At 35.8% G+C, this 72,089-nt stretch overlaps 1 long non-coding RNA gene across 1 annotated transcript; it reads left to right on the top strand.

The window, feature by feature from the left end:
• Positions 1–4,660: 4,660 nt before the first annotated feature.
• Positions 4,661–54,339, top strand: LOC103891724 (uncharacterized). Its single transcript, XR_655965.4, has 5 exons — positions 4,661–4,821; positions 49,378–49,490; positions 50,175–50,222; positions 52,581–52,658; positions 54,177–54,339. It is a non-coding gene; the product is annotated as an uncharacterized LOC103891724 (long non-coding RNA).
• The last annotated feature ends 17,750 nt before the right edge of the window (positions 54,340–72,089 follow it).

Raw genomic sequence — 72,089 nt, forward strand, 5'->3', positions numbered from 1 at the left:
AACCCGGAGCTTCAATTGCTATGATCTTGGCTACCCCTAATGTTGGCACAGTCGTGGGTAGTATATGGCAGCATAGAGTAACCAATGCTCCAGCTTTCTGGCCAGAGGACATCAAAAGAAAGCACTAGGGAACTGGAAAATACCTGGGAGATTTTAGGGAGAGCTCAGGAATACAAACCCATAAAGTTGTTTATAAACCAAAGGGCTCTAAATGATCTAAATATACTAACTAAAAAAGTGAGATGGACAACATAGATTTTTAAAAATGGATTCAGCCAAGTGCTATCTATGATATACTCATGCCAAATGCAATGATAGAGTTAGATTAAAGTTAAAGGGTTGGAAAAACATTTTCCATACAAATGCTAATCAAAAGAAGCTAGAATAGCTATATTAGTATCAGACAAAGTAGATTTCAGAGCAAAGAAAATTACCAGAACAGAGACATTACATAACAATAAAAGGGTAAATCCACCAAGAAGCCATAACAACCCTACATGTACATGAATATAACAAAATAGCCTCAGAACATGAAGGAAAAACTGAAAAAACTGAATGGAGAAGTAGAAAAATCCACAATTATATCTGTGGATTTATCAGTCATAGATAAACTAGTAGACAGAATATTGGAAAAGATATAAAGGGACTGAATACCACCAATAATCAATGGGTTCTAATTGATATTTACATAATTATCCACCCCAAGCAGGAAAATATTCATTATTTTCAAGTGTATACCCAACACTCACCAAATAAGGATATCCTGATTCATAAAACAAATCTTAACAACATGAAAGAATTGATATCACACAAAATATGTTCCCTGATTGCTGTGGTATTCCCACCCAAACTCATGCTGAAACTTGATTCTCATTGTGATGTTGTTGGGAGTTGGGGCCTAGAGGGAGGTGTTTGAGTCTCAGAGGTGATCCTTCATGAGTAGATTCATGCCCTCCTATGGGAGTGAAATTTTGCTCTCCCAGGATTGGATTAGTTCCTAGAGAGTGAACTGTTAGAAAAGCAAGATGGACTTCCTACACTCTCTCTTCCTCCCTTGCCATGTGATCTCTTTTCCCATGCCAGTTTTTGACCCAACATGTGGCCCTATGCTCTCTAGCTTCCCAGCCTGTAGAATCGTGTGCTAAATAAATGCATATAGAAAATAAACTACCCAGTCTCAGGTATTCTATTATAGACACACTAAACAGACTAACACACTGACCATAACTGAATTAAACTATAAATAAATAATAGAAAGATAGGTAAATTTCCAAACTCTTGGAAATTAAACAATACATTTTCAAATAGTCCATGGGTCAAAGAGAAGATCCTAGGAGAAATTGGAAAATATTTTCAAGAGAATAAAATGAAAATACAACATATCAAAATTTGTGAGATGCTGCGGGAGCAGTGTTTAGTGGAAAATGTGTAGGATTAAATGCTTATTTTAGAAAGAATAAAAATAATACAGTCATTTTGGAAGAGAGTTTGTCAGTTTCAAGTTAAACAGACACTCTATTGCCCAGAAATTCCACCCCACCCAAAAGAAACAAAACATGTGCATATAAAGACTGAATGCAAATGTATATAGCAGCTGTATTAATAATAGTCAAACCTGGAAACATTTACATGGTTCATTCAACAATATAAATAAAACAATATAAGCATTCAACTGGTGAATGTATAATCTAATTATGCTATATCCACACAATTAACTAGTACTCAGCAACAAAGGCAGTGAACTATTAATATTTGAAACAATGTGGATGAATCTCAAGAGCATTATGCTAAATGAAAGAAGCCAGATACAAAAATGAGATCATACATATCCTTGTCTACTTCCTAAAATCAAAGGACACTATTCAATATTTAATCATGAAGAATTATGCTATCTGATGTCTTTGTGTTGAAACTCTTTACCAGATTGAGAAGGTTTTCTTCTGCTTCAAGTATGTTGAGAATATTTATTATATGTGTTTAATTATATTAAATTTTCTTTTTTCCATTGAGAAAATCATTATTACTAATCGATTTTAAATATTAAATTAAATTCACTTACCTGGGATAAACCCCACTTGGTTATATTATATCCCCAAATCCAAATCCCTTTGCTATCTCCAAATCAAAATCTCTTTAATATTCCTCATTACAGTAATGCAGTGTTTCCAAAATTCATTGCTTCACAGAACATTTTTCTGTTAAGACATTTTTCAGACTTTGTGTTCCACAGAACAACAATTTATAAATCACTGACATAAATAAGTTAATTAAAACCTGAAGTATATATCTAGCAATCATTAATTTCTTTCATCTTTACCCATGTATTCACCAATGACTTCTAACATTTTGAAATGAAAGACACAAGAATTGCAGTTACTCTTGTGCTTACAAATGATCACTTTAAAGTGTAATTTCAAAGAACAGGCTACATATTCAAGTGGGAACAACTTGTGAATAAATCTTAAGATATTATTTGCCACATATTGATATAATAGTTGTAGAAAGTGTTTTACTCTGTGGATGGTAGACTCACTAGAAAGCTCTTGCAGCTATATATTGATTCCTTAATGCAGTCATTTCCTTGAAATATATTCACTTGTCTTGATCTGGCTCTTTACAGTAAGAATTTAGTCACAGTTTTTCCCTGGTTAACTACTTTGCAGTCCTTTAAAATTTCAAGAAGTTCTGGTTATCATCTGAAATTAAATAAGGTAACCATTGACCTTAGAGGTTATATAAAAAACTTTTTTAAATTGGAGATTGCTTTTTTCTGTAGTCAGAGTTACTATTTTCCCAGGGATGCTAAGTAACATTAGTCTATGAAGATAGGTGCCTTTTCCCTACGCACCTTCACACACACACACACACACACACACACACACACACACACACACACGCCAACAGATACTTGAATTAGAATAGATACTTTTATTTGGAGAGACGGGACTCTTGAACACCTTGGCTCAAGAAATCCATTTGCCTCAACCTCCCAAAGTGCTCAGATTATAGGAGTGAACCACTGTGCCTGGCCAAAAAAATATTTTTTAAGCAATGACTTAGGTATCAAATATAAAATGAAAAGTATTTTATAAACTGGACTAGAACATTTAGTAAACTTCTTATTTATTTATTTATGTATTTATTTGAGACATTCTCGTTCTGTTACCTGGGCTGGAATACAGTGGGAAGGTCACAGCTCAGTGCAGCCTTGAACTCCTGGGCTCAAGCAATGCTCTCGCCTCAGCTCCCAAGTAGCTGGGCTTACAGGCCTGTGTCAGCATGCCTGGCTAATTTTCTTTTTCATTTTCTTTTTTTTTAAGAGATGGAGTCTCACTTTGTTGCCCAGGCTGATCTCAAACTCCTGGCTTCAAGTGATCTTCCCAGTGTACCCTCCCAAAATGCTGGGATTACAGGCATGTGGCACCATGCCCAACCTAGTAAACTTATTTTTAAGGTAGCTCAATTTAAATGTTGAAGTGCTATAGACAGGAGAGACTAGACATTCTGCATTTGTCTGGGACTATTCAAACCTAAAACTTAGACATTATCTTATGATGTGAAGGAAGGACTAGAACAAAGGTAACAATCATAGAGAGCCCTAAACCAAGAAAGAATGTTTGTTTATGACAATGTTAAGGGAGATCACCTAGACAGCTTCTCCAGCCTGGCTGCTGGGGTAGATTCCGGAGAGGAGAGAGGAGGAGAAAGATGCCTGGGTTTTATCTTTGGTGAGTGAAGAATATTGTACTTTACTTACCATACTCTTTTTACTGAAGGGAGAGAAGAAAGGTAAAATACGGGTGGGCTTTCTCCAGTTCAAAAGCAAGAAAAAGAAGACCATGGAAGTGACGAATTTTCCCTTCTATTAGGAAGAAAGGGGAAGGCTTGGGAATAGGAGAGAGTAAGATACTAGAAATTCTTCCTTTGGAGCTCAGTACTATTTTAATACTCTCCACATCACCCCCACTTTTTTTTTGACACACAACTTATTTCAAACAAAGTAAAGTAAGCACTGAACTGTAAATCTATGAATGTGGACCTCAGTTTTCTTCACATGTAAAGTGAGAAGTTTGGGCTGGTCTCTGAGATATCTTCTATCCACATGTACCTGGAATGACCCAAGCTGCAGACACTGTTCGACACACCTCATCACTACTGGAGTGGATGGCCAGGTGAATATTCTGGCTTGCTCATCCTGCTCGCAACAGCTGGGGCTGAAACAGCTTGTGGCAAATCTCAGGCTACAGAAGGCCTGGTCAAGGACTTACTCGCTGAGCACTGCTTCCTCTCTTTCTTGCTCAGCTTGGTAACAGTATCATGGGCATACAAACTGCAAGTTACCCCAGGATCAGCAAATGCATTTTGTTCTTTAGGCTTCTCCTCCAGGTACTCTGCTGCCCTTTCTTCTCAGAAGCCCCACTGGTGCTCACACCGGGGCGTTTATCAGCTCCTTTCCGTCACTTTTGTGTCCAAGGGCTGATGCCCATGCAGAGCCTGCTGGCTATTGACTAAATGTTGGTGGTGGCCACCTCACGCCTGCAAACCACCAGGTTTGAGTATCTCGGGAGAAAGCTCTGGGACGATACCCTCCTTGATGTCAGAGTGTATGGGGTCTTGTTGAAGATTTGCCAGGCAGCCAAGAGAAAGTGTTCCACACATAGAACAGGGGGAGATTTGAATCCTAGAGAAAACAAAACAAAACCTAACAAAACAGAAACGACTCTTGATGAACCTCTTGCACTGGACTGGTGCCCTGGAAATGAATGAAACTGTTTTAAAGATTACCAAGAAGATATAAAATATCAAATGCAGCATTAATATGTGAGTATTATATTTTGTTTTATTCTTAATTGTGGCATAACACATGTAGAATTTATCATCTTAGCTCTAAGTGCACAGTTGAGTAGTGTTAAGTGTATTCACATTGTTGTACAATCAATCTCCAGAACTCTTTTCATCTTGAGAAACTGAAATTCTGCGCCCATTAAACAATAATTCCTATTCTTCCCTTTCCTGGATTCCTGGCAACCTCCCTACTACTTTTGTTTTTAATAAATGTGACTACTATATGTATCTCATATAAATAAAATAACACAGTATTTATGTTTTTGTGACAGGTTTATTTCACATAGATAATTTCCTCAAAGTCCATCCATGATGTAGCACATGTCACAATTTCCTTCCTTTATAAGGTTAAGTAAAATTTCCTTGTATGTATATACCACATTTTGTTTATCCATTCAACTGCTTATAGACACCTGAGGTGCTTTCACCTTTTTGCTATTGTGAATAATTATGTTATGATAAAGGGTATACAAATATCTCTTTAGGATCCTGCTTTCCATTTTTGGGGGTATACATGCAGGCATGGAATTGCTAGCTCATACAGTAACTCTATTTTTAACTTTCTGAGGGGTCACCAAAATATAAGTGCTATTGTTTGAATATGTGTGTCTCCACAAAATTCATATGTTGAAATCTTAACCACCAAGATGATGGTATTAGGAGGTGGAGGCTTTGGGAGGTGATTAAGTCATGTGGGTATAGCCCTCACAAATGAGATTAGTCCCCTTATAATAAAGAACCCAAAGAATTCTCTTGATTTGGTGATTGACATCATTTCCTCCATGGAAGTGAATATAAAAAGAGACACTGTGGAGGACCCTGAGATAATATATGGCTAATGATGAGACCCTTGCAGGTGGTATAGAAGCCTCTGGTTTGTCAGGGCAGATTCATATCTAGGATCAAAAGGACGACCCTAGTTGCTTAAAAGGGAATAGGGTCGCATGAGAATGCAACAGTTTATTATCATTTATAATTATTATATTATTATAATTACAGGAATAGTTTATTTCATGTTAATTTATAATTATAATTTATAACTTATAATTTTAAAATATCTTTAATTGTACACCAAAGACATTCATATTATATATAATATATATATAATACATATATATGAATATTTCTGCAAACAAATCTTTCAAATGTAAAACCAGGAAAGAAGCTGATATTCAAACTGTCAGTTCTACTTCCTTGTCCAGCAAAGATGATATCAAGCAGAGTATATTGGAAATAACCTCATAAAAACTCAGGCACTAGTATAACATAACATATACCTAATCCTAATGTCAACAAATAAACCAGCTGCCTGATAGAAGCCCACCAAACAAGTTCCTACATAGCCGACTTTCATTTCTTTACCAGGATGATGAGGAGGAAAAGAGATATCATTAGCCCTAAGATGGATACTTTAGAAGGAACAGTTCTTTCAATGATTCTAGAAATCTTATCTGGCTTAACGTATCTTCTGACATTCACAGAGAACCTGTAAGTATTTTGCATACATTTCTTCCAGACCTATGTCTTACTTCTGCCTGCCATACAAATCCAGAGTACCTATGATTTAGATTACTATATTATTTTCCCAGTTGCCATAATATATTCAAACAGATCAAAAATGTGAGATGTGCTCTAACTAGACTCAGAATAAAATCCTTCTAGTTCTTTATTAATCCCATTTCCTTGAAAAGCAAACAAAACCCTGTCCTGAGGTATAATACAAAACACTTGCTTTGTTATTACTATGGCTATCCTATTTCTTCTATTTCTTCTCTTTCTTCAGCAGTGCTGTTGTCAGAAATGATTCTTCTGACTTTGGTGGTTGTACCCTATATCATCATTTAGAGCTCACAGATATGAGAAAGCAATTAAGATGATACTTGTTTTACTAAAGTCAATATTAGTTAACCTGTTGTTTACCTGTGCTTCAGCCCTACATTTATAGACATGGGAATTTTGATCCGTGTCTAGCCTGTCTCTGAGCTCTGTAGGCAGAAGCAGAGATGATTTCCAGAAAAATAATCCAGACAATAAAGGATTTGCTTCAACCTTTGTAAAGTATTTTCTCAAGACTAAATCCCATTAACAATTACATCTACAAATGGATACCACATTTGTTTCTAACCACAATTTCAATGACTTCTACATAATCTTAATGATAATAACATGGGCTAGGATGTTTGTGGCTCCTGCTGGAAATCATCACAGATTTTGATAATCCCATGCATATTGTTTTACAAGGTCCTGGAGAAAATATTAAGGCCATGAGAACAGCGTCTATGAAATGAATTCAGTGGAGCTAGTGCAAAGGCTAGGGTCTAGGAAAAGTTGACTTACCCCAAATTTGCTGATTATGCCATTCAGTTGACTCTGCCCTTGCTCTTGGCTTGCTCCTTGGTCATATGTTCTTGGACTGAAGGCTTCAACATGCCTTTAGGAAAGAACTGCCAACATTTCTAGTAGGATATCCAGTACTAAGATCCGAGGCAAAATGCAGGACACTGAAGAAGCTCATAGCTTCTAACAAAGCTCAATTATGTATTTGTTGATGAGAGAAAGCCTCAAGGTGAAAGACAGAATGTTGACTTAATTTATTAAATGAGAAAACCAATGGAAATAGATTCAATCATATATATTTCTACTTACCATAGAAAATATATTATGATAGAACTACAATTTTCAGATGAGACTGAGAAACCAGCTGCCTTCAGCATCTTCTGTGACTGATTTACTCTAAACTAGGAATGAGATCTGCAAACCAACAGGTTCTACTCAACCAGCCTTTACTTCCTGCTTTCTTGTGGAACCATGCAAGCTTAGGGAGACCTGTTAGGCTTGGGCTTGTGAACTACAGTTCTCCAACAGCAAATGTGTCATGCATTCCCTGGGCAGAAGGGTCCATGATCACAGACTGTGGTATCAAACTCTCCAACAGCAAACAAAGAGTGTGTAGGATGTCTGAGAAGGACACTAAGCAAGCTAACAGCTGGACTGGGAGAAAAAAATTACTTTCCATGGCATGTTCAAAAATTATGTGGTACCCTCAGAACATGCAAATAAACAATTATATGTGGATATAAGATGGCTGCAAACATCTACACACACTGAAAATAAAATCTGCATCCATCATCAACAGAACTCTAGACTGGGTTCATATTCTTAAACATAAAATGCAACTTTTGAAGAAATTCCTAAAGTTTTATTCCTCCCTCCCAAAGAAAATCTTCACAACACTGTAATCTTTTCATAGATTTTGAAACACTTCTATGAACAAAAATTATAATTTTATTTTTAGTCAAAATATTGTCCTGGATAAATACCATAGTCCTTTAAGATGTGTTATCAGTGCAATTTCCCAAATGGCTAATTTCTAACAATAAAGTCCAACTTCCCTTCCACAGCTAACTGACATGTTTTCTCATCTACTGAAAGTCAAGCGGCTCCTCTGGCTTGCAGATTACAAGACAATGTTTAGATAAGGTGTCAGGCTGTACTTTCATATGCTTCCTCTAATGTAGTCTTATCATTATCAAAGTAGTGATTTTGAATTTTGAAATTGTGGCCTGTTTTTACACAACATAATTCACATAACTCCACATAGATACTGAGATTTATGTAGTAGGATGTATTTATCTTAGCCAAGCCCATGTAGGAATAGCATAGGAAACAATATGTCATACGTGCATGCCTGAGTTGCTGGTCCTAGGTTTGGTGAAGTTGACACTGTGGGTTAAGAATTTTCAGAACATTTTCCAGGGAGTATGGCAAGTTTTGGTATTTGGGTTGATAAAATTTAAAAGATGCTTTCAAGGACTTCTGCACTGAGACAATACAATCAAAAGGCAAAAGTCTGTAGCTTCTAGCTTTTACCTGTTTCAACCCTGAACAATGTTTAGCCTGCACTCTAGTAAGCATAACCATTTGAAATTTTAGAGTAGAGTGAAAAGGTCATACCTCAGGACCTAAAATGTTGGGAAAAAAATACGTGAGTCATTTGCACACAACATTTGCTCAAATGTTGCACAGAGATTGATCATAGAATATTTGAAAACCATTCTATGAATATTTGTAGCCAATGGCTTTTGTTCAGATGAGTTCTAAATTTAGTAAGAAACATAGACTAGATTTTTTTGATATTATTGAAATATTCAGTAACCACTACTCTTTTGAATGTTAATAACATTAAAATTGTATTTGTATTTTGCCAAGGCACTCTCCATTACCTTACCCATGTTGATATAACTTTGCTTCTCGTAATATATACAAATGACCCTTAAATCTGTAGTAACTATGGTCCAAGAATGTAAATAGCTGAATATATATGAATGAACACATGAATGGATGGACAGATGGATGAATTAAAAATAAAAATAAATAAATGCAGAAACAAATGAATGAATAAAGCCAGCAGAAAGCGAGTATAGTTAGTACCTGGGGAGAGGGGTATTAAACTTATGATAGGGAAGTCAGAGAAAGGGTCTCTGACAAGATAACATGAGTAAAGTAAGCTCTGACCAAAGGAGCTGAGAATGTAAGCCTTGTGCATTCTTTGAAGAAGAATGTTTCAGATAGAGGAAAGAGAATAAAGATCTAGAGGCAGAAACACATATGACATGATTGAAGAACAAAGAGGCCAGTGTGGTGAGAGTAGAATGAATGAAGGGGGGAGATGTAGGATATGGGTTATAATTCCAGGGGAGCCAGGTTGTATGGGCCTTTAGAGGCCCCTATAAATATCTTGGCATTTATACCCAATAAATACAAATGTTTACTTAAAAAATTATAATGGGAAATGAAATTTAAGTTCAGCTTTTCTGCATCATTCATAATATATCAGGTATTATTTTTCTAGTAGTGGATGAGTGTTGAACTATACTATTTCTCATCCTTTTTGTTGTCAATAGTCTTACTTATTGAGATGTGGGGCTTGTAGCTGTGGAATAAAAGAAAATTAACTGTAATTGTTACTGATTTAGTACCAAACACTAACATCCTTCGTTAATGTATTTCTTCAATGAGGATCTCTAAGCAATTTCTATATGCTCAGTACTGTGCTAGGAAATAATTGCCAACTCCAGGAGGATTGGGACATGCTTGCTTCAAAGTGCTCCTTTTCAGGATTAGCATAGCTCAATAGCACATGCTCAATAATGTGTCCACAATAAAGAAGTTACTAATAAATGAGGAAATGAGGATACAACAGTGAAGAGTATATAGTTGGTGTCTGATATCACAGAACATACAGTCAAATGAAAGAGTGATTTTAAAATAAGCAACTGTAGTACAGTTATGCACAAAACAATGTTTTGGTGAAGAACAGACCACATATATGATGGTGGTTCCATAAGATTTATTATGGAGCTGAAAAATTTTTATCACCTGATGATATCTTAATCGTCTTGATCCTTTGTAGGTCTAGGCTAATACGTGTGTTTGTGTCTTAATTTTTAACAAAAAGTTTTAAAGTAAAACAAATAAATTTGCAATAGAAAAAAGCTTATAGAATAATGATATAATGAAAGAAAATATTTTTGTACAGCTATACAGTGTGTTTGTGTTTTGAACTGAAAGTTATTACAAGAATCAAAAAGTTAAAAAATTAAAAGCTTATAAAGTAAAAAATTACAGGTAAGGTTAATTTATTATTAAAAAATATTTGTTTATAAATGTACTGTAGCCTGATTATATAGTGTTTGCGAAGTCTCCAGTAGTGTTCAGCAATGTCCTAGGCCTTCACATTCACTCACTACTCACTCACTCACTCACTCACCCAGAGCAACATTTAGTCCTGTACACTTCAGTCACAGGAAGTACCTTACATAGGTGTACCTTAGTGTTTTTTAAATCTTTTACATTCTATAATGTTTGCACAATGACAAAATCACCTAAGGAATACTTTTTCGAACATATTCCCACTGTTAAGCGACTCATGACTATGATGAAGGAAGGATAGTTTCAAAGTGATGGTGATTAATCATTGCAGAATTCAGTAAAAAAGTAACTACTGCCTAAAATATCAACACTAAGAAAAGTCATTGAAGTACTGACCAGTGTTGTTGGAGAAAATTGGAAGAAAAAGACTAAGCATACAAATTGCAGATGTTTATTTCTGGTTTAGAATATGATTAGGCTGAATGGTGAAATGCACCTAACAAAATTAAGTCGACTTTATAAACGGTGCCAGGTTGTTTATTAGATTTGCTTGAAAATTTCTCAAAAAATTATCCAAGACTTTGGCAATTTACTACAAAGCCAATTCTATGAATATAATCACTAAAAAAAAAAATCTATTGCCTCAGCATCTTCACTAAGAACAAGAGTAGGCACAAAACTCAAGAGTAATTTCAAAGCATGTTGATTTCTCCCATATTCTTCTTATGGATAATTCATTAAGGCCTTGCAAATGTCAATTCACAAATCAAAGACACATTTTTGTATCTTCAGGTTCTTACGTGTAAAAAGAGAAACCATCCATGTTTATGTAAGAGATGTCATTTCAATTTATAATTACCAGTCACCTTTCAGGAAAATGAATATTCAAGAACACAGGAAGAATCACCGTACAACAAAAAGGAAAACATCATTGATTATTCTGGAAGTCATTAACTAAATTGTCTATTTACAAACCTTAGCATGACTCTAAAATTACCGAATGCTTTTCTTGTAGAAAATAAAAAAGAAATAGTATTTAACAAACAGAATCTTGATTATTAGACAGGATTTTTATAGTTTCCAAAGCAGCAGTTGGCAAAACTTTTCTATAAAGGGTCAGACTAAATATTTCAAGCTGTGCAGGCTAAACATTCTCTGTCACTGCTACTCAACTCTGCCGCTGTAGTTGAAAGCAGGCTTTGTGAACAAATGAGCATGGTTGATAAAACTATTTACAAAAGCAGGCAGCATACCAGATGTGGGCTCAGGGGCTACAGTTTGAAGACCCCCATTCTAGAAGATTTTCAGATTAAAGAAGCTCTGGGGGTGCTTAGTATTTATCTGACCACAACCAGATAACATTCCACAGTCATGAGAGCTATAGTATCTCAGGTGATATCAAGCCTGGAGAATAAATCCTATTTATGTAAGTCAACTGAAAAACCAAATGGAAAACTTTACCTGAACTTGCCTGCAGTTGATACATTCTGGGAGAAATGAAAAATACATTTTTTAATGACAGAAATTAACCCATAAAAAGATGTTTGAGCAAGAGGGATTTGTGAATCAGGTGTGTTCAATCTTTTTCAGCAGAACTACCTGAAATTTACAAAAGCAGAAACCAGATTAAACTAGATGTCAAGATGTCTGGATTCTATTATGGGCTTTGCTACTAAGAGCTCATATGACCTCTACACTTCAATTTCCCTAACTTTAAAAAAAAAGTATGTGAACTTGATGAACTTTGAAATTATTTCAGACTAGAAAAGTTGATGGTATTATGAATGAAATGAACGTTTTGATAATATTCCCAGTGGAAAGAAATCATGGCTGAGAGAGCCAATGGTGACTAAGAGGACAGGTGCCCCACCAGGCAGACCTGCTATGAGCTTTCAACATCTGAGTTGCCAGGGACTTTTTAATGACAATGAAATCAAGATGATGGAATGCCTCATAGAATACATGCCATAAGTTCCAGGCAGAGTCTGTTCAGCACCCAGATAACCGGTAGACAAATGTACAGTGTGGAAAAGGTAGAGAAAGACTAGCTGCCAATAAGCCAAAGCATTCATTGCTTGCAAAGTAGAAGCAAATGTTGCTCACATCAGAGCATATGAAGCAAGGACTCCTATTTCAGTGTGTGTCGGTATCCATACATTTCTTTAAAGAAAAGATCAATTTATACTTGGTTGTATTTGATTATTAAAGACTAAGATGCTGCATTTGACTGTGAGTCTGGAAAACCCTCAATCCAAGAAATTCTCAGGAAAGGTAATCTCAGATTCCTAGGAGCTCAGGTTTCAAAATTCATCAGAAAGAAAGTACTGGTGGAGGACTGCTTGGAGAATATGCTACCTCTTGATGACACTGGGTTCTCTAAAATCTATCCTTCCATTGAGTCAAACTATCTGAGAAACAAACTTGTCCAATCTATCCCTCCTACCTGCTCACCATAGAATTGCTTTTACGGAATCAGAGTTTGCTGCAATGCTATAAACATACACTGATGATACTTACATACAGCATAGCCACATGTTCTGGGGTGTCTGGGACAATCCTAGTTTATGCCTATGGTCCCAACATAATGACTGATGATAAATGCTTTTCCAAGAACCATTTTTCTCTTAATGAAGGCAACTTAAACAATTCAACCATTTTTTTAAAAAAAAATCATAGGGAAAAGGAAACAAACAAACACGATTTAGTGGACCCTCTTATTTTTCCTAAATCAAGTGGGAAGAAAGAGAAGCATTCTCAACCAATGGATTTTCACCATTCTAGAGCAGGTATGGCAAATATTCACACTGAAAAAGGAAAAGTAATTAACATCTTTCTGCTTCTTGGTCACCAAGGAAAGTGGATCTTGACTTGAATCACAAGTGGCACAGTGTTTCTGTGATCAGGGTTCAGCAAGTAGATGGCAGTTGCATGACCTGATACGTGCCTGCTCTCTTGCCTCAGGTTGCCCGGGAGAAATGACCAAAGGGCCATAGGTCCCTCACTTTTTGAGGACCACGTTTCATTACAAGCAGCCAAGCATCTAGCACCCAGAAAGATTAGATAAAAACAACTCACCAATCCTTTGCAAATATATCACTTCCCTTTAAAGTACAGCTATTTGTTCCTGGATTCAATTAGCTACACAATATTCTAGTTATAGCAGTTCACTATATTTTTAATATACCCAAATTTTAACTAACTTATGGGGCACCAAAACGATCAAGTGGAGAGTACAACATTTGTTTTGGAGGAACCAGACTCTAAAATATTATCATCTACATCCTTTTATTTTCTCTAGTTTACATTTATTATAGCTTGTTATTTTAAATCATGGTTGGAACAAGGCAGTTTATAAATAAAGAATAGAAAAGTATGAATGAAATAGTGAGATGGCATGATATTTCCCAGGGTTCCTCAAATCATACTGAGACTTTCCAAGGGAAGAATGATCCTTGTTTATTTAACAATCAACAAATAGCAATGTTCACTACGTTAGGAAAGATAACACTGTATCACCCCCTGAATATTCTATGCAGATTTAGGTGGTCTTACTTATTTCCTTTCCTTCTCTAGTAGTAGAGCACAGTTGCACACAATGAGCATCTCTCCGATGTGCAGCTCTTTTAATGAACAGCTCATATATTTGCTCAAAAGATAGGCCTGGGGAAATATAAGGCAATGGAAGATTTTGTTCTGCCCACTAATTTATTTAAAAATCCTTTGGATTGAGTGGAAAGACAGTTTTAATGGTCTTTTTACATTCTACAAGAAATATAATAATCACCAGCTAACCCAAACATAACTTTTGAAGGAATCATAGCTAAAAAAGAAAATGGGAAGGTAGTGCTGTGGGTTAACTTGTGTCCTCCGTAAAGATAAACTGAAGTCCTAAACCCCAGTACCTATCAATGTAACCGTGTTTAGAAATAGGGCCTTTACAGTCATAAGTAGTTAAGATAACATCATACTACGTACAGTGAGCCCTATATCCAATGACTGACACCTTTATGGAAGGCCATGTGAAGACACAGAGACACAAAGACACAGAGGAAAGATGGCCACATAACAACTGAATTAGATATTAGGATGATAAAGCTACAGTTCAAAGACCAGCAAGAACTGCCAGTAATCACCAGAAGCTGGAAAAGACACAAAAGCATTCTTAAATAGAGTCCTTAGAGGGAGCAGGAGCCTGCTGACACCTTTATTTCAGGTTTCTAGCCTCCAGAACTGTGAGAGAATACATTTCTCTCCTTTTAAGCTATACATTTAACAGCACTTGGTTACAGCAGCCCTAGGAGACTACAGCAAGGGACAAACTCCCTTTGTTAGGATCCCCTTATCACTTCCTTTCCAACTTCTTAATCTCCAGGGTAATATGCATTTTAATGAGATTCTATATTTTAAGTTAAAAGATGACAGTATAGTTTGCTAGTGAACAGCATGAACTTTGGCGAAAGAAAGATCTGAATTTAAATCTGGCTTTACCATTTGTTAATGAAGCATCTTGGCCAAGTCACTTGATCTCTCTGATATTCAGTTTCATTGTAATTAAAGTGGGAATAATTACAATGTCTACTTAGAAATGTGATCATGTAAGTAAACAATGAGCATTGACCTTACACAGGGGATAAAAGGCACAGAAATCAAAGACATTAAAGTCATAAAAAAGAAGTTAAATTGTTTGCAGATGCCATGATATTACATATAGAAAACCCTAAAGACCACCAAAAAACTGTTGGAACTAAGAAAGGAATTCAATAACATTTCAGGATACAAAATCAACATATAAAAATCAGTTGTTTTCTATACACTAACAACAAACTATCTGAAATCTATAAGATATTGAATAAAGAAATTGAAGAAGACATAAATAAATGAAAAACTATTCTGTGGATTGGATTGGAAGAATATTGTTAAAATGTTCATACTACCCAAAGAGGTCTATATGCTTAATGCAATCCTTAGTAAAATTCCAGTGACATTTTTCACAGAAATAGAAAAAACAGTCTAAATTTGGATGGAACCATTACATAGCCCAAATAACCAAAGCAATTCTTAAGAAAGAACAAAAAATCTGGAGGTATCACAGTCCCTGATTTTAAAATATATTACAAAGCTATTGTAATCAAAACATCACAGTATTGGCACAAACAGACACATGCATTCATGGACAGGAATAGAGAGCCCAGAAATGGACCCATACATATATGATTAATTATACTTTGACAAGACTACCAAGAATACACAACGGGGAAAAGATGGTCTCTTCAAAAGAGGGTGATGGGAAAACTGGATATCCATGTGTAAAAGAATGAAATTGGACCCTTCTTATATACCATATTAAAAAATTAACTCGACATAGATTAAAGATTTAAATGTAAGACCAGAAGCCATAAAAATCCTAGAAGAAAATAGGGGAAAACTCCATGATATTGGTCTTGGCAATCACTTTTTGGATATGACACCGAAAGCATAGACAATAAAAGCAAACATAAACAAGTGGGACTACATCAAATTAAAAAAAAAAAAAAACTTCTGCATAGAAAAGAAAAAGAAAACAATCATCTGGGCATGATGTCAAATGCCTGTAATTCCACACTTTGGGAGGCTGAGGCAGGAAGATGCCTTGAGCCCAGTAGTTTGAGACCAGCCTCAGCAACATAGTAAGACCCCATCTCTGCATTTTTTTTAATTAGCTGGGCATGGTGATGCATGCCTGTAGTCAGTTACTTGTGAGGCTGAGGGAGGAGGATTGCTTGAGCCTGGGAGGTTCAGGCTGCAGTGAACTGTATTCATGCCAGTGCACTGCAGCCTGGGTGACAGAGCAAGGCCCTATCTCAACAAAAAAGAAAAAGAAATCAACAAAATGAAAAGGCAACCTACAGAGTGGGAAAAATATTTGCAAACCATATATCTGACAAGGTATATGGAAATATATAAGGAATCCAAATAATTCAATATATATGGCAATATAAAAATACAAATAAACCCGATTTAAAAATGAACAAAAAACCTGAATAGACATTTTTCTAAAGAAGACATACAAATGACCAACAGGTATATGAAAAAGGTGTTCAACATCGCAAATCATCAAGGAAATTCAAATCAAAACCATAGTGAGATATTGCCTCACTCCTGTTAGGATGGCTATTATCAAAAAGACAAGAGATAACAAGTGTTGGCCAGGGTATGGAGAAAGGAAACCCTTGTACACTATTAGGGGGAATGTAAGTTGGCACAACCATTATGGAAAATAGTATAGAGGTTCCTCAAGAAATTAAAAATAGAATGATTATATTTTCCAGCAATATATACTTCTGGGGATATATCTCGATAACTTGAAATCAGTATATTGAAGAGATATCTGCACCACATGTTGATTGCATCATTATTCAGAATAGTCAACAGCTATGCATAATCGAAGTGTCCATTAATGGATGCCACATGTATCAAGGAATATTTATCAGCCATAAAAATAAGGACATCCTGCCATTTGTTACATCAAGGATAAATCTGGAGGACATTATGCTAAGTGAAATAAACCAGACAGAGAAAGAAAAATACTATATAATCTCGCTTATGTATGGAATCTAATAAAGTAAAACTCATAGAAGCAGAGAGTAGAACAATAGTTGTCAGGGGCTGAAGGGTGGAGGAAGTGGAGAGATATTGTTCATAGGGTACAAACTTTTTAAAATTATTGTTCAGTTTTGTTAAGGTATAATTGACAAATATAAATCATATATATGTATGAACAATGTAATTTTTTGATATATGTGAAATGTTTAAATCAAGCTAATTAGCATATTCATCACTTCACCTACTTATTTATTTGTGTCGAGAACATTTAAGATCTACTTGTTTAGCATGTTTCAGGTATATGATACATTACTATTAACTGTAGTCACCATCCGATCAGACTAAAACTTTGTAAAAAGTTTTTGTTGTAAGATGAATATATTGTGAGGACTAATGGATAGCATGGTGACTATAGTTAATAATACTGTATGGTAACAGTGCATTTTAAATGTCTTCAGCCCTCTACACACACAAATGATAACTATGGCTAGTGATGGATGTGTTAATTTGATTGTGATAAGATTACACAGTCTACACATGTATCCAACCATTGCATTGTCCATCTTAAATATATACGATGTTGTCAATTCAATATTTAAAATAAGAAAAATAAAAACCATTGTGTTGATTAGGCATCCACTAGTTCTCCAGTTTAGGATTTAGGTTCATGCCAGCCAGGAGTATGATTGCAACAGATATGGGGTAGAACTGAAATGGATAGCATATGGAAGTCTTTTCTAACTATGGGGTCTGACAACCCACTTAATAGGGCAGTCGTGGCTATATGGATTCCTGCAGATCTGGCAGGAAACTCAGCAGGACATTGAGACTCTGCTAGAAGCAAGAAGCCCTGTTTTTCTTTCCACCCCCACCAATCTGTCAAGATTTAAGGTTTGGATTAGAAATTAAGACAAAGATGGTAGCAAAAAAGCACAATGTTATTTTTCATCAAAGGGCTTCGGCTAAACTGCTCTTAAAGATTCAAGTTGGAATATATCACCCAAACTCTCATTCTGTTCTATTTTTAATTTCTCAGCCATTGCAGATGTTGGGGTGTGAGTGTGTTTGTGTGTGTGTGTGAACTAATTAACTTTATTTTGCATTATGACACTGCAGCTCTTGTTTTGGCTATATTTTTCCTGTAAGTCAAGAAAGAGTAAGTAGAAAACAAAACTGCAAAATCACACGTATAGCTACCACTCCTCTAATATTTATCTAAATCAATATTTAGATAAAGGTGTAAAAAGCAAAGCGTAAACCAGAAACTGTGGTGTTTCTGAACCTTTCATGTTGCATAATACTCAATTACTACTTCTTACGTCTTCTGGTACCTGCTAGAGTTTAGAGTTGTGGTCATGGATTTGAGAAAGCAAGGGACATATCTACACATGCAAAAATGACAATGAAGTTCAAATCCATGAGTTATTATCTTCCGCAGTTATTTAGCTGACCATGGAGAAAAAAAAAAAGAAGTCTTAGCTAGATGAATAGGGGCAAAGAGGAAGCGGAAAATAATTTTGCATTAAGGCTTTACAGTGTATGCTCCCCACACTATTTCTCTTTTAAACATGAAATTCAAAGCACATAAATCATTAGGATATAGCAAAATCCCATGCTTTACTGGAATTTAGGGAATATAAATGTTTAAATACCAAGCATTAGTATTCTTCTTTCAGATGATTTATATTTTGAAGTAATCAAAGTAGTAAACTTGCATTCCTCCTCTCCTAGGAATAATTTTCCAAATAACCCTGTCATATTGATTTCTACTGTCTCACACAAATATATATATACACACACACACGCACACACACACAAAACACAAGTAATCACAGAAGTTGATGTCACAGAAATGTGTTATATATTTTGTTCTCTAATGACCATCTGCCATAACTTATTAAAAATTGTATATATTCAAGGTGTACAACATGATTTGATATATGTACACAGATAGTTCCCAACTTATGCTGGTTCAATTTACATTTTTTCAACTATAGAATGGTGCAAAAGTGATATGTATTTATACAGTACTCATAAAACTATTATGTTTTTCACTTTCAGTAAATCACATGAGATATTCAACACTTTATTATAAAATAGGCTTTGTGTTAGATGATTTTCCAACGACATTATTTTCAAATTGCAATGGATTTATTGGGATGTAGCCCCACCACAAGCCAAAGAACATCTGTGCATTGTGTAATGATTATCAAAATCAAATTAACACTTCAAATACCACCCATGCTGTACATTAGATTGCCGGAACTTGTTCATTTTATAACTGAAAGTTTGTACCATTTGATCAGCATGTCCCCATTTTCCCCAGTCCCCAGTTCCCGGGTGACCACAGTTCTACTCTCCATTCCTATGAGTTAGACTTTTTAGATTTCACATATAAGAGAGACCATACAATATTTTTATTTCATTTCACTTAGCATAATATCCTCCAGGTGCCATGACTCCTTAAGTAAACTGTGTGTTTCTTGGTGGCAGATGTTCTTTCCTTCTTTTATGTCCCCAATAGTTTCTAAACCAAGACTGCACAGAAGTGCTGCAGGAGTGCTACAGGGGATAGAGGCCATAGTTCCAGTTTCTGGTATTTATTTATTGTGTGTACCACAAAATGTAGATCAAGGATTTGTAAAAGAAAATATTAATATTTGACTTTTAGTGGCTAGTTTTCATCTGACCCCATATATTGAAGGAAACCGTAAATCTAGGATGGAGTAGAGTCTCACAGCATGATAGAATCCCAGCAAGGCTATGGGCTCTTCTGAAACTAAACATACAGGCAGCAGTCAAACATTTACAGTGATGATTTGGGGATGTTAGGATTCAGGACATTTTATAGTCTGATTCTGTAATCTAGGCAAAATGCTAAAAATACATTTTGATTGTTTGGAGAAACAGAATGAATAGAAAGGGCAAGCATCATGAAAACTGAAAGTTTTTAAAAGCTTTCTTCAAACGCAGGAAGGACTGTCACATGGAAGTGGACATGCTATTTCATGTGGAGCCAGAAAATACAAAACAGCAATAGAAGTAACCATGAAATGTATTATAATAACTAAATAACTTTCTTAATAAAAGTATTCTCAAAAAGAAAAGGTGGCTTCAGATACAGGTTACATTTACTAGAATCAGTGAAATAAAATCTTGATTGAGCACTGGCCAAGGACACACAGGGATTTCAAGTGTGTGTGTGTGTGTGTGTGTGTGTCCTAAGTTACCTTCCAATTCTATGATTTTATGAAATGTAGCCACCCATTGCAATTAAAGGAAAATTTTAAGTGACTTAACAAAGATTAGGCACAGGCTCATGGACCATTAAGATATCATCATAAATCTCCAAAGAAAGGAGATAAGTTAGAATCAAAAAGATGCTTTGATTTTTGACCCTGTGTCACTTTAAAATTGCAGAGATCCTAAAAGAAACCAAGGAAGATCAAAATTCAGGCTATAGACTCTTGGTGACTACTTACATCTAGACAGTGAAATGTTTCCTGATAAAACACAGTGATTTATGTTTGTGTTTTAATTTTGAAAAATGAAGACAACCATGGATTTAATTCTGGAAAATCAGTGTACACTTGGTCATGCCCAGGTACCCACATCTGTATACTATTCATGCTCTGCCATGTTTTACAGTGCTCAAGCCCAACTGGTTTATGGTAACGGGGCCTAGCACTTCATGGTACCCTGGAAAAAGATGAAGTGAGACCATTAAACATGGAGAAGAACACTTACTAAGAAATCAAAAATTTATTATAATACAAGTGTGTTAAAGGCTATCCCCCTCATTGTGGCCCAACATGACTGTCTTGTTTCATCTGATACTATACATACTTTTGTCTAAGAAACTTATGCTGGCCATAATGACATTGAAGGGAAGAAAAACAGAAAACTAAGCTTTTCTCCTCAAGTCTTCTTTCATAGCCAGAGATTCTAGACTGTGGATTAAGTTGCTCTATATTTTTTCTCTGTTCTAGATTATTGGCCTAAGAAACTTCTAAAGAAGTGTGGGGAATAGGGAAGCTTCTTCAAGATTCTAGGCAAAAATTTTCCCCATGTAGCTCCCAGATCCTAAGAACCAAGGTCATAACATTCTACTCTCCACCAATGCTCAGATGATAGATAAAACCAGAATGATTAAACTTCAGATCCTTTAATATTACCATGACATAAACTCTATGAGGCCAGTGATTGTTGTCTAATTTTTCTATAACTGTTTTTTAGGGCGTGGGACAGCGCCCGTCACACAGAAAGCATTCAATAAGTGTTTGATGAATAAATGAATGAATAACAAATCAATGTGTCATTGAATTAAGTTTGATAATGGCATCAAATTATAGAGAAAGTATTTGCAATTTCCTGCACTCAAGAAAAGAAAACATTTTATGCATTAACATGATCATAGAGAAATTGATGTTTTAAAATGAGGCTCCTGCAGAGTTCCATTTTACTTCAATTTATTTATATATATATATATATATATCTCCAGAAAATCAAACATTATCATTGTTTATATGTTATTGATTTAGCTCTCTGGACTACATTTCAGAGCTGATCCTGCACCATCTCACATTCAGGGCTCTTTGCAGGGTGCAGGTGCAGGTGCAGGAACTGCTCCAACAACTCGAGACAAAAGTTCTTCTTTGAAGCAGGTTTCAATGCTCGCATTGAGAATGTGGGAACTTGTCAGATCATTCCTTCCCACTGTGTTTCATTTGTTTGTTTGTCTTTAACTTGCAAAAGTGAGAAACTCTTTATAGGTCAATTGTTATGAGGTTGGCCCCTGGAGTCAGACTGCCTGGGTTTACCATTCACACCACTTAAAATCTGTGTTATTTCACCTTTCTGAAGCTTAATTTCTCCATCTGTATAATGGACTCAGAGTAATACCTAACTCACAGATTTATTTTGAAGATTGAGTTTGGAGGTGGAAGTTCACAGCACAGTGCCTGGTATATAGTAAGTGTTTAATGATTGATAGATTAATAGGTAGTAAGCATGGTAATAACTGTATCCCACCCTTCCTTTTCACGTTCCCTGCTATGTACCATTCTTCTACCCCTACCCTGCCGCCTTACAGAAGAATCCCCTGAAAACATGCTGATATTTGAAAATCCTGCATTCCCATGAAGGGTGTGCGCATGGAGGATCCTGATGGTACCTGACTGTGTGCAGATGCAGCAGCCCAAACTCTGACTCTAACCCTACTTCTGTATCTTAAGCCCAGTGGATCCCTTGCAACTATATGATTCCTCTGTTATCAGTTGGTGATAATGGTGCCAGAGAGGGCAGAATTGTTTCGGAATTCAGAGAGAGGATGGCATGTTAAAACTGGAAGAAATATTCTAGATCAAGACCCTTATTCAGTAGATGAGGACAATGAAAGCAGAGGAACAGTGTGCCCGACCCAGGTCTGGCTTACTGAAATTCCCGGCTGATGTCTCTGTGCCCCCATTCCTGTCCACCCTTCCCACCTCCCGAGAATGTTTAGTCATGACAACCAGAAGAGATTCGTTAATCAGGGGACCCACTTTGGTGAAAGGAGGTGATTCTGTATCATTAACTGATTAAATAAAACAAATTCCAATACAACATTTACTTTTCCGCCTGCCACCCCTTGGAGGAAAATTTCAAGAAGAAACAAAACTGACGAACAAACTACATGTTAAGCATTCCAATATTGTTTTTAACAAAATATTTTAGCATTTTAAGAAAAAGAATATGAGGACTTTAAAATGGGGTTCCAGTTTTTCTTTGTTATTTTAATTTTAACTTTTGATGAGCCACATTGTTCTAGCTATATTAATTTGAATCCATCTGGCTCACACAGAGACACATTTCAAATGCTTTCCATAATAGCGGGAAGGAATGATCTCATGAGGAAAGGATTTTTTTCATGCTGCTGGATTCTTGGAGGCTTTTGCTGAGAATCATCATGTAGGGTGGGGTGGAGCATCATGCATTTATTTAACAAATATGTATTGAGTAGGTGACGTGCCAGGTACCATGTCAGCTACTAGGTTTACGAAAATGAGATTCAGACCTTATTCTCAAGGAGCATAGAATCTAGTAGGAAATACTAGTATGTTAATTAATTACTAATAAAAGTCACAGTAAATGTAATGCTAGTGTATATTCAGTGTGCTCTATCAGTCTTAGAAGTGGCCTCTAGATCATGCTGGGACTACAATAAAAGATCTCTGAGGAGCTGACTCTTGATGGACAAACTGGGAAAGAAAAACTCTTTGAATTAAATAACAGGAGTCTAAAAGCTTTGATTTTAACTTAGCAGATAACTGGCAAAATCTAATCCAGCCTTACCTCAATTTCCATTGAAGAATTTATTAAAATCATACAAATGATTACACTCTGGGAATACTCATTAAACACCTGCAAGATTCTATGGGAAATTTTCATTAATCAAAGCCCAGATGTGACCCCATGGCCAAGTATTTAGAGACTATTGGAAGAAGGCTGATTTTTCCTTATATCGGTTACCTGCTCCCATCCAGTAACAAGATTTCTGTCTGTGAGGGAAAAGCAAGAACACTGGATATGTTTGTGGCTCTGAGTGGACCTTTCTAATAGTGCTGGCTTTCATCCTATCCTCTGCCCAGGTTGTGACCTTAGTAACTAGCAAATTAACCAGCCTCTGCATGTGAGCTCACCTTTCCTCTTTATGGGTTTGTTAAAATAATAATCTAACAGCCTGACACTTAAACAATGGGATATTTTTTAATCTGAAGGGCAGTTGTTTCATTAGAAAGAGCATAAATCTCAGCAAAGTTAAGGTTTTAAGCAGTGGTGAGTTTCACAAATAGTTGTAGTTCCACAGAGCACCCTCGTTCTTGCCATTACTTCACATTCATGTCAGGTTTAGAACATTCTCTGGGTTTCAGTTAGGAAAGGGGACTCAGGGGCTAGAGCTCTGATTGGAAATTAATATGTGGAATGTCAGACTTTGATTACAAATGTCACAATTATTTCCTTGGCTAGATCAGTTTTACAGCTTCATGTCATTGTTCAACAATTTTATTAAATATCCACTTTATGCCACGCACTATTCTATATGCTAGAACATACCAGTAAATAAAAAGCTAGGGGTACCTACACACTGTGATTTCTGTAGAACTGGGAAACTGTCCATCATGATGGCACCAGAGCACTTACATGTCAGTCCAATTGCTTGTCAGTTCTATCACTGCTTGAAAGTGATAGTAAATTCAACTTTTCTTTGATTCTCAAGAAATAGAAAACAGTTTAAATCGGTAATTTTATTACAACAATGACTGGTGTAACAAGTAGCCAATAGAAGAAGAAAGTTAACATAACCAGAAGATGTAAATCTTAAATATAGGGCATACTTGTTTATAAATATTCAGTATAAGTAGCTTTCCTACCTATACTTAAAACTTCTCTCTCTCTCTCCATATATATATATATATCTCATACAATAAGTGTACAGATCATAAGTGCACATTCCTTGATTAACACATCATTTTAATTTTTTTAACATTTAATTTTTGGATTACGAAATAATATAAATTCCCAATATTTGTAAGACTCAGCTGATGTGTACGTCCCCAGCTTCATATATAGAAATTGATAAATATCAGTTTAAGATAATGAATTTTAGACTAAAATATGAAAGGCAAATGGCACAAAAATTCCAGAGCCTAAAATAGTGATTTCTGAAAAAAAGTGATAATGCTTTACAATCCAGTTTAGGATGTAGGTAGTGGTCAATTCTATATATGCTGCTGTGTTTCTAAAATCTTGACCTTATTTGGTAGAAAAACTAGAAGGGAAATTGCCCACATGAATGCGTGTGTGCACATACACACACACACACACACACACATACATATCAACCCTCCTCAATTCAAAAGTGAATAGAGAAAATTCTGCTCATCTGGTATCCCTCCAGAACCTGAGATGTAAAACTAAAATAAAATATCCCCCATAGAATCCAAAATTGGGATCCAAATTTACACCACACATGATGCATAAATTATGTGATGAGAACTTATTGTTAAAATAGGTCTAGGCTTATTAAGTTTTCCAAGATCTTGGCAGAAATAAAACTCCAGATTTAATCAATAAAACAGAAACTACTATAACCCAACATGAGCAAAACTCTCATGGACAAATAATTCTTGCCAACGATAACCTCTTATCAAAAGTCACCCAATACATGAAGAAATGATTCTATGTAATAGGCAGTCTATTGGCACAACACAAAATAACATCGCAGAATTTGATATAATGGTACAATCTGAAATAGGTTCTTAAATAAGTATAAAAAATGAGATAAATGAGATTAAAAGGATCGAAGATAAAATATAGAAAATAACCCAAAAAATAATAAGAAGCCATGAATAAACAGAAGAGATTTAAAAAAAACAGAATTTCTATAAATGAAGACTAGTCATTGAAATTTAAAAGGTAGAAGATGATAACTAGCAAATCAGACATGGCTAATCTGTAAACTGAGGATAAATTTGAAGAAATCATCTGAAGCCAGCACAGAGATATAAGAACTAGAGCAGTAAATCTCAAAGTGTAGTCCTCACATCAGAATTTCAGCATCACTGAAAACTCGGTAGAAATGAAATTCTTAAGCTCTATCCTAGATTTGTGGAATCAGAGACTCGAAGGATACAGATCAGTAATCTGTCTTTTAAGAAGCTCTCTAGATGATTCTGATACATGCAAAATTGAGAACTGTACTACAGAATATAAAAGAGAGGTTAAGAGATATAGAAACATAGAAATTGTACAACGTACTTTAAATATTCTAGGGGAAATCAAATAGGATACATTTAAAAAGAAGCAATGTTATAAACTATATGGCTGAGAATACTACCAAAATGAAAAAGGAGAGAGCTTTCAGATTGAGAAATAAAATGAGCCACCAACATAATAAGCGAAAGCAAGTCCAATTATATATATTATAGTAAGCCTGCTGAGTATCAAAGGCAATGATGTTATTTTAAGGGCAAGCAGAGGAATTTGCTATCAAAATAGTGCTGTAAAGAGTATAGTGAACCACCTTCCCAGTAGAAAATAAAAATCATTTAGTGAGTGAGTATGTTTTTAAAACTAACCATGCAAAGTCTTTGGAAATTGTCATCTGGGTATATAGTAAATGAACAACCATTTATTCAAGAAAATCTACTAAATGTATGTAAGAACAGCAAAAATTTGTGGCACTTAAGCCAAAACTCACTACCATTTCTATCCTGCCCCTCTTAGATCTGTGTGATGAAAACTCTAGTTCAGTTATTTGAAGACATGGGGCTTCCTCCCTACCTCGCTCTCAGTCGAGGGTTACAGTTTTACTCCAGGAACAGCATGAACATGTCATTCCACTCCAGCTCTGAATCGCAGAATCTCTATTCTGGGTAGCCATGAGTGGGAACACTGATCTCCTTTACCTTCCCCAACACCCACTCCAATGGCAGAAGTTATGCCCCAAGCACAACAGATGGAGAAAATTGGAATCTATAACAGCCCTGCCCAACTTGCTTAGGGTAGAGGTTCAATGTCAACAAGGACGAGTTCAAAAGTTCAGGATCTATTCCCCTGCCCAGAGTACCACTTGTTGAGTAGAGGTGTCACCCTGAAAGAAGTGGGCCACTGCCTTCACCATCAGCCCAGCTAAAGTGGCTCAGAAGTTCTATCCAGAGGAGAGGCAGAAAATAAGAAAGAGCTCAGATCTCTTCCTAAATGAGTTTACTTAATTTGGAAGAAACCGTTGAGTTCATGACTGAGGGCATTGTTGAACACAATGGAGATCACCAAATGGGCAATTAAGAAGAGACTTGTAGCTCTCTGACACCCATAACAAAAAGCAAAATTGTAGATGAGATAGATATTTAATAGAGAGAACCAGAGAATAAGATAAGAGCCTTCATGGGTTCAGAGCAGCCTTCAAGACTGGAAAGATCCTCCCCCAGCAAAAGGGACTTACTTTTAACTGGATCAAACTGTGGAACAATTTATGCCTCAAAGCGTTGTTTCAAAAAAATAGAACAATTAGAAAGCAATTTGTGGATGCTAAAAGCTAGGCATGATATTAATAGAAGCAGAATTTCCCAGGTGCTCAGAGAGATTATGCATGCCAAGTATGCCCATTCTGAGAAGAAACATCAGAAGCTATACACTACTGGGGAAATAGAATTCACTGAAGTAGTCCAGTCATCTCACGTTACTAAACAAATAGACACACAAACAAGAAGTGCCAAAAGGGGTGAGAAAGATAAGAATTCAGAGTTGCTACAGTATATGAAGTAAAATATCCAGTTTTCAATTCAAAATCATGAGACATGCAAAGAAACAGGAAAGTGTGAGCCATATACAGGAATATTGTCTGCTTTGTAGAGGCAGACGATAAAATCTGCCTCTAAGAAGGACCAGATGTCAGATTTAACAGAATAAAAAGAAATGAGTCAAAGTATCCCTTATAAATATATCAAAAAACTAAAGGGAACCATGCTTAAATATGTTAAAAGAAGCTATGATGACAACGTTTTAGCTGAGAAGATTATAAACATAGCCACATGTAAGTTCTGGAGTGAAAAGTTCTATCATCAAAATATAAAATCCACTAGAGAGGCTCAACATTATATTTGATACAGTTAGCACATTTGAAGATAAATTGACAGAGATTATGTGACCCAAAAAACAGAGAGAAAATCAAATTTTAAAAAATGTATATAATCTCAGAGAAATGTGGACACCATTAAGCATACCAACATATACATAAAGGGTGTACCTGAAAAAGAGAAGAGAAAGGAGCAGAAAAAAATATTTTAAGAATAATGAGTGACTGCATAAATGTCTTCTTTTGAGAAGTGTCTGTTCATGTCCTTCGCCCACTTTTCGATGGGGTTGTTTGTTTTTTTCTTGTAAATTTGTTGGAGTTCATTGTAGATTCTGGATATTAGCCCTTTGTCAGATGAGTAGGTTGCGAAAATTTTCTCCCATTTTGTAGGTTGCCTGTTCACTCTGATGGTAGTTTCTTTTGCTGTGCAGAAGCTGTTTAGTTTAATTAGATCCCATTTGTCAATTTTGGCTTTTGTTGCCATTGCTTTCAGTGTTTTAGACATGAAGTCCTTGCCCATGCCTATGTCCCAAAAAACACATGAAAAAGTGCTCACCATCACTGGCCATCAGAGAAATGCAAATCAAAACCACAATGAGATACCATCTCACACCAGTTAGAATGGCAATCATTAAAAAGTCAGGAAACAACAGGTGCTGGAGATGATGTGGAGAAATAGGAACACTTTTACACTGTTGGTGAGACTGTAAACTAGTTCAACCATTGTGGAAGTCAGTGTGGCGATTCCTCAGGGATCTAGAACTAGAAATACCATTTGACCCAGCCATCCCATTACTGGGTATATACCCAAAGGACTATAAATCATGCTGCTATAAAGACACATGCACACGTATGTTTATTGCGGCACTATTCACAATAGCAAAGACTTGGAACCAACCCAAATGTCCAACAATGATAGACTGGATTAAGAAAATATGGCACATATACACCATGGAATACTATGCAGCCATAAAAAATCATGAGTTCATATCCTTTGTAGGGACATGGATGAAATTGGAAATCATCATTCTCAGTAAACTATCGCAAGGTCAAAAAACCAAACACCGCATGTTCTCACTCATAGGTGGGAATTGAACAGTGAGAACACATGGACACAGGAAGGGGAACATCACACTCTGGGGACTGTTGTGGGGTGGGGGGAGGGGAGAGGGGTAGCATTAGGAGATATACCTAATGCTAAATGACGAGTTAATGGGTGCAGCACACCAGCATGGTGCATGTGTACATATGTAACTAACCTGCACATTGTGCACATGTACCCTAAAACTTAAAGTACAATAACAATAAAATAAAATAAAAAGAATAATGAGTGAAAACTAAAAATTGATGAAAAAATGATCTGCACATCAAAGAAGCCCATTGAACCCCAAGTAGGATGAATGCAAAAAGATCTACCCAGGCATATCAGAGTAAGAATGTTGAAATCTAAAGACAGAAAATACTGCAAGCAGCAAGTGGAAAATGACTTTGCTTGGACACAGGAACCTTAGTGAGATTAAGATCTTCTCATCAGAAATAATGGCGACAGGAAAGAGTGGAGTGACATATTCAAAGTACTGAAAGAAGAAATAATAAACAAAACAACTGTCAACCAAGAATCATACATCCAGCAAAACTATCTGTAAAAATGAAGATGAAATAAATATATTCTCAGATAACAGAAGCACTGAGAAAATATACTGGTAGCAGACTCATCTTACAAAAATACTTGGAAATTTCGTCAGGCTGAAAGTAAGTGATCCCAGATAGTAGTTCAAATCTGCATGAGAAAAGAATGATTACTGGTAATGGTAATTGTGTAATTTAAAAAGATAGTATAAATGCATGTTTTGTCTCTTTTCTACTCTCAACACATTGATTAAATATTGTCTAACACAATTTGTATATAATTGTACTTTTTATATTGGGCATATACCATGCAGAAATCTAGTATACAGACAGTTCCTACCTTTTGATGGTTTGACTTATGATTTTTAGACTTTATGATGGGTTTACTTGGACAAAACCCCATCCTAAGTTGGGGAGCATCTGGACTTATGATGGTTCAATTTATAAATTTTTAATTTTATAATGAGCTTATAAGGGTATTAAATGCATGTTTGTCTTACAATGGGTTTATGGTACAACCCATTGTAAGCGGAGGAACATATGTATTTGACAGTAACAGCACAGAGGGGTCAGGTGGGAACAAAGCTGTATTGAAGTATAAAATGACATCAGTTGTCATTTGAATCCATAGGAACAAAAGAAGACAACCAGAAACAGAAAATAAGAATAATAATATATCAAACTTTATAAATATATACTTGATCTTCTTTCTTTCCTGTTTTTTATAAATATAAAAATATATAAAATATCATTTATAATAATGTGTTTTTATAGTATAACATATAAATGTAATATGTAAAACGATAATAGCATGAAAAGGAAGAAGATGGAATTGAGATATATAGGAATAAATTTTTTATATTTCATTATAATTAAGTTATTATAAATCTGAACTAGATTCTGATAACAAACATATGGCAAACCCTAGACCAATGACTAAGAGAATAAAAAAAGTGAAAACAAATGTAAAGTAATTAAAACATTACACCAGAAAACTTTGGTTTAACACAAAAAAAGTCAGTAAAAGAGGAATAAAATAGGAGGAAAACACATGAGACATACAAAACACAAAAAGAAAAATGGCAGACCTAAACCCAACTATATCGATAACAACATTACATGCAAATGCATTAAGGGCAGGGTTTTTTAGACTTCATGTGTTAAAAAAAATTTTCTGACAATATTCTGTTCTCAGGATGGAAAGATGCTTTGTATCTTTAGATTCAAATATAGAAACAGGTTGACTGTAAGAGGAAGAAGACAAATATAGCAGGCACACAGCAATCATAAAAAAACTGACCTATACTAATACCAGGCAAAATATATTTTGAAACAAAAATATCAATAGAAGGATATTTTATAATGGTAACAGCAACAATCAATCCAGAAGGAATAACAATTACAAATAAATATACACATAATAACAACACAGCCCCAAAACTCATAAAGTCTATAAGAGTTGAAGGGAGAAAGGGACAATTCAACAATAGTTAGATATTTTAATATTTGCTTTAATAATGGATAGAACTGGAGAGAATAACAAAGATATAGATGACCTGAACAACACACAACCAACTAAATCTAACAAATATCTATACAGCACTTCACTCAGCAGAAGAATACACATTCTTCTCTGGTACTATGTAACATTTTCAAAATAGACAATATGCTAGACTATAAATCAAGCTTCAGTAAATTTAAACACATTAAAATCATATAAACCATGTTTCCTGACTACAATGATATTAAATTAGAAATCAATAACAAAAATAAATTTGGGAAATTCACAAATATATGGAAATTAAATGTCACACTCCTAAATAACCAGAGTCAAGGAAGAAATCACAAGATAAACTAGAAAATTCTGAGATAAATGGAAACAAAAATACAACATACTAAAACTTAAACTTATAAGATGAAACTAAAATAGTCCTGACAGAGACATTTACAGCTTTAAACATCTGTATTGAAAAAAAAAGAAATCAAATTGATAATCTATTGCCATAAGAAATTGGGAAAGGAAGAGCAAGCTAAACACAAAGCAAGCACAAGACAGGGAATAATTAAAATAAGTGTGTGAACAAATGAAATAAACATAGAGAAAATCAACAAAACAAACACTGGTTCTTTTAAAATATTACCTGACAAAAATTTAGGATGATTAAGAAAAAATGATAAAAGATTCAAATTTCTAAATCTAAAGGCTGAAATGTGTTTGGAACTGAAGCTCTGACTGGCATACAGTTGCAATACTCTTTCCTTTTTATTCATTTCTGTGTGTTTGGTACTGACATTCTCTTATCAGTACCAAACACACATAATTTGAAAGAAATTAACAAATAAAGTATATTTTATGCTTTATACAAATAAAAAGTAAATATAAAAAGTAAGGAGATTAAATTAATAATTTCAATACTTTTCACAAAGAAGAGCTTAAGATTCAGAGAGCCTTTTTGGTAATTTCTACCAAACATTTGAAGAACAGCTAATACTAGATCTTCACAAACTCTTTTTAAAAAGGAAGAAATTGTCTATGAGGTCAGTATTACCTTGATATTAAAACCAAAGTCATCACAAGAAAAGACCTCTACAGGCCAATACTTGTTATGAATATAGACACAAAGACACAAAAAATATTGAAAAAATATTAGCAAACCAAATCCAATTAACACATAAAATGATTACACTCTATAACCAAGTGGGCTTTATCCCAGCGTTGTAAAGCTGGTTGAATATCCAAATATCAATAAATATAAAACACCATATTAATATAATAAAGGGAAAAAACTATGCAATCATCTCACTAGATGCATAAAGGTATTTGAAAAGAAATCCAATCTCATTTCATGGTTAGAAAAAAAAACACTCAACAAGATAGAGAAAAAAGAGAACTTGCTCAACCTGATAAGGACATCTATCAAAACTCACAGTTAATCTCATATGTGAAGGTGAAAGATTGGATGCTTTCTCCTAAGATCAGGAATAATACAAAAAGTCAACTGAGATTATAACAAATGAGAACAAGGACACAGACATTACTTCAAAATGGTATGATTGTCCCGAGAAATAAAAGAAAATTAACTTTAAAACTTTAAAACAATGAAGATATAATAATGAGAATATAATATATATAAAGCTCTTAGCTTTTTATATTCCAGAACTCTTCATCATAAAACAAAGTCTAGAACCAAAATCAGGAAACTATAGAAATTCATCGTAAAACATGTAAAAAGTTCAAATAAATGGAGGAATAGATCATTCATCTGGTGGGAATAAATATATCTAATATTTTCAAAATTCTGCAAATAATATACATGTAGCAAACATAATTGAAATCCTGATGACATTTTTTACAAAGTTATCTTACAGTTTACCTTAAAAATTTCACCTATGAACTTTAGAAGATTTGAAAAGGAACACTGAGGGAGTGTTTGCTTTAAATATTAACACTAATATTAACACTATTGTCTATCTTTTCCGACATTATGCCTAACAGAAAGATGTATCACTAAACTGTATGTTGGCATCTTTATTTATTCAGTGAATAGAGCCAAACATTTCAGAGTACACACTGAGACTGACAAGTCACCTTGAATTCACTTATCATCTTCCTTGGGAGGCTAATTGCAAGGGGTTAGTCCTCACTGTCTGGAGAGATGTGTATAAGATGTCCCATGTTTGGGGGATTAAGTGGTTCAGGTAGAGTAGGGAGTGGTTCTTGGCCTGTAGCAGGCTTGGTGCCAAATCCATAAGGTCACCGCAACGTCAAGGCTGGTTTGCACCTAAGAAGTGGCTGTGTAATGGCGAAGATATCTGAAAGTATGGATCTGGTGCCTAAGCAAGATACTGAAATATCTTATTCCTTTAAAGAACCACTCTGAAGGACTCCCGTCAGTAACAAAGGTAGCAGGCACAAAAAAAAAAAAGACCTGTACTTTGCCACACTGCTGTAACCTCAGCTTTCAAGACAGTTTTCCTGGCAAGGTCACAGTTTATCCCCTTCTAGCTCAAGTCTTCTATGAATAAGATTTCTCTTCATACATGGAGAGAACATGCATGCTATCTCCATGTTTCTCTCCATGCATCTCTTCATGTTTGGGAAGTTCTTGTTTTCTACCAGGAACTCAAATGTACTACATTTTACACTTCCCCATGCTGAGTGGGCTATGCCTTGATGTCCAACAGAACACCATAGCCAGAACTCTACCATCTTGTTCCCATGAGATAACAGAGATTGTGCCCTTCTGTCAAAAAAAAAAAAAAACTGCACTAAGTGTCAATTAACCCATTGAAGCTTTCACTTAAAGAAGCCTGGCCTTTATGGCTAGGAACCTTAGCTGCTGAGGGAGATGATACCATTTTAGCATCCATAGCTGGGACATGGCCAGAACTTGATTCATCAACTGTACTTCGAACAGGATGTGCCAAGCCGTTTTTTAATCTCAACCACAATTCAAGGCAGAGAAAACTTGAACACTCCCATTCCAAGAACTCGCAGACACTGCAGAACACCTGACTAAATAACCAAAGATTGAAATCTAGGGGTGGATGATTTTCTGAACTGTAGACTATTACTACCAAGTTAGAGGTCTTTAGAATTTGTACACTTCTAGCATGCACATATAAAAGTATGTCTTCTGAGTTTTCCATGAAAAGATAGGGAACCAGTGTTTATATGACATACCTTTAGTATGTATATTCTCATTTAATCTCATAATATTTCTATATTGACAACTTAAGTTTTAACTTTCTCTTTTGGTCATATTAGACTTTCAGGTTTAGGAATGCTATTCTTAAATGCTATTTTGCATCCACATCAATTTCAGTCCTAATATACACATTTCTCATTTTAGAAAAAATATCTATTTTCAAAGATTACTCAAAGCCAATAACTTTGTCCTGCAATTCATAAATTCTGAGAACTTCAGTTAAATTTCCTTGTTTGCAGATCTCCATATAAAATGTTTGTCAAATGCTCCAGAAATTCCTTCCTCACTTCCAAAGTCCCAAAGAAATAAAAAGAATATTGGCAATAAAAATTTAAAAAAAGATTTCCCCCAGAGCTTTTGCATCCTCACCTAGTTATTTAGTTCAGCCCTGAGGTGGATGCTCAACATCTCTGGGGGTAGAGGTCTCTGACCACATTCATTGTAAAGGACCTGATTAGACCTTCTACTTTTGAACTGTTTTCAGTGGTAGCAAGTTTTCCTTTCTCTTGTATTGAAATTAACTTCCTTGTTCTTCTTTGTATGAATGTGTCCTCTGGAGTGCCATCGAATGAACTGATGCAGTTTCTTGCCTCTGAGTTGCTGTAATTGGCTTCTATCCCAGTCTTGCATATTATATGTCTTTTGTATAGTGACATTTTGAATCTTTCCCTGCAATATTTCTCCCATACCATTGGCGCAGATTTGGTCATGCTACTACACCCTATCTGTGGCATCAGATGATAGGATACAACTCATAAAACCAGGTGATGCTTTGGGGGTTTTTGTAAATATACCATCAAGTCATAGACATTGCCAATAACCAATTCAAGCTATTTCCCTCTTCACCTTTCCTGTGTACTTAATCGACTACTATAGCCTGAAATATTCATGACTTCTTACTCATAGACTCATCCATCACGTGTGATTTCCTGCAAAAACAAGCAGGTTTAAAGCAGCAGCTTTGTGCCAAAAGTTTGCAGAGTAAAGACTATTTTTTTTCAGTCATTTCACAATGCCCTGAGTTATTGCTGTGGTTTATTAATTCTAACTCTGTTTGACTTCATGTTTCCGTATAAGTTACTATGAGTCGGTTTCTGCAAGGCAGCGATATGTTCTCAACTGCTAGTTATTTTCCAGGAATGTCTCTTCTTGTCATGTATTCAATTAGTCATTTTAAAAAACACATTTATCACTACAAAGCAAGGCTAGAATTAATGCTGATCTGCTTCTTTTTCCTGGATTAGTGCATTTTCCAACTGTTTGTGCCTCAGCATATGGCCCCTATGTTCTTTTATTAAGAAAAAAAGAAAAACATTTACACTGGCCATCTTCACTGCATTTTGTTAAATGTCATCGAAAAATTCTATTTGTGCTCAGCCCATCACTTGTTCATATTTGAAGTGCCCATCGTATTATTTACTAAGACAATTACCTCAGCATTTGGGATCCTTTTGATCTAAACACCATCACATATTTTAAAATGTGTTTCATCTTTTTAATTTAGTTGGTTCTGGGACTCAGGTTTCGGAATGCTATCCTTAAATAAATCATAGTTGATGACAAGAAGTCAAAGTTACTTCCTGAATTTGTTTCAGAGCTTTGGAATGTGGAAAGCAGAATGCATGCTATATTTAGGGTAGATATAACGTTTTCTGTGGATTCAAGTTATTTCTTTCCTCTTGTGAGGAACAAAATTGAACAGTCTCATAGATGGCAGAATGGCCCATGTGTGGTGTGGTTCTGTTGCTACAAAAAAAACCAAAAAACAAAAAACTGCTTGAGTCTATACTAACAATATCCTATTCACTTTAACCTTATGTGCAATGGCTGAGAGATAACAGCTGTTTCAGTGAATATCAAATCTTGCCCAGAGGAACACATGCATTGCTCTTTCTGTCTGTATAGAAATTTATCAGCACTTTTCTGCCCATGCACATCTGCTGGTGTGCCATGGCTCAAAAGGCAGCAACCACTCTCGCTGCGCACCAAGGAGAAGTGAAGTTGGTCTTGGGACTATTTTGCATAGAGTCCTTGGTCTGGGTTAAAGACAAATGGATAGACCTCCTGAGATGCTCCTGCCAGGGAAAATCAGATGATAATAACCAGATATTTGTATATCACCTTATAGCTATACTATACAGAGAATATTCACAAATATCATTTCCTTTTTGTTTCACTGCAATCATGTGAAGTCAAGTAGTAGACTTTTTTTTTTCTTTTTTCTTGAGATAGAGTTTCGCTCTTGTCGCCTAGGCTGGAGTGCAATGGTGCTATCTCGGCTCACTGCAACCTCCGCCTACCAGGTTCAAGTCATTCTCCTGCCTCAGCCACCCGAGCAGCTGAGATTACAGGAATGCAACACCATGCCTGGCTAATTTTTGTATTTTTAGTAGAGACTGGGTTTCACCATGTTGGCCAGGCTGGTCTTGAACACCTGATCTCAAGTGATGCATCTGCCCTGGCCTGCCAAAGTGCTGGGATTACAGGCGTGAGACACCACACCCAGCCGACATTTTTTATTACCTGCTCACCACCTTCCCAGGTGTTTACCCTTCCCAACAGCTTCAACTTCTGCTTGGGAATCTCTATAGGTTCAAAGAAGCTGCTTCCTTCACCCACTCTAGGCTGAAACCCATAATTGAATCTAAGACAATCCACAGGTTTAATTTCCCTGGTCACAGTGATTGGTACAGGCACGGACATGGAACATACGCTGATCCAGTCAGGGTGAATCTCAGGAAATTTTCTAAGCACCCTGGAATGAAGACATCACGTCATTCACATCACACATAAATGGCAATGCATCTTACTGTGGAAGCTTCTGGAACACATCTTGGGACCATGAGGAATAGCAACCATAGGATAAAGCCGGTATATTAGAAGTCTAAGCAAGGTGTTGGAGAGAAATCAAATCTTTGTAATACTGACACTTTAGTAAAAGTGCAGGAATAAATATTTTCTCTGGGACTTTGAATTGTGTGAATCAAACAAATTTCTTTATCATAACAATCCATTTAAATTTGGTTTTAATTTACTTAGCTCTGAAAGTGAATTCATATAAAGGGCTGTCTTTGATGAACTCTCCTATAGACAGAGCCTGAGTCAAAGGTTTGGGTGCACATAGCTAATTTAAGGTAAAATTTAACAAGATGGTAAGAGTGGAGAAAGAAATTCAGAGCAGGAAAAAAGCCAGTAAAGGAGGTGTTAGGGTAAGGAATCACAGTAGGAGTGCTACAGTAGGCAGAGCAGGAATGATTAACATTTTTCATTTCAATGTATTTTAGAGAGGTTAAATAGATATCTTCAAATTCAAAGACTATAAGCAGTGATTATGTCACAACAGTGCTAAATTTAACCTGAGATTTACTGTATATTTACTATAAGAGGATTATGCTAAGTTCTTATCATGCACTATCTCATTTAATCTTTAAAATAATCTCTGGGGATAGTTATTATAATGCTTAATTTATTTAAAAAAAATGAAATTCTGGTTAGAGAAAATTGCGTAATTTGCTCAAAGCCACATGTCAAGCATGTCAGAGTTATATCCCAAACTCAGGTCATTCTGACCCCAACACTCCATGCAACACTGCCTCCTATCCAGCCACAACAGGTAAGCCAGCAAGGGAAGGAGCCGTCACCAACATAAGGAAACACTACTTTATTGAAAGAAACACATCTCTAAATTTCCTAGGTGAATTTATAATCTTATTTAATTTTAAAACAAAGATGTCCTACTTTCTCAAAGATTCAATTTTATCTTTCAGTAAGATGAAAGCATTCAACCATAGTATCTCTAAGAGCCCTAATAATTCTTAGATTATATAATGGTTTGATACAAGCTTTTCAAATGCAAATATAGTGAGTTTTAAAACACTGTCCATATGTAAGTGCATCTGAGAATACATTTTATTTAATACGTAAAATTGCAATGTGTATTTGGGTATTTTCAAGACTTGAGGGAAAACAAGGGCTATGTGTGGAACAATCAGATATAAACACAGATTAATACAATTCAGTCTTTCAAGGAGATTTATTGAGTATCCTCTTTAGGTCAGGTACTACGCAGCCATTGAAATATCAGTCCCTGGAAGCAAATAAAAACAAAAAGACACCTAAGAGTCATTGGCAACCAATTTCACGCCACCCAACGAAGTTTCTTTTCTTGAAGAGGATGAAGGTTGTGCAGGCCGAGAACAGAAAAGATAAAACAAATAATCTAATTCTGATTTGCACTTCAGTTTTTGCCAAATTATAAAGTTGGTTAGAGACTTATTTAGGATATAAAAATTTGTGTGAAAGCCTCTGAGCATGGGCGCACGCGCACACACACACACACACACACACACACACACACACAGAGGCATCTATAATATGGCAGCATCTCAATATGGTTCTCTCTAAGGAGGCTGCATTAGCTGGTGGAAAGAACAATGATTTGGGAATTAGGCAGATTTGGAAATGAACCTTCCCTCAACCATTTTCTAGCTGGGGAATATCACTTTACCTTTCTGAGTGTTTCTGTCTTTTGAATGACTTAACTACAAATTTGTCAACTAGGGTTGATGTATACATAGTTCCTGACCTAGGTACTCAAATAGATTAATAATAATAAGAAGAAATAGTTACTATTCATTGAGATATTTTTAAAATCATTTACAGTATGGGTTTTGAGAAACTGTTTCCTTGAAAAATAAAATCCCCACAGCCTAAATCACAAAGGAAATTAACAGTTTTAAATGTCACAAATGATTGTACATAATTAATGACCACTGGCAAGATTTAAAAAGAAAATCTAATGTGAGTTAGTGATTCTTCCTGGGATCCAAAAATTAATTTTAAAAATATTGGTATGCAAGCTAAATTAACTTAAGTATAGAGACCGTTTTTCTATTTTAGCATCTTTTTTCCTTTGCTTTAATCAAATAAACATATAAAAATAAAGGACTTAGCATATTTTTCTGAGTTATCAAACATTGCTGTTATAGTTTTAAATTGCTGAGCTCAAAGGCTGAAGCTTACATTTTGGAAAACCATAAATACTAAAGCAAAGTCTCAATATGCCTGTATAATTTTACCTTAGGTTGTGTTAATTCTTATTATCAGAGTTCAAACAGTTGCATAAAAGTGTGTCCAAGAAATTGATATGATATTATCTATTTTTTCCTTTTAATGTTGATGATAAACTCCATTTACAGTTATGTGATTTGTCTCTCTGTAACTCTTCATGAATTATGTTGTAAAAATTTTGTTGTGTTGTTAATGCTCGTATTAAACCTAACTTTTTAATGTATTTATATCTTTTCTCCTCAGTAAGATTATAATATTATAGGTAAAAGATTCTGTGTCATGCTGTTCTCCTTTGTAGCCTCTGAGGTCAGGTAGCATATATTCTTTGTGTACAGCAGGAGCCCAATGTATAACATATTTAGTGCTGGGCTGATATTTCGCTCATCTCTATATTCATATTCATCTCTTTATGCTGATTTGTTTCTGCTTTATAACTCCTGTTCTTCCATTTGACTCCTTTATCATAGTCTCTGTTTTATCAAATTCCCTCCTCATTTTAAATCAAATCAAATCCTTCTGTTTACTTTCCACTTACATTACTCCCTGCAAGTGTCTATCAGGTATACTTATACCTAGATTATTTATGCTAGGGCTGTAATGCTTTTCACAATACCATATGCATCAAAGATGTTTCCCAAAGCAAAACTCCCATTTTATTGCATCTACTCAATTTTGCAAGCCCATAACTCCTCCCAGTTGTCATTTTCACAATAATACAAGGGAGGACATTGTTTGTATGAAAATTTTACACAATGCCTCTCTCTGTCTAGTCCATTTTTTAGTTAATCAAATTTTTATTTTATTTTGCTGGTTCCTGGTAATCATTACCCACTTCACATTCTTCTGTATTTGAAATTTCTACAGGCTCCACCTCCTTTCATTTAAATTGAGTTCATTTTATACATGAGCTTTCCCTCATGGACATTTTAATCAGCTGCTCCATGTACCAAGAAAATGCTTTGAAACATAAGCAGACTGCATCTCTAGTAGAATCATTAGTAGAATGTAGAATTTGTTGCTGATTTATCTCTACCTAGGCAAAAGGCAGAGATGTGGATTGTAACAAATCTGTTACCCTACTCTAACCTGTCTTAGTGACAACCGGTTACAGTATGACTTGCTTTTCTTTTATATACGTAAGGGGGTCGGTGAGGGGCGAGATCTCTAATATTCTTATTTGTAGGCACTACCCAGTGTGTACCTAGCAGTTGCATGATATAGAAAATACATCATTTTCTCTACTGAAAAACTCTTTATTTTATAATTATTCAATGGTAAGAAAAGAGGCTTTATAAAATTCTGACTGAAAAACTAGAATGTAGATCTATGGAACTATTTTTGGAGGATGCGCTTTCTGATTTTTAAGAGTTCAATTTCAAAGGAAGTGTCTCAAGCAAAGGGCATATCTCTTTCCTGAGACAGCTTCTAAGAAAGGCAGTGAAAGCTGACAGGGAGGACTTGATCCTAGGATCTAGCTGCCAGAGCCTTATCTGTGCATCCACCAGCCCATGAATAGGACATCTCCCAGGGCCAATATTGAACTTAAAAAAGGACTGAACATCTGTTGTCATGTTGCTAACAGACTCCATGTACACTTGGTTGAGAAGGAGATCAAGACTGTCTTTAATATTAACTATTTTTGAATTTAAAAATTTGGGGCCGGCACAGTGGCTCATTCCCGTAATCTCAGCATTTTGGGAGGCCGTGGCGGGTGGATCCCAGGTCAGGAGATCAAGACCATCCTCACCAACATGGTGAAATTCTGTCTCTATTAAAAATACAAAAATCAGCCAGGCATGGTGGTGGGCGCCTGTAGTCCCAGCTACTCTGGAGGTAGAGGCGGAGAATTGCTTGAACCCGGGAGGTGGAGTTTGCAGTGAGCCGAGATTGCGCCACTGCATTCCAGCCTGGGCAACACAGCAAGACTCTGTCTGGAAAAAAAAAAAAAAGGAAGAAAGGAAGATATTCTCTAGAAATATGAATATCCAGATGTGGTTATAAGAATAGCCCATTTAAAATTATTTTTGTCCAAAAAAACTGGGGACATGTGGTCACTGCAATCACAGCACACCAGTTCTCTCCATAAACCCCATCCTCTGGGCTGCCACTGTGTACTTCCTAAGAAGAAATACTGAATAGAGGTGCCTCAAGACTAATCAGATTTAGTAGGGACAATCCGCTTTGCTGTTCGTACTGAGAACAAAATCAGACCTAAATTGACTGATCCAGAATTAAGGACTTTACAGATTTACAATATAAACAGTGACATCTTGTTAGGGATCTATGTGATACATTTAACCATACTAGTTTTCCAAACTGCATTTGTGAATTTACTTTGTTTTTTGGGAAGGCTGTTAACAATGAAGGTTGGTTGAGGAAGATTTCTATTTTGATGTATCTTTATTAAAAAGGCTTGAATTTAGACATATCTAGAGAGTGCCACCTTGTGGGTAAAAGGCAGTAAAGTCAGATGGAGAAAAACATATCACGTGTAAATTTTCACTATTTCTGATTGTTCTCTTTATATGTAACTAAGCCTGACAACCCAAATATTTCTTCAGTCATACAGAGAGAAAATCATATAAAAGAAAGTGATGCAAATTAATCTAAAGATTTCAGAGAAATATTCTTTCTGTTTCAATATTATTATACGAGAAAAGTATAGTGTGTTGCAAAAATACATGTATATACACTATCATATACGTGTGTGTATATGTGTATATGCATACTTTTGCTTGTGGTGTTCATAAAATATCAATACAAAAAAACAGCAAACCATTTGAAGATAGAAATATTAAATCTACCTTCACATTTTGATTTTTTAGCTTATCCTCAATTCTACACAATTATTAATTCTCAGATTCATGGACTAAAAAACTCGGCATAAAAATTTATTTCTTGATATTGAAGAAAAACAAGGTTATGGACAAAATACAGTACTGCAGCGGGTTTTCATTGATGGCAACCTCTTGTTCCATGCACCGTGTTAACATCATGCAGCTTTAATGCGGAAATGGAATACATCTCACTTCTGAGGATACCTGGTTTGAGCCAGGCTTTTGGTTTTGTTTGTTTGTTTTTTGAGACGGAGTCTCGCTCTGTCACCCAGGCTGGAGTGCAGTGGTGCCATCTCGGCTCACTGCAAGCTCCACCTCCTGGGTTCACGCCATTCTCCTGCCTCAGCCTCCCGAGTAGCTGGGACTACAGGCGCCCGCCACCACGCCCGGCTAATTTTTTTGTATTTTTAGTAGAGACGGGGTTTCACCGTGTTAGCCAGGATGGTCTCGATCTCCTGACCTCGTGATCCGCCCGTCTCGGCCTCCCAAAGTGCTGGGATTACAGGCGAGAGCCATCGCGCCAGGCCAAGCCAGGTTTTTATAATGTGCAAATCATGTATTGTCACTGATTCTAGAATGATAGGCCAAAAATAGATCAAAGACTAATAATTTCAAATAAATATCAGCATTAATGTTTATGTCTATAGTTGTTTAAAATTTGTCTTATTTGAATAGCTAGAGTTCAATTCCTTGACTGCTTTGAATTGTTCAGAGGAAATAAGATTTGGATACAAGGACCTTTTAGTAATTATTATAAAGGAATCAATTTCTTCCTGGTTTACCAACTTTTTTTGAATCTTGATGAAAGAGACAGTGAATATGTCAGCTGAACTCTATTTCTAACTTCAGATGAAACGAACTGTTCATATATAAAGCTGATTTGTCCTATAAAACTGCTGGTTTAGTTCTTTATTTTCAAAATGTCTATGTTCATGTCCTTTCCTGCCTCATCCCCTGACTCTGAGCCATTGCACATCCATGTCTCCATCTGTCCCAGACAAGTCTCAGAGGTATACGTCACAAGGGAAAAAGTCAGAGCAGGTGGTTTAGTTAGGAAACACCTTCCAGTCCTATTGCTATTTCTCTTTTGCTTCTTTCCATCTCTTCCATGAAGCCATTCTTGACTTTTTCATGCTCTCCAATCTCCCTCCACTTAAGTCTCCTGTAAATCTTCACCACACAATTAAACCCTTAATTATATAATGTGATATTTGTCCTCTAATTGTTTTATAAGTGTTAGTCTTGTTTTTGCACTATATTGTGAGCAACTTGGGAACAGGAACTATGTATTTTACTTTTTCAAAATCCTGCACAGCATTCATCAGAGTGCAGTCTTCCATAAATATTTTAAAATGAAATTAATTTGGAGGATGACAGGGCCTTGGCCTTCTCCTGTTTAATATTTGGGGAAATGACTAAGAGGGCTTAAAAGAAATGCTTTTTGAATTTGCAGATATCCCGAGGTTGGGAGCGAGAACTCAGGCTCTAGTGGGAAAGACAGATATGCATTCATTTAGATTACCATGCATTATCAAATATTAGACTAAATATTGTCAGAAAAATTAAATGGAACTTCCTGGAGGAGTCAATAGATACTGAGAAGCAGCATTTCAGCTACTGAGAGGGTATTCTGGACAAAGATGGCATGAGCAAAACAACAGACTAGAGAATGATGTGGAATTGCTTGAAGAATGATGTACTCATGGAGGCAGAAATGCATGTGGGTAGGTGAGACTTGTAATCCATTATTGCATGAGTTACAAATTAAGTACAGGTTGTAAAGAACATTATGTACCTTGCAAAACGGCTATGACTTAGATACATGGATTTTGTGCATTTCGGTATTTCTCTCCTTTCTATTCCCGATGCTTCAAATCTAGTTTCTCCTTCTATCTTTAAGGAAATAATATAATAACCCCGTAATTAGTATCCACATCCCTAAATTCTTTCTAAATAAATCAGGCTTCCACACAGTTGAGTAATGTCATAACTTTACATGAAAACCACTTGTAATTTTCCAGTTCCTACCAAATTGAAAATAACCTCCCTGTAACAAACTAACCTTTGCAATAGGACCTTGACTTAAGTACCCTGCATTCTCTATATTATTCCTTATGACACAGTAAGATATAAATTATCTTGGCTCCCAGAGACATACCCATCTTTGGAAATTATCCACACTTTCCAGTTACTCATGCTTTGCATTTTGCTTCAAGTACCCTATTATCGGCCTACCAAATTCTATCTCCTTCAAGTCCCAACATGAGGGACAAATCCTTCATCAGTCATCCTCGGAACCCCGCTAAACCATATGATTTCAATCTCCTTTGAATCTCTCAAGTCTTTGCTTATACTATGAGAACCTGACACGTCTTCTGTCCTATAACTATATAATAGTTATTTGTGTTCTTGTCACCACATAATCACCATATCTATCTCACCTTGTTCTCTCCTTGACAAAAAAAGATGTGGAATATAGTAATCTTTGCAGATCCCAAAGCAGTTGGCATTAAGAAGACCTTGCTCATACCAATTTTTAGCACTGTTTGCTCTTTGGTGACCTGCTGACACTAAGAATGTATTGCAGAATCTGACACTCTATGTCCTCTACAGAGCCCACAATCTAGAGGGAGAGAGCTTACTAGGTACATACATCATAAAACGAGGTGGAAAAATGAATTGGGGAATATAATGGAATTCCTAAGTATGAATTCAGTATGGGAGTGGCAAGATTCCACCATTCAAATTGAAACAATGTGGTCAGGTATAGACTTTGAATCTTATCTCAAAGTCTAAGTGGTAAGTGGACTAAAGTAACTTCCTGGGCAATCACATGTAGAAGAATAAATTTCATGAAAAGGGATAAGGGCATCCTAGATTTCCAGGGATGGGTGGGTCCAGTGACATTCCTTACCAACCAGGATCCATAGGCTGCAAAAAAGAACTGCTGAAGCCCTCTTTAACAGCAGAGCAGTTATTGTTTTTATGTCTATAAAGAAACATATATTTCTTATAGAATATTTGGAAAGTAGAATTTTGAATAGTTGCCTTTTAAAAAATTTTACATAAGCATATTATTTGAGATTATATTACATCATGTTTGAATCCTGACTTTTTTTTTCCACCAAACAATATATTTGAAAGATTTCTCCCATGTCATTATAGAGTCTTTAAAAATAACAGCTGCCGGTGCTACACTATATCTTTGCATCACAATTTATTTCAATAGTTGAGTGGGACCACTTTTAAATACATCTAGGTGTGTGTCAAAGGGTAAACAACTAGCTAGGATTGAATGGACAGCAGCTGTTGGCGAAAAATACCACTATCACAACTGCTTAGTTCCATCATCTATTGACCTCAAGTTGTTTTAATGTCATTTCTGCCTAATGTTCCTCCCCTTGTATTCTGGAACATCACAAAACAAAACACATAATGGGGACCTAGGTTGATAGAATGTGTCCTCTTCTGTAGTGAGACAACTGTATTAATTCATTTACTTTCAAAGATGAATAACTCAGTGCAGAGATTTCCCTGAAAAGAGATAAGCCCTCTTTTCAGTACAAAAGGGCCAGCTGCTTTATCAAGGTGTACTTCAGATAGGAAAGCAAAGGAGCAATTCCCAAGGAAGTCACCAGGAAAGTGTCCGTTTGTTCTTAATGACATCAACCCCTCTGGTTCTGAGCTTTTCTTCTCCAGAAGGAAGCACAGAAAAGGGGCATGGAGTGGACTCTGAGTCACGCAGGACTGGGGTCTGCTTCGTGAGCAGATTCTTTCATCTCTATCTAGATCTCATTTAGATGCAGCTGTTATTAATTTTGAATAATGTGGGATTTGAAAATAAATAATAACAACAAAAACAACAATAAATCACCCTTAAAATTGATGAGGAAACAATATTCTTGCACAAAAACTGCAAGAGGCAGATGTATTTTATAGAATGAAATGCCAGTTCTATCTACATGTGGATGCTTAGGGAGCCTATTGATAGATGGAAGGGGGTCAAGGAAAGGCTACTGATAGACACAACCTCAAACCTACCTTAATCATGGATTTTATGATTCCTTTAAAGTCCTTAGATATAATCTCATAAATGTCAGATAAAGATATATAAATTTAGGTGTAGAGGTGTATATATATACATATAAGGACATATACACACACATAAAAAATTTAGTACTTAGCCATGAACCATAAGTGCTTTATGTACATTGTTATTTAATTTAGTAACTCAAAAAAACTATTATATCCCTCATTCTCTGATGAAGAAAATGAGTCTCAGATTTGCCATTGATCTTATACCTAGCCTTTTAAAGCTAAAGACTGTATTCTCACCATACTACCAGCGCTACAGCTGCTACTATTTTTTTTTTTTTTTTTTTTTTTTTTGAGACCGAGCCTCGCACTGTTGCCCAGGCTGGAGTTCAGTGGTGTGATCTCGGCTCGGCTCGCTTTCCGCAAACCCCACCTTCCAGGTTCAAGGGATTCTCCTTGCCTCAGCCTCCCTAGTAGCTGGGATTACAGGTGCCTGCTACCACACCCAGCAGCTGCTACTTTTAATAGCACTGATATTATATTTCTCCTATGCCACTTTATTGTCATTCATTCCATTATTAACATCTATTTATTGAGTGTTTGAACTACATACTAAGCTAAGCAATTGATATATGTTATCTCCTTTAAACTCTGTGGTACCCTGTGATTAATGTCTAGTGGATAAGTAGATATCTTGATTATTGTTGTTTACTTGTTTTCCTTTTCTTCAGGAAATTCCTCTTCTCTATTCTTTTGGGGCTGCCAATAAAACAGACTTGCTCTCCTAGATATAGGGACAGACAGAACAAATTAGCGCAACCAGATTCTCTGTCCCAAAAATATGAATCTTAATAAAATACAAAGGAATGGCCAAGCATGGTGGCTCACACCTACAATCCCAGCACTTTGGGAGGCTGAGTCAGCCAGATCACTTGTGGTTAGGAGTTCAAGACCAGCCTGGCCAAGATGGTGAAACCCCATCCCTATTAAAAACACAAAAATTAGTCAGGCGTGGTGGTGCACATCTGTAATCCCAGTTACTCGAGAGAGTGAAGTAGGAGAATCACTTGAACCCTGGAGGCAGAGGTTGCAGTGAGCTTAGATTGTGCCACTGTACTCTAGCCTGGGTGAGAGAGAGAGACTCTGTCTCCAAGACATAAAATAAAATAAAATATAAAGGGAAATGGAACATAGTTGAAGCCCGGCCATCTGTCCAGAAACACCCAGCTCTGCTGTGGTTTTTACTCTTCCCAACAATGCTCCATTGCTCAATTCTTCCTTTGACTCTGTGAACTACAGTAAATTATTTTTCATTGCATCCTTAAAAAATGGTTTTTCAAATATCAGTCACTTTGATTCCTCTTGCTTGCATTCCAATTACTACCCTCTGATTCACAGATCAGGCTACTGAAGTTCAGAGACAAAATATGATAGCAATGTTTGGAGAAGACAACTGCAGAAACTCATCCAACTGGCAAGTAAAATTTAAATGCATTTCAGGCTGACCCCCAAGCCTGTATTGTGCTGTGCAGCTTTGTCTCCTAACAGTGCTTCTAGTTCTTCTCATGGAATCTAAGTTATTCCCAAAGTGAGGGAAGACTGGATGGCACTATAAAGATGAACCCCCTTTTTATTAGAAGCAGGAGTGCTATTCCTAATCTTCTAAACTTGGTCAGGCAGTCACAACTGTTGTCATCTACAGTGTTGAAATAGAGGTTGACAGACCACCTGTGGGGCCAGATATAAATTTGGATCCTGAAAATCAAGGGTTCTCTGAGCCAAGGTGGCCAGGGAAGCTGGGGAATCTAGGGGGCTCAGGGCATGGCTATTTATCAGCTGGTATGGAAATATTTCTGTTGCTTTTTTAATAAAAGACCAGACATAGCCATTCTAGTACACATGGTCTGAATATCAGACCTGGATGGAAGGTGATCTTTGAAGGGATATCTGTGAAGAGAGTCGTAGTAAAACACATCGGCATGAAAAACAGCAAAATTGGCTCATACATGCGGCTTCCAGTGTCTATAGGCAGATCTGCAGATTTATTTACCTTGTCCCCCAATACTGTCTGGACCCAGACGAGAGGAAACCTGGTGGGTTTTCCCCAGTGTTCTGAACATCATATTTTCACTCTATTTCTACACCTCAACTGGAATGGTATGGAATATTTGTAATTATTTGAAGAAAAATTTGAAAGCCATCTACATAGTAAAACAAATGAGGGAAAAATTAGAAAAAAAGAAAGAAAATGTTCCAGAGATTGGCAGTGACTAATTAGAAAGCATAACTAACCTACTGGCTGGCATGTCTGTGTTCCTGCTGGCCTGCAGCCAAGGTCTCTGCTGTCCAAGAGGTAGGGAACCAGGAAAGCCATTGCCTCCAGACAGAAGAGATGCAAGGGAGCCTGCCTTAAGACTTCTGCCTCTTAGGCTGAGCTTGTAGAAAGGAAGAGGCTGTTGAAGGTGTGCAGAAGCTCAAACTATCCACCCTAGAGGCAATTTCCTGCCTAAGGCTTTGTCTTACAAAGAAACAGTGCTTTGTGTCCTGTTTGAGAAAAATATTTCTATAGGAATACACATACCCTTTATGCTACGCTGATCTCTGGCAAAATAAACTGTCTCTATATGTTTACATTTATGTATATATTTTTTAATACAAAGTGCCTTCCAATGTCCACATAGAGGGCTCATGTTGCCTAGGCTGAAACTCCCCACGCCTCATCAGGCCTATTTAAAATACACAGTTCTTGCATGAAACAGAGAAAGCAGACTTAAGCCCTGTTTTCCTCATTCATTGCTCTCTTGGAAATAGCAAATAGCTTGTTCCTGTGTGCGACTCTGCATGAATTCCCACTATTCTATGTGATTTTCCTACATAAAACTGTTAACTGGAGTCAGAAACTAAAGCAGATGAATTGGACGAGGGGATAGCACACAATGTGTTGTGCTCCCAGACAACTTCATTACTTTAATTACCAAAAAAGTATAAATAGTTTGGCAGGGTACGAATCTCATTTCTCAGCCTAAACGATAATAGTTAGCTGGGAGAGATTGTCCCAAATGCTGCTGCTTATAGATTGCCCTATTTTTTTTTTTTTTCTGAAAGCAGATCCATTGACCTTTATGGGTATGCAGTCTACGCCCTTGAAAGTGGCTGAGGGACTGACTTTTGGACACACAGGGAGTTGAGAATGGATATTTACTAAAGCCCTATTTTGTGCCATTCTTCTATTCAATGAATAATTATGATGTAGCTCCATACCATGTACTGTTCTGGGCACAAGCAATACAACAGTGAAAGGTAGTTGAAGTTCTTGCTCTTATGAAGTTTATATTCTAGCTAAAGTAGGAGGAGCAGGGGAAAATAATCAGAAACAAATACATGGATACACTATTTCTAGATGTCAAAAAGAGGAAAAGGTGAAGATCAGGAGGCAGAACATTCCAAGGATATAAAAGCAAATGTGAAAATGCCCCAAAGTGGACATCGGCTTGGCATGTTGAAGGCTGAAAAGTAAGTCTGGGCTGAGTAGATGGGGCTGGCATCATATTTGATAATTTAGCTCCGCCACTTAGTTTTCATTTTCTACTTAAAAGAGTTACTCTCATTTCTCATCTTTGGTTTCCACATCATTACATGTGGCTTACAATGCTTCCATTACAAGGTTTTCCAAGAATAAATTACAGAATGTATACTGACCACTTAGTGCTTGGCAAATATTAAAATGAAAATAAATATTAGTTGTCACTGATATTGTTATTAATTTGTAATATCTTCCCTGTCTTCCAGAGTATACCATACTCCAAACTGAACCATTACTCTAACTATTATTATTATTAGCAGTATTAGTATTATTAGTATTATTTTGTAGAGAGGGGTTCTTGCTTTGTTTCCCAGGCTTGTCTTTAACTCCTGGGCTCAACTGAACCTCTGACCTCAGCCTTCCAAAGTGCTGGGATTGCAGGCTTGAGCCATCATGCCAAGCCTAAATGATTCATTATTCTATAAATGTGATGCTTCATTTTTCAGAAATGCGACCCCTCATCCTGAACTCCATGCACTGAAACATTCATCACCACCCTCGCCATCTTTTCTATCAGCCCGTTCAAAAGTTCCATCATTCCAGATGGCTCTTGAATGACTCTGTCTTCACATTTGACCATTTGTTAATTGATTCAATATATGCCTGTATTACAGATCCGAGCCAAGTCTATGTTGCCTTCACCAGTGTTCAGATACACCTGGGTAGGTATTTTGTAGGGTTGGGACTCCTGAGGTCTATTTGCACGGGCCTATATTAGGAAAGTGAAACCCATTCCAGGTAGCCAACTAGTAAGGTTTTAAAATAGAAAACTAGCTACAAACATGTGGGAGGAGCTTAAATACCAAACAGTTGATAAAAAGGTAACCCCCAAATTAGCAAAAGCAGAAAGTTGCTATCACCCTTAGGCTATAGGAATAAGGGAGGGAATGGAATTTCCAGAGTCTGAGAGACTGGTTACCTTGGTGGGGTAGAAATCGTAGGAGGTGAGGTCAAGGGGAGATGTCCAGCAAGAACAGGAACCATAGGAGACATGCAGTCCTCTCTAACAACACTGCCAAAAACAGAGAAAATGAGAACTAACCCAGGTTTTTCCTTTCTCCCTCTGTTGAAGCTCTTGTGAGTGTTCACCGTTGGCCAGACCTAGCTGGAAGCCAGAAGGAGAGGGAGTCCTGGGAAACAGTGTTTGCAGGGGTCAATCCCCTATGATATGAAGCCAAGCAGGGGAAATGCAGGAAATGCACCTGAGCAGACAAGTGAAACACACAGCACAGGAACAGACACCAGGACCGCCATACCACACACTGCACATCCCCACCTGAACGCTCTGCTGTGATATTTGTGCAGCACACACAGGCAACTTGGGAGTGATCAGACACCTAGGAAACAATTTGTCTTTGAACAAGAGTCAAATATTCATATTTTCCTGAGAAAGGGGACAATGTGTGATAAGCACACATTGCCAGTCACTTAACTTCTCCCTCCAGTCTGAGCTCAAGGACAGTCTGCAAACCAAACCTGAACGAGCTATTTAATGAATACATTCAAGTATAAGGGGTCCCAGGCACAACTGCCTTGAGTTGTGGGCAACAGAGTGTGATACAAAGGTATAGCCAAAGATCTCCCACATTAGCAGAAATTACACTGACTTTTGTCATAATAAGCTCAAATCGCTCTTGTAGTAATAGGCCTTAATGCTGTCCATAGTTACCTCGATGTACCAGATCTTGGCGGCTAGACACCCCAGTTCAGGTATCAGCAGACAGCAACAACAACAACAGCACAGCAAGAAGTCTTGTTGGGTCCCAGCTATAAAGCCCACATCATGATACCTGGACCTAAACATTGACTCACCACACTGAACCGGATCAAGAAGGAATAAAAGGATAGAAATATTAACATTGCTGACGTGATTGTCCATGAGCCCATGATAATACATATCATTTATTGTTATATAAATATGTGCTTTATATAATTCTCTCTTTCATATAATTCTCTCTTTCATCACGTTTGAGACACTGTAGATTCTAAATCACATCCCAATTTCAAAGATGCTGAAATAGAAAAAAATGCACTTCAGAGCCAATGAAATACATGATACATAAAACTAGACACATATTTATAATAAATAACAATGGATCACTTATTTTACATCAGGCACTGTACCAAACATTTTTATTCTCATTAATCTTTATAACAAATATGTGGAGGGAGGTACTTTGTTTATCTTTATTTTACAAATGGTGAAACTGTGATTAGGAAACTTGTCTGTGGTCTCAGAACTATTAAGCTGTGTAGTCTGGATTCAAATTCCAAGCTCATGCTGACATCCATTTTTTTACACTGCTTCTATGTGGATCACTTCTTGAGAACTTTCAAAAAAGTAATATCTTAGGAAAGATACTGAAAAGAGGATATAGAATATATCTGACAATGTTAAGTAGGAGGCAGGATAATTTAGGATTTTTGTTTTGTTATCGTGAATCAATAACTACATCCATTGCATACACACACATACACGCACACACAAAAACACACATCACACACATATATACACAGTGGTGTGACCTAAGAAAAGCTGGATTACATGTAGGTGCTTAATCATAATGATATCTGGGTTTTGTGGGTGGACCAGGACTATGTATCTCTTATCACTATATACCCCATGGCATCTGTTTCAGTGATTTTCGTTTGAATACTCAACACGTGTTTTCTTAGTGAGTAAATAAATTAATACATTAAGCATTGTGTGTATACAGGGAATATGGGTACAATGATACTGAGTAAAGAGGGTCTAAGAGACTGTTCCTAGCTCAATTAGGGCTTAGCTAATCAATGTCATCTAGGTATAAGCAGAAAAATATGCCAATTGAAAGGTTAGATCTCTTTTAATTATACTGGGGCACTTGCAAAAAAGGGGCTGTCTCATAAATTTTTCACTAGCTAAAATGATAAAATATTGATTCAGAACTCACAATTAATCCTTATAAGTAGATGAGGCTTTTAATAATTCAGTCATGTCTCTTCATGGTCTTGTTTGTTCCATCCCCATGGCTGGGTAGAAGCTGCTTTCTGAAAAGATGGAGACCATTTTTACCCAACAGCATCAGCTCAGATTCCTGTGATTATAACACAGCGTGGTAAATATTAACTAACTCTTAAGTGCTTAGCCTCATTCCCCAAACGCTTTCTAAAGCAGAAACACAGGTAATTCTCCTTCCATGTGTGCCTACTTGAAATCTGTTTTCTTTTAGATGTTCAATTGGATACTTTCTTCTTTTGACTTTCGATTAACTCTGACACTCTGAGTTATAAAACAAACTACAGTTTTGAGAATGTAGATATAAAATGACACATGGACAGTCTCTCAAAGGGTTGCATACAGGGTCACTAGAGACTTGAAGCCCTGGCTCTGTCATCAAGCTGCTTTGAGAAAGCATGGCACCCTACCAGACATCAGTTTTCTTATTTGGAAAATGTTGGTCCCCTCAAGGCCTCTTTTGACTTAACTTTCTTGAGCCGAAGTACTACTATTCTATGAGTACAGGTACTTTTGGTTCAAATAAATCCTGTAGAGTACACTTAGTAAGACGGGCAATTTTTTTTTCTTTTTTTTTTTTTTTTTGAGTTGGAGTCTCACTCTGTTGCCCAGGCTGGAGTGCAGTGGTGTGATCTCAGCTCACAGCAACCTCTGCCTCCCGGATTAAAGTGATTCTCCTTCATCAGCCTCCTGAGTAGCTGGGACTACAGGCGCGTGCCACCATGCCCAGCTAATTTTTTGTATTTTTAGTAGAGAGAAGGTTTCGCTGTGTTAGCCAGGCTGGTCTCGATCACCTGACCTCGTGATCCACCCGCCTCGGCCTCCCAAAGTGCTGGGATTACAGGCGTGAACCACTGCACCCAGCCAAGGCGGGCAACATCTTAGTCAAAAAAAAGAATTTCCTGTTTTAGTAGAAAAGATGCCAGATGTGAGGCTCTTCTATTCCTGATGGTTTAAGGGTTTCTATGATGTTGTTTTTGGTCCATCTCCAAAGTAAACAAATTCCCATTTAAACCAAGTGCTCTGATGTTGTAATCCAGATGTTATTTTTTCTTTTGTTTCTATATTCGGCAAATCTCTTAGTTGGCAGACATATCTTAGATCCACAGGGGAAGAACAAATACTATAATATCATTTTTGTGATTATAATTCATATCAAAGTAGGGAACTGCATAGATACAGTGTTGGAGAGAAGAAGAGATATACATTTCAAGTAAGGTCTCTAGATCCAGGAGTTTAAAATGTGTAGTTTTGATCAAACAGAATCCTCTGGCTGTGTTTCCTAAGTTTCTCTAAACTTCTGCAGTTTCTTCTCTTATTTCCCCTAAAAATATAATTTATTCCTGTTCTTTGGTTTTTGTTTTCTACTTTGAAAACAAACTTTCAATTCCAAGTGACAAGGCAAAGTCACTAAGTGAAGACACTTAAATTTGAGACTCTTTAGCTATAAAGAAGTTTAGAAGCAAGTTGAGGTTCAACTATTTAATTGCTATATATTACTTATTATCTTCTAGAAGTCTGCATTCTTTTCTTGTGGCTTGATCCACTAAATTCACCAATGAGTCTGATATTTTTTGCCTTCTTTTCTTATATACATATAAAATCAATCTTGCTATAGATTGCTTCTTCATCCCTTCTGCCATGTGAGGACACAGTGAGAAGATGGACAGCTATGAACCAGGAAGTGAGCCCTCACCAGACACTAAGTCTGACTGTGCCTTGATCTTGAACTTTCTGGCCTCCAGAAATGTAAAAAAAAAAAAAATGTGTGTTGTTTACAAGCACCTAGTCTGTAGTATTCTGTTATTGCAGCCGAAATAGACTAAGACACTAGGTTTTTAACTGTTGATCTTGTATTCTTTTTCTCATTCAGCCCTTTATAAATTGTGTTCCACTGGAGATAATATTCTGTAATATATTGATCATGTTCCCTATTGTATCTCTCCTTGCAAAAGTAATACAAGAGATAAACTTGCTAAAAATTATATAACTCGACATTGTCATAAATCCTATCCAACTCCTTCCCATGTAGGAACTCCACCACCACCACCCCACCACAAACACACACACACACACACACACACACGAAGAACACTCAGTAACAACAGGAATGTTAGAGTTCTAAGAATACAGTTGGAGGAAGTCACGTTGACCATGGTCAGAACACCATGAATTATAGTAGTTGTAGTACCCACCATTTTCTGGAGTGCTGACCTGCCTGCCGGTCCTTGATTCAAAAGTCATACTTCTATTATATACATCTGGTCAACTCATTCTGGTATATTACTTAAAATCAAAGCCTGCTTCTTTGTTAGTAAAATGAGTATAATAAAAACCTTATGTGGTTGTTTTGAAAATTAAATGGAAGAATACATATAAAAAGCCTGACATAGAGTAATAAACTCTATTGGTCATTGTTGTTATTGCTACAACTATCATTATTGCCATCTGCTACTGGCCTCTGACACAGTGCCATGCAGATGTAGGTATTGCTGCCCTCTGCTGGAATTGTTTCAGCCTGTTTTGCCTCCTCAGACAAATGAAGGTCATTGATCTTTTCACAAAACCTCCCAAATTCTTGTCAGCCCTTCACCCAGTACTGACCTTCTTAGCGGTTGATGCACCGACCTTGCAAATGCTAAAAGGTAGATAATTAGCCATGCTGTTAACTCATACAGATCGTCATACCAGTCACTTTAATGTGGGGTGATAAAATTTGTAATTTTTATGAGGCTTACCCTGCAGAGCTAAACTATAAAATATGCCAAGGAAAGGTAGTGGATAGCTGGGGGAAGTGCTACCTGAGGTTTAAAATATGACCCTAACAAATTCATCTCAATTCCACCAACCAGGCTTCAGAATTAAAGAGAATGGGTACCTGCAACGAAAAAAGCATCCACAGAAAGATGTCTCTTCTTCCTCTTCATTTTTATTTGTGGTTTAAGACACTTCTAAAAGAAGTTTCATATAAGCAATTACAAATGCCATTTAGATATATCACTTCACATTGGGCCAAAGACAGTGCATATTTAATGAGTTATTTGCTGAAGCCATTCTCTCCCATTAATAATGGACAGATGGACCACTAGCTCAAATCAGTTTTAATGAGTGTGGGCTAAGGCTTAGGCCTAAAATATCCAGATTCCTGTATTTACATTTTTCTGAAATTTTCACCCTTGACATTATAGAACTTTTTCTTTTTCATTTTTCTCCCAAAGTGGATTTTTTTTTCACCTGTCTGCTCACAATTAAATTGTAAACACTCACCAGCTTAATCTGTCCTATTTCCTCTCTTCATATCACCTGAGGATTTAAACATGCCTTATTGATTCTCAATCATGCAAATCTTTCCTATAAACAAATCTACTCATTCAGCTCTGATCAGCAGCTATTAGTAAGCAAGACACATTGGTAAGGTAAACTAAACACTGCAGATGAGTTAGGAAAAAAATCACTGATGTGCTTATCCAAATTCTGTGTGGCATGTGAAAATGTTTTTTCCTTACTTTTTTTCCATGATGACAGCTGTGTAAGTGCCTGAGGTTCTAAGGAAAGATTAAGATGCTGGTGACTTAAAACAGGATGACTTGGAGCCCAGTAACGGAAGATTTTTATGATTTCAGGTTCCTTTTGAGTTGACAAAACAAAAGAAATATTTATATTTAAGTTGATTTTTCAACTATAAATTGACTCTGAAGCTAAGTTCTGTTTTTTGTGGCCTAACACAAAGGAACCCAAGACAATTCTTGGAAACTAAAAGTTACAACATACCTTAAAGATCACCCAACCAATCCAATTACCCACTGTCTGGCAAAGGGACTGTCTTTCCAGAAGAAACCCACTCCTCCTCTTTCTCTTGCATTGAGTTTTAATTCCTGGGTCCTGATGTCATCAGAAAATGATTCTCAGCTACATCTACCCACTGGCAACACCTGGCCCTTCCTCAGATTAATTCAACCAGAATGTTGTCGAGTTTTTGTTGTTCAAAGTCAGTACCTCAAATCGGAAGCATCAGTATCATCTGAGAGCTTATTAACAATTCAGAATCTCAAGCCATCTCCAGACTTACTGAATCAGAATCTGCATTTTAAAAGGATTTCCAGGCGATCTGTATGCACATTTAAAAAATACAGATGCTTGGGTTCCCTCCTCAGAGATTCCCATTTAATTATTTTGAGATGAGGCCTAGGCAGTGGTTCATCATCATCATCACCTGGGGAGGTGTTAAATGCAAATTTTATGTGAAGGAATGCACATGTTAATTACTCAGTTTAGCTATTCTATAATGTATACATGTTTCAAAATGTCATGTTGCATACAATAAACATATGCAATAAAAGAAAAATATATAAATCATTGGATCTCACACCAGCTGAATCAGAAACTCTGGATGTGGGGCCCAGGAATCTGTGTTTTAACAAGCAATACAGGTGATTCTTACGATGCCAAAGTTTGAAAACTCTTGCTCAGGGGAATACGCTAAATTTATCAATATATTCACAATCTATTTCTGAGAGTTTTGGGTCAGGGATGGGCTTATAATGCAGACCTCCACCATTATAACTATCAAGGATAGATATGAAACTCAATGTGGTAAATTTATTAAAACAAACATTTCTTTTGTCTAAATATGAACCAAGATGCATGTAACTCAAGAGCAATGCCAACCTACAGTCAACATGAGGAAAGCCAGCCTGAGAAATGAAACTATACCTCTGGTGTCAAGGATAGATAACCCTCTGAGTCTTAACTATTCCTGAAGCTTGCCCTATCTCCTGACTTCTATTTACATAAGCTAATGAATTCCCTTGTAAGTTAAGCTGGTTTGAGTAGGCGTGGAACATAGAAAATACTGGTGTTAAAGAATTTCACATATCCAGTGGAAAAACTGGGAGAGAATAATGCCTCTGATGAGAGGTTGCATAGCATGTTTTAAAACCTTCAGTGTTTAGAAATTCACCTATTTCAATGACAATCCATTCCAACGTAGATGATTATGAAAAATTACTTATCTCAAGCTGAATCCTGAAAAAGTTATATTTTATGAGCACTCAAAATGCATATTTCCTCCACTGCACAAATATTTTCTTCTTTACATATCCGGATTTCTTTTTCATTATAAAATGATTTTTTGCCTTCACCATCCTAATTGCTTGACCCTGAGTAACAGGCACTTTATCAATTTATCTTAATTAATGTCTTACAAAAAATGATGTATTAAAAGTAGAGAACAGACCATGCAGAGAACAGACCAAACATTCTCTTTCTTGGAATATTAAATTGAAGTGGGCATGATAGAAGTCCCACCTCCATGTTGCTGTCAACAAATATTTGTGAAACAGTGATTCTCAAATGGGTAAGTAGAGAGGTTACCAAAATCTCAAATTTTATCCTGCCCCCTCCAAATTGCATACAGCTCTCCCGCCTCTCATGATTACTGTTTTTTATAGAAAATCAAGGAAGTTTCCCTCTGTCTTATAACTCCATCTGACACTATCACTCTTTTGGATAAATTGTTTCATTGACTATTCTCTTTTTGGTTATTTGCAACTTCATAGCAAATAACCGATATAAACTTCTCTACTTATTTTTAGCTATCCTACTTCCCTAAGGCTTAGGTTTTGCATTTATAATGTGTGGATAAAAGCACCTATATCTTAGGGATAGTGCAAGGATTGAAATTGGTTAGTTTCAGTGTCTGTCACCTGTTCAGTGCTCAATAAATCTTCGCCTAAAAATAATGACATGCAAGGCTTCCATTAACTGACTTTTATGTGCTTTACCTCTCTCATGAGCCTTCCTTCAGTTTTGTATCATGAACTCCAACCATTCTCAATAGGTATCATTTCTATAACATGCAGATTTGATTTCCAATGACGTAGTTTAGAGCCAAATAGAACACTGGCCTTTTCACATGTAACTCTATGCTACAATATCTCTCTATTATGCATTTGGGCTCTAGTTTCTGTGAACCAAAAGATAATACAATTATCAAAATTTCACCTCATCAGACAAAGTCCAGGATTTCAGTATTTTCTAATGTTTTTTAACTCTCTCATTTAATATATTAATGATGTGTTTTTCCACCATCGATATTTAACCCCTAAGTAGAAGATTAATGGAATAAAGCAGGAGTGTCCAATCTTTTGCCTTTCCTGGGTCACATTGGAAGAAGAATTGTCTTGGGCCACACATAAAATACATGGACACTAATGATAGCTGATGAGCTAGAAAAAAATGCAAAAAAAACAAAAAAAAAACAAAAAAAAACAACTCATGATGTTTTAAGAAAGTTCACAAATTTGTGTTGGGCTGCATTAAAAGCCATGCTGGGCTACACATGGCCCTTCAGCTGCAGGTTAGACAAGCTTGAAACAAAGTTTCTGATATTAAGAAGCTTATATTCCAAGTAAAAAAGACAATCCCATTCAAGAATAACGGCAAAATAACATATTAGCAAGTTAGAACATATACATGATAAGAAAACTATACAACAATGGTTAGATATGTACTAAACAGAAATCTAGGTAAAGAAATTTTCAGAGTAGGAAAATCTTGAACGGTAACTTGGAGGAAACTAGTTTTGAGATAGAACTTAAAGTAACCACTGAATATAAACTCATAAAAAGGAGCTGAGAAGAGGAAAGTTTTGCATGGAAGCGTGTGAGTAAATGGTCAGAAGTAGGGATAAGCAAGGTTTATATGACAAAAGGAAAGTTCATACCAGCTTTCCAAGCTTTATTTCCCTAAGGTAAGTAAATATTTTCATTTAGGTTCTCTACTTATGTTTATCTAAAATCCTCAGTGAGTTTGAATACATACCACAAATTTACAGGTAAACCTTCAGCTTATGTTTACCATTTTAGAGATGTCTGGCCTGAATAATTATAGGATTGGTCCACACTAGGAATTTGCATTCCAAAGAAAAATACTGCCAATGTGGAAAAATATTTTATCCAAATCTTTGGAGGTGGAGAAAGGAGAGTATTAAACTAATGATTTAAAAAGACACTTACATGTTTTGCTCTTTTGATTAATCTTCTCTGTATTGTATGAATAACCACAATATGCAATGTACCATCTGGAAAACCAAACATTGGAAAGCTGGAGGTCTAGTGTTTTATAAATCTCCTGATTCCAATATTCTCTGGTCTCTAAAGTATTATAAAATAGATATAGAACCAGTGAACTGCCTTTTGTTTTCCCACTTTCTAACTCATGAACTAGTTTCTGTTATGAAACTTGGGCTGTACCTGCAATTCTCCAAAACATCCATATTGAAATCTTTTAAGGAATTACTTTAACATGGTGTAAAAAGGATAAAAGATCCTTTGATATTCAATATTTTTCTTATGAAAAAAGATGTCATGTGCAAAGTTCGACTAACTGGAAGTTTATAATGTATTAAGAATCCTAAAACTCATGACACTTATCAAAATTATATGGCAGTATTAGATAAAATAAATTTAATTTCCAATCACTGTAATTAAGAAAATCATTAGGGAAAATGTGGAATTTAAACAAGGACTGGGTAGAAAAAAATATTTGGTATGGTTAGAATTGGGTAGGACTTGCCAGGATGTGAAAATTGCAGGACTAAAAAGACATATTGTTACCTACAAAGATTTTTCATAGATTCCTAGCAAAATAAATTTATGTTAAGTTTTGTAGTCTCCCAGATAACAGCCACTCAGAATTGCCAACTATAGACTTGTTTTATTAGGATTTTGGATTTAGAGCATGTGATGGTTAAAGTTATGTATCAACTTGCCTGGGCTAAGGAATGCCCAGATAGCTGTACCTGGTAAAATATTATTTCTAGATGTATCTGTGAGGATATTTCCTGGAGATACTAGTATTTGAATCAGTAGGCTGAGAAGGTCCAGCCTCATCAGTGTGAGTGGGCATCATCCAATCTATTGAGAGCCCAAATAAAACAAAGAGAGAAAAGGTGACTTCCTCTTTTTTTCTCTCTCTCTCTCTTTTTGAGCTAGATCATCTATTTTCTCCCATCCTTAGACATCAGAACTCTTATTCTTGGGGCTTTGGCCTGTGGGACTTACACCACTGCCACTCACCCCTTGTTTTCATAACTTTGGAATAAGAATGGTAGTTATAGTATTGGCTTTTCTGGTCCTCAGGCCTTCAGACTTGGACTGAATGACACCACTGTCTTTGCTAGTTCCTCAGTTTGCATAATAGCATAGTATCTCTCGATAGATAGATAGATAGATAGATAGATAGATAGATAGATAGATAGATATAGATAGATAGATAAATATAGATAGATAGATAGATAGATAGATAGATAGATAGATAGATAGATAGATAGATATTGGAGGTATCTATCTATATACATAGACAGAGAGGAGGAGAAAGAGAAGGAGAGAGAGAGAGGAGAGAGAAGAGAGAGAGAGAGGAGAGATAGAGAGAGAGCAAGAGCAAGAGAGAGAGCCCTAACAAACACAGAGGGTAAATTTTGTTTGGCAGCACATTTTGATTGTTTGTATTTGTTTATTTGCTTTTGGTTATATTCAAGAACTTTAATTTTTTTTCATCTTGAGTTCCAAATGGAGGCATCTCTTTTTTCCCCCAAGCTTTACTAAGGTATAATTGACAAATAAAAATTGTATTATTTACTGTGTACAATGTGATATTTTGATATGTATAAACATTGTGATTACCACAATCAAGCTAATTAACATATCTGCCAGCTCACATAGCTATCATTTTTTTTTTGTGGTAGGAATATTTAAGATCTACTTTCCTAACAAATATCATGAATACACTACTTTACTATTTGCTATTGTCACCATGCTATACTTTAGGTCTCCAGAACTTACTCCTCTTAAAGCTGAAAGCTTGTACTTTTAACTAACATCTTTCCATTTCTTAGGCCTCACCTGGTCCTCAATCCCTGGTAACATTTTTCTTTCTCTGTGTCTCTGAGTACATTCCATATGTAAGTGAGACTATTAAGTAATTATCTTTCTGCCTGTGGTTTATTTCACTTAGCATGATGTCTTCTAGACTCTTCCATGTTGTCACAAATGTCAGGTTTCCTTATTTTTAAAAAATGAATAATATTCCAGTATGTGTGGCTATCACATTTTAAAAATCCATTTAACAATGAACAAGTACTTAAGTTATTTTCATATCTTGGCTATTTTGGATAATGCTCCAATAAACATAGGGATAAAGGTAACTTTTCCGAATAGTGATCTCACTTTCTTTGAAAATATACCCAGAAGTAGGATTGCTGAATCATGCAATAGTTCTATTTTTAATTTTTTTGAGGAACATACTGTTTTCCATAATTGCTGTATTAATTTGTATTTCCACAAATGATGTACAAAGATCCCCTTTTCTTCAAATCCTCCCAACACTTTTCTCTTGTCCTTTTGATATAGCCATCCTAAGAGGTGAGAGAGATCTCATTATGGTCTTGATTTGTATTTTCCTGATGACTAATGCTGTTGAGCACTTTTTCATGTACCTGTTGGCCATTTTCCAACAGACATTTATTTTAGAATAGCAGGAATTTGTAGTTTTCTTTCTTGCCCTCATAAACTCTCTATACCAATAATACTATAAAATCAGATTAAGTACAGATATCTGCAGAGAAAACAAATTAACAAAGAAATTATCATTTAAAATAAAATAGTAAAATCTTTACTAAAGAATAGCAAAGAACAAGAATAGGGATTACTAAGTATTAAAAATTCTAATAACACATGACATAGATTTCATTCAACTTCCTCAGGTGCTACAAAACCATTTTAGGTTAAGTTGTATAAAATTGACTATGTACCCCTAATATAGAAAAAAATGTTGATATAGAAACTGACACTTCCCAATTCAGACTTTTTTTTCCTGAATTAAACTTGGACAGATCTATTGCCAAAACTGTCAAATATGTTGTTCAAATAATTATATTAATATTAGTTAATGAATTCATAAATACACAATGATCATAAGGAGCTAAATTGGTAAGTGATCTCTATGCACGGAAGGTCTGACAGTAGGTCAGTCTTATAGGAATCTGGATTTGTATGAGTGCAAACCTTCTCTTTTTGCAACGTTCAGGTACCCAGATTGAAGCCAGAATCTGACTTTAGGATGTTAACAGAACATTGTTGTTATATTTTTTAAAGATTAAATAATATTTTGTATAGTTTTCCTTTGTTGTTCTTTATTCTTATTTCAAAGTATTTGCTCTTTATAACGAACAACTATGTATTTTTCTCTACGTAACTGTAATACTGTGACTTCTCCCTCTTCAATTCCAACTTATTGATATAATTGTTTAATATTATATCTATTCATTCATAATAGTTTTCTATATACATATAAATGCATGTGTTTTTCCTTTATTATTTTCTTTTTTTGATAAGATTAACTTATACGTTTACTTCATTATGGCGAGTAATCATGGGGTTTACTATCCAAGAAGGATAGTAAATGGTTGTTTAAATTTACACTCACATCAGTAGTCTATGAGAATGCAGCTATTCCTAAGGTTTTTTTTTTTTTTTTTTTTAGCACCAACTGAAAATAATCCTTTCCATTTTGCCAATAGAAAAAAAAAGTCATATTATTGTTTTAATTTGCAATTATCTATCTACTAGTGAAGTTGGATGTCTTTTCATGGGCTTGTTTGATGTTTGCATTTAATTTCTTGTGAATTTCCTACTCAAATTTATTGTCCGTTTTCCTTCTGTTCTTTTCAAAAACAATTTACAGATCTTTTTATATTAAAGAAATTAACATTTTGCCCATTTTTTGTGATGTCAATACTTTCTTCTGTCTTTTTTTTTCCTTTTGACTATTTTTGATAATTTTTTTTTTTCTTTTTTTGAGACAGAGTCTCTCTCTGTTGCCCAGGCTGGAGTGCAGTGGCGCAATCTCGGCTCACTCCAAGCTCCACCTCCCGAGTTCATACCATTCTCCTGCCTCAGCCTCCTGAGTAGCTGGAACTGCAGGCACCCACCACCACGCCCAGCTAATTTTTTGTTTGTTTGTTTTTTGTATTTTTAGTAGAGACACGGTTTCACCATGTTAGCAAGGATGCTCTTGATCTCCTGACCTCGTGATCCGCCCGCCTCAGCCTCCCAAAGTGCTGGGATTACAAGCATGAGCCCAAATTTAGCCATACAAAAATTTTAAGTACGATGTCATCTAATCTGTCGGGGTTGTTTGTTTTACTTATTACTTTATGGCTTCCTGGCTTTTTTGCTCCTCTCCACAAAATTATACAAATATTTTCTTCAAAAGTTTTGTCTTTTATATATTATATTTAAAGCTATAACTCATCTAGTGTGTGTGTGTGTGTGTGTGTGTGTGTTGCACGTGATATGAGATGAGGTATACTTTTATATTCTTCTAATGGAATAGTTACATCAACCAGGATCCTGGTATGAAAAATATCAAACAGGGTAAAAGTAGACAACTTAATAAAAGGATAATTTATAAGGGAGAGGGCTAGGTTGAGGGAAACCAAGAAACAGTGAAGCATTCTTCTCCTTCATTAGACTTGGAGAGGTAAGAGGAGGAGAGATGTGTTATCAGGACCTTGCAGGAGAAGCCCGCTTAAATGAATTTATTGCCCCAGGAGAGCAATGAAACAAACTCACAGTCCAACAGAGAGGTACATGGAGGAATATATACACAACATCACTCTCCTTTTACTCTCTAAGTCCGTCTCTTTGTTGTCTGTCTTAGGCTGAATTCAATAAGAAACCAGATAACAAGGGGACTGATCAAGGTAGTCCACACCTTTGGTCTCAGTGAATGGTGAGGGTTAGAGACAGGATCCAATACGGCAGGCATTAGTTACAGGCAGCTACTGAGTATTTGAAATGTGGCCAGTCTGGAGATGTTCTGTATGTATGAAATAAGTACTGGATTTCAAAGAATAGTAGGAAAAACAAAGAAAATGAATATGCAATACTCATTTATAATTGTTTATAATCATTGCATTGAAATGATAATAAATTACTTTTTTTTTTTTTTTTTTAGATGGAGTCTCACTCTGTTGCCAGGCTGGAGTGCAGTGGCACGATCTTGGCTCACTGTAACCTCTTCCTCCTGGGTTCAAGCGATTATCCTGCCTCAGCCTCCCGAGTAGCTGGGACTACAGGTGCCCACCACCACGCCCAGCTAATTTTTGTATTTTTTTTTAGTAGAGATGGGGTTTCACCATGATGGCCAGATGGTCTGGATCTCTTGACCTCATGATCCACCGGCCTCAGCCTCCCAAAGTGCTGGGATTACAGGCATCAGCCACCATGCCCGGCCTCTTTTTACTTTTTAATTGTGGCTACCAGTTTGAAATTACATATGTGACTTATAAAAGCAATATAGAGGGATAAATGGAAAGTATCTAGTTATTCTAGATTAAATAATCGATCCCTTTTCCACTAAATTTAATGGCCATCTTTTACATATATTAAATTACTTTATTAAATAAAAATGTTTCCTGAACTTTGTTTTCTTCTGCTTATCCACTTCCCTGTCCTTATTCTAATCACACACCATTAACATGAAAGGAACTTTCTAATGTGAGGTAGATACAAATGCTTTATCACTATTGACCACATTTTTGTTTCTTAATTATTTCCATATATTTATTCTTCTATATGAAATTACATGTGGGCCTACATTTTCTTTTCTTTCCAAAAAATGTCAGCTGGTGATATGATTCAAAGTATATTTTTAAAAGTATAATAATCTGATGTTAATATATTTGGTAGGAAACATCATTTCCATGTTAATTGATATCATGTAGTAAAATGATCTGTTACTCTACTTATCAAGATCTTATTTTATGCTCTTCTATAACTTTTTTAGATTTCTTTATATTAGGTGCCATATATATGTATATCTATCTTATTAAATTCATTTTTAAGTATTTTATATTTTTGTGGTCATTATTATAAATACTCTTTTTCATTTTCATTCTTGACATTACTTTTGAATAAAGAAAACTTTTGGAATTTCTAGATTTATAATCAAACATCTAATTAACTTATTAATTCCTATATATTGGATTCACTTGGATTTTTCTAAAATACAAGCATGTAATCAATTCTTCAAAGTTAATTGTATTTTTTTCATGTTATGAAATATTTTGAATTATATTAATTGGATAAACATCTGTTAAAGTACTGATTAATAGTGGCGATATCGAGCATACCTGTTTGGATCCAGATTTCAGTGAAAATGACTTCAACATTTAGCTTTTTAAGATGATGCTTGCTATTAGTTTGGGGTTGATAAATAGGATATATATAGGTAGTTTCCTACTATTTGTATTTTACTTTCATTGAATTTTACTTAGATTGTATTTTTGTTCTTTTACATTAATATATGTCTCATTTAATATTTTGTGGATGTTACTTTTTACTTTAAAGACAGTGTTCACATTTTGATAGATCAACACTGAATATTTTTGGCACTCCTAGAATAACCCCAACTTGCTGAGAAGTATCTTATTCTGACATACGATTTATTGATATTTTATCTTGGATTTTCACACCTATATTTATAAATGAGTTTTGTCTATGGTGTTTGCACTATTTTAGGTTTGGTTAAGAAAATTTATGCTAACCCGTAAAATTAATTGGACTTTTCTTTGGTACGGACCTATAAGAATTATAAATCAGCTTTAACTAAATTTTTATGTAACTCCTGTGGAACTAGCAAACTCATCTGAATTTTGAACTTTTTTTTTTTTTTTTTTTTGAAACAGAGCTTCACTCTTTTCATCCAGGTTGGAGTGCAATTGCATGATCTCGGCTCACTGCAACCTCCAGCTCCCAAGTTCCAGCAATTCTCCTGCCTCAGCCTCCCCAGTAGCTGGGATTACAGGCACCCGCCACCACGGCTGGCTAATTTTTGTATTTTATGAGGCATGAGAATTGCTTGAACCCAGGAGGCAGAGGTTGCAATGAGTCAAGATCCCACTATTGCACTCCAGCCTGGGTAACAGAGTTACAGTCTGTCTCAAAATAAATAAATAAAATTAAGTTACATTTATTTAACAAATTTCTAAAACTTTGATTATTTTTCTGTTAGGGCTTTGTAACTTTCTCAAAGTATTATTTATATTTTGTTACAAAATTGTCTATTTTTCATAGTTTAAATATATTTTCAAAGAGTTCTACACAATGGTATTTTGTAACTTTCTATAATTTTTACAGAAATCAGGTTAATACTTTTCATTCTTAATTTTGGATGTATTTATTTCTTTTCTTTAATCAAACCAACCAATGTTTTGAAAAGTAGCTATTTATTGGATTAGATGTAATTTCTCCACTTTCTTATTTCATTGATTTCAGTTTTTATCTTTATTAAAACATTCCTCTCAATATTTTGGTTCATTTTTAGTTTTACTTTACTAGGTTCTTGAAATAAATAATTTATTCACAAGTTTATTTTTTAAATTTAAAAATATTTAAAGGTACAAATATTTCTCTGAGTGTAGCTTTAGCTTAAACTCATATTTTTCTATGATTTATTACTTTGATTCACATCTAGATAATTTATAATTCTAGGTATAACATCACTTGAATTAGGAAATATTTATAATATTGTTTCTTACCTTTGAAGGGGTAAAATTTTGTTTTCTTGTTATATGTTTGTTTCTTTGTTGTTATGTAATCTGATTTGACTATGATAAAAGAATTCATCCTATAAAGTACCAAATATTTGAAAGTTTAGATTTTCTGTTACTAATTACATTAGTGGGCTTTTCAGTGAATATTTCATCAATTTAAGAAAAGAATATGTATACATGTGATGATCTCTGTGAAAATACTTGATTGTATTTCAAATTTTGACTTTTGACTACTGGATGTACTAAATTCTGTAAAATACCTTCATGTATTTCCCTGCTTTGAGGTTTGGTACAAGAAGGTAATGACTAGTCTATTACTATAGGTTGTATACATTGGAAAAGAAAACTATTCCTTTATTATTAAATAATGGAGTTAGCATTGAATGAAACATTGTTATTAATAAAGCCAGTTTCTATTTTTGCATTTACATAATGTATTACCATATTTATAGTAAATACAAAATATATATTATAAATGAATGTGTGCATATACATTTCCTTTATTTTAAATACACGTTTAATTAAAACATAACATTCTTAAGGGATAAAAATAAAATCATAGTTAGCTAAACTATTATGAAGTGACCGTCCTGCTGTAACCACCGCCAAAAGAAATGCCATATATTCAGTTTCAAAAAAACCTTACTTGTGCCCCATTTCAGTAATTTCCCACTGTACAACTTTGTATACATACAAGGCAGACAGACTTTTAGGGGCTTCCCCCAAAGCCCTACTAATATGGTTTGGCTGTGTCCCCACTAAAATCTCAATTTGAATTGTATCTTCCAGAATTTCCATGTATTGTAGGAGGAACCAAGGGGGAGGTAATTGAATCACAGGCACTGGTATTTCTCGTGCTAGTCTCATGATAATGAGTAAGTTTCATGAGATCTGATGGGTTTATCAGGGGTTTCCGCTTTTGCTTCTTCTTCCTCATTCTTCCTTGCTGCTGCCATGTAGGAAGTGCCTTTTGCATTCTGCCATGATTCTGAGGCCTCCCCAGCCATGTGGAACTGTAAGTCCAATTAAACCTTTTTTTCTTCCCAGTCTCGGGTATGTCTTTATCAGTAGTGTGAAAGCAGACTAATATACCTAACAATAACTCTTCTTGTATTCATGCTTTTGTATAAACCCATCCTACTGAGTATGGGTAGGCCTTATGATTTGTTTCTAACCAAAAGAACACAATAAAGGTGATGAGATGTCACTCGAGCTTAAATTATGTTATATATGACTTCATTTGCTAGCAAATTGGCTCTGCAGACACTTATTATTGGCTTGATGATGTAAGTGGTCATGTTGAGGAAACCACATGGTCAGGAATTAGGGCAGGAACTGCAGGAAGCCTCTAGGACCTGCGGGCAGCTTCAGGTTAACAGTCAGCAAGAATTGGGATATCTCGATCCTACAATGCTAAGGAAATGAATTCTGCCAACAACCTGGGTGCATTTGGAAAGAAATTCTCAGCCAGACCTGCATGTGACAATTCAACTGAGCAGACACCTTGATCTCTGCTTTGTGAGATCCTACACCGAGGACCCAGCTAAAAACCATGCCTGACCTCCTAACCCACAGAAATCATGAAATAAATAATGAATGTGTTGTTTTAAGCCTCTACATTTGTTGTAATTTGTTATGCAGTGATACATAAGTAATACACCCCATTATGAATTCTATCACCACAAATTTGCCTATTTAGAACTTCATATCAATAGAATCATGAAGTGTATGGTCATAGGTATTTGGCTTAACTCAATATTATGTGCTCCTGCAGGTTTTTGATGCCTTAATACATATAAAATTTAAACTTCATCTGTTTTTCGTCTTTTTTTTTTTTTTTTTTGGAGACAGGGTCTCACTCTTTTGCCCAGGCTGGAGTGCAGTGGGCCAATCACAGCTCACTGCAGCCTTGACCTCTTGAGATCAAGTGATTCTCCCACCTCAGCCTCCCAAGTAGCTTGGACTACAGGCATGGGCCACCATGCCTGGCTAATTTTTGTATTTTTTGTAGAGACCTGCTATCACCTGTTGCTCAGGCTGGTTTCAAACTCCTAGGCTCCAAGTGATCTGCCTGCCTGGGCCTCCCAAAGTGATGGGATTACAGGCATAAGCCACCACACTTGGCCTCTATTTGTTTTTATGAGTGTTTTGACCTGCATGTCTGGTACTCCACTAGGCAACTACAGCCAGTTCTAATTATTTTAGGAGTTCAAGTGTCAAGCAGGAAGATGACAAAAAGTACAGATGAGAAACACGTATTTAATCATCCATCTTTCCCAATCTCCTCCATTTCATTTTATTACTAAATTATACTAAATAACAAATTATTCCTTTTATTTCAAATTTTTTGTTTAACTTTGAAAATATACAGATAGACTTATCTTTAGTTTTATTCACAATTTAAATATTTTCTTCAGTTATTTTGAGTGAATGCTACTTACAAAATCCTGGTGATAAAAGAGTTTTATTTTGCCACTAGCTAATATGGAGTGTTCTCATAGAGCTATAAATAAACTCAATATTCATTATGCAAATGAATAGAACCAGACAAAATTAAATGGGTTCAGCTTGGTGGCATCATTTCAGAGATCTAATTTGGGGGTTTCAGTCCTCTAGGCTGAGAGAGCTGTGGGAGCCACATTAAGTTGCTCTTAATAAATAATAAACCATATCAAGCAGAAATTGCATTGAGAGGGGTATGACCTTAGGTAGTTCAGAGGAAGAGAAACACAGAGATGACACTAGGTGCTGATGATGATAACTTCATCATACACTGCTCCATGCCTGAAGGTGACTTACTGTGATCAACTCTTAGCCTTCAGTTTTTAAGGATGAAACATCTATTTTTACTAGCTTCTTTCTGATAATCTAGGAGGTATATAATCTCATCTATTTAACATTTCAAAAGATAGGCAGAGATCAACAAGAAAATGTACCCAATGTGTTGACCTTGAAACTAAATCTAGGTACTATTCTTGGCTCTGCCAAACACACACACACACACGCACATGTGCACGCACACACACACACACAAACACACACACATACACACACCTGTATACATTTGGGCAGATAACTTCAACTTCCTGAGTTTTTATTTCCTTGTTGATTAAAACATAATAATAAGGGTGAGAACGATGGACCAGATAATCTGATAGGGACAACTAAAATGATAGGCAATGTAATTCACAGTCCTTGTTTACAGAAGGGTTAAACTAATGCTAGGTAAGAAAATATAGGAACTAATTAGTGAGTAAGTCTCAGCTTCTTTAGTTCAATTTCTGATTTTTATTTTTTTTTTACTATGACACTAATTTCTAAGTACATTTGAGCTACAAAAAGTATATACATGATTTCACATTCTTGTCTAGACAACATCAGAGTGTCCATAGAATCTGTAAGATAATTGGCAGCTATATTGGAAAATACAGCTGAGACTGCTGTGGTGAGTAAAATAATTTCATCAATGAATAACCACTTTCGATTATAGATGATATGTAAAGAAATCTACATATTCTGTATTCTTATTCAACAATGTTAAACCATGAAGAGAGACATCAACCCCTGCCCCAAAGAAAAATGGAAGGATAAATTGTAACAATGTGGTTTAATTATGTTAGAGTCAATCCTCATTGTGAAACCTAAATATGGTCTAACAAAACAGATTTCACAATGAGAGTTGACTCTAACATAATAAGACCACATTGTTACAATTCATCCTTTCATTTTTCCTTGGGGCAGGGGTTGATGTCTCTCTTCATGGTTCAACATTGTTGTATAAGAATACAGAATATATAGACCATATTTAGATTCTAACAAAACAGAGACCATATTTAGGGTCTAACAAAACAAAGTTTTCACAATGATGATTGACTCCTAGCCAGCTTCAGAAAAAGAAACAAATTTGTAATTTTTACCAACTGTATTTCCCATTTAAGAAACAAACGAATGGGTAAGAATAATTAGACTTTATTTGATGTTTAAGAAAATGCTTTATATATGTAATTTGAATATTCACTTATCATCCCATGAGAAGTAGATATTATTGCCACTGTCAGATATAACAATTCATCTGCATTTTTCAGGTGGAAAATTTGACTTGAATTTTGTAGTATAACCAAGAAAAATAGGAGAGCCCTATAATTGGCTCAGAACATCTAAATAATCCCAACTCTTCAAAGAGACCCGTAATTACTTTGACAAAGTTGTCTAAACATCCAGCCATCCTGTCTTTGAAGGATTAGATGCAGAAAAAGCAGATATTTCTCTAATACTTTCTGCTAATCTCAAAGAAGTGTTTTCAAATGGGAGGGAAAAGGTCAAATTTTGTCTTACAAGCTGCTTTTAAAGTATTATTACAAGATAATTGCAATTTCCAACTAATCAAAGATATGTTTAGGTGCTCAGATAATTTTATATGCAACTCATACTTTCTATCACCAGCCTCATGTGCATAATTCCCCAAAATCTACTTGGGAAAAAAATTGCCTTTTTCTGCTGGGCATTGAGATTGTGAAATAAAACCCACAAAGCCATTGCCGGCTTAAACCAGTGGCAGGTCACTGAGGAAGGTCTGTATCTGCCAGGTAAGACTCAATCTCTTCCCCTTAGATCTCACTCCCGGTATTCTTCTAACAAATAGCCATTTTCTCTATGCTATGTCTTGTACAGCATCTTCAACAGTCTTAATGCTTACTTGAACCTGTGTGTTACAGTCATAAGACAGCAGTATTGTTTTAATGAGACATTTCCATTCCACCCAAGCCTTAATGACTACTTTCAGGTATCTTTTACGAGAATCCTGGGCAGTTGTTTTGAAGATCATATCCAAGAAAATAAAGTTACTGTAAGTCAGAGCAAAGTTTGATGGGTTACTAGGATGAATGTCTTATTTTCTTGGGACAAAGAGCAGAA

The sequence above is a fragment of the Pongo abelii genome, chromosome 8 (genome assembly GCF_028885655.2).
Source record: "Pongo abelii isolate AG06213 chromosome 8, NHGRI_mPonAbe1-v2.0_pri, whole genome shotgun sequence".
Taxonomy (NCBI): Eukaryota; Metazoa; Chordata; class Mammalia; order Primates; family Hominidae; genus Pongo; species Pongo abelii.